The sequence below is a fragment of the Lutra lutra genome, chromosome 10 (genome assembly GCF_902655055.1).
Source record: "Lutra lutra chromosome 10, mLutLut1.2, whole genome shotgun sequence".
NCBI lineage: Eukaryota > Metazoa > Chordata > Mammalia > Carnivora > Mustelidae > Lutra > Lutra lutra.
The window spans coordinates 104,379,510-104,450,189 of record NC_062287.1 but is presented as its reverse complement, the minus strand read 5'-3'; the positions used below and the strand labels follow the sequence as shown (position 1 = coordinate 104,450,189).

The following is a 70,680-nucleotide window of genomic DNA, read 5'->3' as shown; positions in this document are numbered from 1 at the left end:
CGTGATCCCAGGGTCATGAGCTCGAGCCCCACGTCGGGCTTCACCCTTAGCCAGGAGTCTGCTTGTCCCTCTCCCTCTGCCCCTCCCCCCACTTGTGCATGTTCTCTCTCTTTCTCTCAAATAAATAAATAAAAACTTGAAACAAAAACAAACGGCACACTGGGAGGCTACAGAGCAGCCTGGGGGAGGTACTGGGATGTGACAGGAGGTGACATAAGGCAGAACTGAGTGAGGCCATATGGGGAAACAGAGTCAGAGAAAGCAGGACCAGAGGGCCAGGCTCAGGGCCCAGTGGCCTTTGGGGACACAGAGCAGGCTCCAGGAGTCTTCTTTCCGCTCTGGACCCCTGCCTGTCATCACTGTCTCCCACATGGTGGTAGAACCTGGAAGAGCCCCAGTCAGTTCATTTTGAAAAGGACAACAGAAAAAAGCCAATCGAATGAATGATTTTCCATCACAAAGCCTTGTTTCCTGACCAAATGAGAAAAAGTAGAAAAGCAAATCATCCTCTTCCCCCAGGGGTGAAACCGGTGTGGCAAACAGCAATGTGTGTGCGTGTGCAAAACGGGTGTCAAGGGCTTTGAAAACTTCGAAGTAGTCCTAAGCCCAGAGCACAGACAGCGAGGGTTTACTGAGCACTTACTGTCTGCCGGGTGCTGAGCTGCGAGCCCTCCCAGAGATGGCCGTGTGGTCACGGGCATTTTGATGGTGATGAGCATCGTAACTGTGTCATCCTTGGGAGCGGGTGTGGGCTGTTCGAAGAGCCTGGCTCACTTCGAATCGCCGCCCCCAGGGAGAGGAGGAAGCCCACAATGAAGGGAAGTCAACAGCCAGTGAGTCATGTGAGGTGGGCGCCAGGGTTACCTGCGGTCCAAGCTAGGAAGTCAGGCCCAGTGATAGTTTAAGGTCAAAGGTGCGGCCACAGTGACTCAGTGGGATGAGAGAATGAGTGTGCCGCTGGGTACACAGGGTACATTTTGGAGCATTTCTTTTTCTTTTCTTTCTTTTTTATTTTTAAAGATTTTATTTATTTATTTGACACAGACAGAGATCACAAGCAGGCAGAGAGGCAGGCAGAGAGAGAGGAGGAAGCAGGCTCCCTGCCAAGCAGAGAGCCCCACACGGGGCTCGACCCCAGAACCCCGGACCACGACCCGAGCCGAAGGCAAAGGCCCAACCCACTGAGTCACCCAGGCGCCCCTAGGAGCATTTCTTTAGAAGCGTTGTTTGGTGATGCTTGACTGGGTGCCGGGGTTTCTCTTCATCTGGACCCCCCTGTAGACCTTGTGGCGTAGAGAACTTGCCATCTCTTTCTGCCAAGGCCAGGCCTTCAGGACAGCTTTGAAATTCAGTTACAAAGGAAAGGTTGCAACCAGCCAAGCAGGTAGCTTTCTGTGATGTCACTTCAAACCCTGCTGGCATTTTAAGATCCGGAAGCAGCTTGGGTTCCAAATAAGGGGTGCCCCCTCCCCCCTACTCCCCTGCCCGGCTGGAGGTGGGGTGGGGAGCAGAGGGGCACCTGCCGTGATTTTCTGGCTGTGTCTCTGCAACAGCATGGGAGTCCTAGAGTGAAAGGCTTTGTGGCTTTGGCTTTGTGTTTTTAACCAAGACTTCTCAGTCACCTTAGAACCAGGTAGGCGGCTCATCAGAGCTCTGGATTCCTGGGACGAGGGGGGGACGCAGCAGGGCACTTTCAAGGGCAATTTTAATTTCACGACTTTGTTGCCTTACCTGGTGGGCAAGGAAAACAGGTCTATTTTGATGGTTGAAGATGTGGAAAGAGGCTGGTGGTGTGCTTTGTCATGAAGTTAGGGACTAGAGGTGACTCAGATCCTCTTGTGACTGAGCAAGGTGACTCCTCCTCTTCCTCAGGTGACCCAGTCATCGAACGTGGGGAAGGGGCTGGGAGTCCGGGGACCAGTCCTCGGCCCCGTCTCTGACTTCTAGCATTTAGTCACTTCCCTTCTCGTTCTGCCAAGGATATGAAGCGGCAGTGGATAAGAGGGGACAGGATAAAAACTTAGAAAAATCTGCATGATAGGAAAATAAGGGCAGAACATAAGATGAATTTGGGGGCGAGGTTGTCCATGTGATACACTGTGCCAAAGGGTCTGTCCATTTCATAGGTGGTGAAACCCCGGTTTGTTTCTGAGTTACCCAGTGGCCAAAGCAAAGAGGAAAATCCAGGGGCCTGAGGACACTCTCTTCTATCTGGAGAGACATTCTCGTCGTCAGTGTGAGCAATCAACAGCAAGTTTCATGGGGCTTTTTCTTATGAAATTCCTCAATGCCTAAAAGTCTGCCCCAAAGTACAATTCAGTGAAAGCAATTCTTTAGGGACCAAATCAAATTAATTCCTATGGAAGAGGCCTTAATTATGGTCCCAGGAAAGATTCACATGTTAGACAGAGGACTGAGTCTTTCTAAGCCTGGTTTCTAGCATCAGAAACACTATGGTAAGCTGGGGTTCTTTTTTTTTAATTTAAAGACTTATTTATTTGAGAGGGTGAGAAAAGGGCAGAGGGAGAGGGAGAGACAGAGGATCTCAAGCAGTTTCCCTACTGAGCGTGGAGCCCAGTGCAGGATTCGATCTCATGACCCTGAGATCATGACCTGAGCCAAAATCAAAGAGTTGGATACAACTGACTGAGCCATCCTGGAGCTCCTGAAACTGGGATTCTGGATGAGGGTTTTCCCTAAGCACCCCAGGAACTGCCCAAGCCTCAGAAATAAAGTGATGCCTGAGCTGTGCTTAGAACAGTGTCTAACACATAGTAGGTGCTCAGTTAGGTTGTATTGTGGTTGCTGTGGGGTCAGTGCCATCGCACCCAGCGGGCCACTCTCGTGTTTACTATATAACATCTGAAAGCTCTTTGCAAAGGAGAGGCCCGTCTCGGGAGTCTCTGCCACGGCTGTCATGCTGCTAGTAGGGGGATCACTAGGAGACTTGCTGCAGAGCAAACACAGAACTCAAGGCATCCTGGGGCATGTGTGTTTCAGGCTCAAGGAAAGATGCGGGGAAGGAGGGCAGGACTGAGGGCTGTGTGTCAGTGACTGGGTGGGCAGCAGGGGACCAAATCACCCCCACACCACTCCTGGGGATGCCGGCCTGGTTGCAGACAGAGCTGCCTTCCCAAGTGTTTATGGCCCAAGACGGTCTGGGAAGTCACTTTCCAGCCACCCTCCAGATCAGGAGGCAAGCGTGGCAGAGAGCTGGGGCCTTTCGCGGAGTCGTTTGTCAGATGAGCGCTATTTTTAGCGGTGCCATTTACTCTGAATTGCACCAAGCTCTTCATGTTCTTGAAAAATCAGCCACCACCTCCAGCTGCAGCTGGAGGCATCTCAGAGCTCATGTGACATCCTCCGCGTCCTCATCTCGCAAAGGAGGAGACTGAGGACATGATGGGAATAGTGAATTAGCAGTAGATATGACAGCTAGCTGGGAGGCTGACTGGCCGGCCGGCTCACTTACTGATAACATTAATTACCGCGTGAAATATTGCAAACAATTTGTGTGCCTCAGGAGGGGATTAGTTAAATAAATAATGGTCCGTCCACCCCCAAGATGTGTGGGTGGAAATATTATAATGCCGGCCATTAAAAAATAATGAGGACGATTGACTTTTATTGATATGGAAGGATGTCCATGACATATTAATGAATGAAAGGAACAATTTGCAAAACAGCATTTGTGTGTGTGTGTGTGTGTGTGTGTGTCTAATATCTATTATTGTACAACCAAATGTTAGAGGTGAGTCTCTCCAGGTGGCAGGATTTTAGATTGTTAAATTTTCTTCTATATGTTTTAAGCAGCATTTAGCCTTTTCTCTTTCAATGAGTATGAATTTGTTATAACAAAAGTGTATTAATTTTGAAAACCATTAATGGCTCATTTAAAACAGGTTTTAAGGGGCGCCTGGGTGGCTCTGTGGGTTAAGCCTCTGTCTTCCGCTCAGGTCATGATTTCAGGGTCCTGGGATCGAGCCCCGCATCGGGCTTTCTGCTTGGAGGGGAGCCTTCTTCCTCCTCTCTCTCTGCCTGCCTCTCTGCCTACTTGTGATCTTTCTTTGTCAACTAAATAAATAAAATCTTAAATAAATAAATAAATAAAACAGGTTTTAAAAAACATCAAAAAATCATATTCATAGTGGAAAACTATTTTTTTTAAAGATTATTTATTCGACAGAGAGAGAGAGAGATCACAAGTAGGCAGAGAGGCAGGCAGAAAGAGGGGGAAGCAGGCTCCCCCCAGAGCAGAGAGCCCAATGTGGGGCTCGATCCCAAAACCCTGAGATCACGACCTGAGCCGAAGGCAGAGGCTTAACCCACTGAGCCACCCAGGTGCCCCGGAAAACTATTTTTTTTTTAATAGAAAGAAAAAAGAATCCCATCCAGCCACACCACCATTGTTCGTTTACTGGAATTTATAGAAACGGTCACTTCTGAAAACCCCCTAAAATTCGATCTGATTCACATTCCAGAATTGACTGAATGGTTTTCCTAGATGCCGGGCACCTATTTCTAGTTTTCCTTTGCTCCAGATGCTGAAGGACATGCTTGTGCATACATGTTCATTTACTTTATGTTCTTAGCAGTTCCTAAACTCGGGTCTCCTGATCAGAGGCGCAGGCATTGCTAGCCTCAGCAGATATTCCCCAATTGCTTTAAAAAGCAGTCTATCAACTTATATTCCAATGTGGCAACTGTCTTTTCAAAATATTTGCTAAATGAACCCATCATCTTGAAGCTTTTGGAAGTATGTCAGGCAGAAAATTGGGAGGCTGGTGCAGAGTTCCGGGGTGCCTTGGATGTCACCTACTGTTGGCTTCATGACATCTTATATCCCATCTGGTTCAAGCCAACAGACATCCAAAGGGTGTGAAGGGAGGGTAGGTACAAAGGCATCCTGACATATTGGATGGAAAAACCAAATATCATACCTTAGAGGTTAAAGACAATTCTCCCCAAACCCATATGGTATTGATGTGTGTGTGGTGGGCGGGAGGGTGGATTTAAGTAATTTTCATGTTCACCCAAAGGATAGACTAATGAGAATTACCAGGACATTTTCGAAGAAAATGGGAATGGTAAAAGAAAGCTTGCCTTTCCAGCTATTAAAATTCTAGCGTTTTATGAAAAGAGAAGTAGAGGCTAATACAGGCTTATGTTTTTCTGATGGAAGGATGAAGAAAAGACTTTTTCTTTTTTGTTAGCATTGCACACCACTTTCTTTCATTTCATGTTTTCATTGCACTTCATTTCTTTCAATAATGGGAAAAAAACACACAAAAAGAAAGCGGAAGTAGATTTTAAAATTCCGTAAGTAAATAAGCATCGCGAGCAAAAATGTCAGCTATTCCATACCTAAGCACACACCTGCATCATAGAACGGGATTGCAAACTGGTGCAGCCATGGTAGAGAACACTAAGGAGTCCCTCAGAGAATTAACAATGGAAGTACCCCATGAGCCAGCAATCCCACTTTCGGGCATATATCCAGAGAAAATGAAAATGTTATACACTGTAGGACACGTGCACCCCCGTGTTCACTGCAGGATTATTTGCAATAGCTAAGATGTGGAAATAATCTGTGTCATCAGTGGGTAAGCAGATAAAGAAATCACACACACACACACACACACACACACACACACACACACACACGGACATATTATTTTGCCATAGAAGAGAATGAAATCTGGCCATTTGCGACAACATGGATGGACCTCCTACATGGAGGGTAGGGGTGGGGTGGATCGGGCGAAGGGAATCAAAAAAGAAAAATGATAGGTGGAGACATTCTTTTTTAAAAATTTTTATTTTTTTATATTTTTATATATTATTTTATTTTTTATTTTTTTATTTTTAATTTATTTTATTTATTTTTTATTTATTTAATTTAATTTATATATATTTTTATAATATATAATATATATTTTAAAATATATATAAAATATATTTTATATTTTTATATATTTTCTATAAAAATATAAAATATATTTTATATTTTAACATATAATGTATTATTAGCCCCAGGGGTACAGGTCTGTGAATCGCCAGGTTTACACACTTCATATGTCCGTAACCCAACCACCCTCTCCCTACCCACCTCCCCGCCGGCAACCCTCAGTTTGTTTTGTGAGATTAAGAGTCTCTTATGGCTTGTCTCCCTCCCGATCCCATCTTGTTTCATTTATTCCCTTTCTACCTCCCAACCTCCCCACGTTGCCTCTCAACTTCCTCATATCGGGGAGATCGTATGATAGTTGTCTTTCTCTGATTGACTTATTTCACTCAGCATAACACCCTCTAGTTCCGTCCACATCATTGCAAATGGCAAGATTTCATTTCTTTTGATGGCTGCATAGTATTCCATTTGTGTGTGTGTGTGTGTGTGTGTGTGTGTGTGTGTGTGTGTGTACACCCCACATCTTCTTTATCCATTCATCTGTTGATGGACATCTAGGTTCTTTCCATAGTTTGGCTATTGTGGACATTGTTGCTATAAACATTCGGATGCACGTGCCCCTTCGGATCACTACATTTGTATCTTTAGGGTAAATACCCAGTAGTGCGATTGCTGGGTCGTAAGGTAGCTCTATTTTCAACTTTTTGAGGAACCTCCCTGCTGTTTTCCAGAGTGGTTGCCCCAGCTTGCAAGGTGGAGACATTCTGTACAAGTCTTATACTTTCATAGATGATGAAATTTCGATTAAAATAAGATTGCTCCCTATAGTCTCATCTTATCCATATTTTAAAATATTGCTATAGAGCTAATTATGTGTCAGATATTGTATTAGAAAGTGGTGTGCAATGCTAACAAAAAATTGTTTCTTCAGTACACTGTATTAGAGTTAATCATAGGGCACCTGGGTCGCTCAGTTGCTTAAGTGTCAGACTCTTCGGTTTTGGCTTGGGTCCTGATCTCAGGGCCTGGGGATTGAGCCTGGGTCAGGCTCCACACTCAGTGGGGAATCCGCCCGAGATTCTCTGCTTCTCCCTTTGCCCCCCTCCCTGCTATCTCCCTCTCAAAATAAGGAAATAAATCTTTTTTAAAATTAAAAAAAATTTTTTTAACTTTTTAAAGATTTTATTTATTTATTTGACAGACAGAGATCACAAGTAGGCAGAGAGGAAGGCAGAGAGAGAGAGGGGGAAGCAGGGTCCCTGCTGAGCAGAGAGCCCGATGTAGGGCTCGATCCCAGGACCCCGGGATCATGACCTGAGCTGAAAGCAGAGGCTTTGACCCACTGAGCCACCCAGGTGCCCCAATAAATCTTTTTAAAAAGTAACATCGCACCCATGTTTTCCTACTGTTTACATTGTATACTGGTGATCCAAGAGGCTATTCATGGGGAAAGGCTTATGAAAGGCCCATAGGAACTCAATTCTGGCAGTTAACTGTCAATCTATTTCAAAATAAAAAAGGTAATGTAAACAAAGTATACAAAAAGCATCATGAACAAAAATTTAAGCCATTAAAAAAAAACCACTTCTCTAGTAATCATGAACATGCAAGTTAAGTCAACAATGAGGGGATGGACAGGTGGCTCAGTCGTTAAGCGTCTGCCTTCATCTCAGGTCATGATCCCAGGGTCTTGGGATTGAGCCCTGTGTGGGGCTCCCTGATCAGCTGAGGGCCTGGTTCTCCCTCTCCCTTTGCCTGTCCCTCCAGCCTGTGCTCTCTCTCTTGTTCACTCTCTCAAATAAATGATAAAAAAAAAAAATCTTCACCAAAAAAAAAAAAAAAAAAAAAAGAAAGGAAGAAATGAAGGAAGGAAGAAAGGGTCTTGTCCAAAGTGCTCAACATTTGCATAGTAGTTTAATAAATTAAGGTGCATTTGTACGTGAACTACTAAGTAGACATTAAAAACCTTATTTTCTAAGGAATTTTAATGACATATTACTAAGTGAAAAAAAGGATATAAAATCCTATGAATTTTTAAATTCTATGTGTTTAAAAGTACAGTGTTCCTATATGTGTAAGGATGGAAAGAGCTGAACAGAAAAGGCAAATTTTGACAAATGCACAGCAGCTTGTTGACTTTGAGGAAGACCTCTTACTTCTATTTTAAAACCAGTATTTTGGGGCACCTGGGTGGCTCAGTGGGTTGAGCCTCTGCCTTCGGCTCAGGTCATGATCTCAGGGTCCTGGGACTGAGTCCTGCATCGGGCTCTCTGCTCGGCAGGGAGCCTGCTTCCTCCTCTTTCTCTCTGCCTGCCTCTCTGCCTACTTGTGATCTCTCTCTGTCAAATAAATAAATAAAATCTTTTAAAAAATGCAAAAAAACCCCAATATTTTATTTCTGAATTTCTGCTAGGAGGAAGTAATGCTTTTGTAAATGAGGAACTACATTAGGAAGTTAACAAAGTACAATTAGCATCATGAAACCCACACAGCAAAACATACAGGAAGGAATTCTAGCATGTTGATGATTAGGATTTTGAACCATCCTTTTATTCTCTGATATGTTTTCTGAATTTTCTACAAAATAAGTGCAGCTTTCATGGCCAGGAAGTGAACCACAGCCTAAAATGTCCAGGTGAGCTCCCTAATTATTTTTGCATGCTTGGGGCGTTGGAAATCTCAGGATACAGTCTAAGCTTATTTTAGACCAATGTTAGTTACATTTCCTGTCTATTTTCTTTAGACCTCTAGATGCCTTTTCACGTGAAAGGTCCCTACATCTGAATTAACGTGTCCAATTGCTAATCTGGAAAAAAAAATTAAACCAAACGCTATTTCACGTGCACTTCTAGACTTTCTGGACACTATTGCCCTGGAAGATAAAGAAAAACATCGAGCACGGCATTTGTAAATTTAACGTGCTGTTTAAAAATGAGTTTAGTGGGCGGAAATATAAACGTGGTACAGCCACTTTGGAAAACGGTTTGGCCGTGTCTGGTACAGTTAAATATGCATCTACCATAAAACACGATAATTCCACTTCTAAGTATTTACCTGAGAGAAACGAAAGTGTATGTCCAGATGCAGCTTATACACAAATTTTTTTGCAGCAGCAATGCTCATAATAGCTCCAAACTGGAAACTTCCTAGACGCCCATCCATCAGTAGAGGGCAAACTGTGATATATTCATGTATCATCACAACACAATAAAAAGAACAAACAATGATAACACAATGGCACAATGAACCTCAGAACAGGGCACCGCGGGAAGAAGGCAGAAGCAGGAGTGCGTACTGCTCATTCTATTCTTGGAGAAGTCTGGAAAGGACAAGGTCAGCTATAGTGCCAGGAAGCTGGTCTGTGGTTGCCTGGGGCTGGGATGCAGGGAGCATGTCTGGGTGGAGCAGGAGAGAACTTTCTGGGGTGATGGAGATGTTCTCTGTCTTGATTGTGGTGGTGGTGACATGAAGACATGTTTGTGAAAATTTCTTCAACTCTCTATTTAAAATGGATGCACTTTGTTGTATGTAAATTATACCTCCGCAAAAATGATTATTTTTTATTTTTTTAAAGGTTTTATTTATTTATTTGACAGAGAGAGAAATCACAAGTAGGCAGAGAGGCAGGCAGAGAGAGAAAGGGAGGCAGGCTCCCCGCTGAGCAGAGAGCCTGATGTGGGGCTCGATCCCAGGACCCTGAGATCATGACCCGAGCCAAAGGTAGAGGCTTTACCCCACTGAGCCACCCAGGTGCCCCCAAAATGATTCCTTTTTAAAAGATTTTATTTATTTATTTGAGAGAGAGCAGGGGGGTAGAAGGGGAGGGAGAAAGAATGCAAAGCGGACTCCACACTGAGCTCAGAGCCCGATGTAGGGCTCAGTCCCACAACCAGGAGATCGTGACCCAACCCGCAACCAAGAGTCGGACACTTAACCGACTGAGCCACTCAGGCACCCCAGTTGATATTTTTCAAGCGAGTTTATTCTATGCACAGCCAGTACGGAATTAAGAATTATGAATCTGGTATCAGAACATTAAACCACGCACAGAGACTTTCTGAGTGCAGGGCCTGGCGCAGGTCCTACACTCATGACGAGGACCCTGGTTCTGTTTCCTGACTTTTCAGATACTCTCGTGCATGCCTCCGTGTGTGTGTGTGTGTGTGTGTGCGTGTGTGTGTGTGTGTGTGATACTACTTTACATAAATGGGATCGCGCTACAAATGCTGTTTTTAATTTTATTTTTTTCCTCAAAAATATGCCGAAGTCTTCTTTCTGAACTAGTAAATCCGGCTGGACGTGGTTCTCCAGAGAACACTGCACGGTGGGCCGCGCGCTTGTAAATGAGTAAGCAGTCACCTTTTGATAGCGTTTAGGATGTTTTCTGTTTTTCGTGGTACCAGCACCCACCCCCACTGTATGGGGCTCTGTGCACAGAAATTTCTCGGCCCTTTCCCAGCAGCCCGGGCCCCTCCCCTCCAAGGCACCCTCTCTGATGTGCCTCAAGATTGTTTGCCTTTCACATTTCCCTTCCCGCTTTCTTTTTCTCTTGAGCTTTAAAGAGAGGGGGTAGGTCTCTGTAATCAACTTTACCTCATAGGATTCTGACACCACAAGGCGAGGACCGCAAGGCTCGACATTGTGCAAGGGGGCCCCTCAGGGTCAAGCAGCCCGCGACCCTGTGAGTAGGGGCCCTAGGAAGTGTACTGGGCCTCAGGATTTCCAGAATCTACCATGAGAGGATAGCCTTGTACCCCCACAGAGAAGGGACCCTGCCACATTTCAAAAGAAGGGAGGTGTAGACTTACATTTTTACCATACACAGGTTGATGCTGGCTCTCCACACCCAGAACAGTCTCTCGGGCTGCTGGCTTCAGAGTGGGCCCAGCTCACAGCTGTGCGCGGTGTGAGGGACTCCAAGCTGCCCTCTGTCAGTCAGGCAAACATTTAGTTGGGTCAGGCCACGCAGCACCGTTTACAACCAGCGGGGTGGTTCGAAATGGAAGAGACTGGTGACCTCTGACTAGCTCTGTGGCCTCGGGAACGTCCCCTGGTCCCCTCAACTTCCACTTTCACTATACAATGTGACCTGGGCACTAGATGGTCTTTCATGGTCTTCAGGGTTTCTTCTAGGCCCCAGATATGAGGGTCCTGTCTCTCCTACCCTCAGACAGGAGTGGCTTTTCTAGGCTTGGAAGGACTGCGCTGTGTTCTCTCTGGAGTCTGCCCTGGGCTCCCCAGAGGACCAGCAAGTCACTCCTGGGCTAACAGAGGAGAGGCCGGGGAGGAGGCGAGCCCCCAGGGAGCCAGGACAGGGAGGAGAGTCCAGTGTCAGCCGAGCTGCATTGCCGTTCTCACAGGCCACCGGCTCATCTCAAGAGGGGATGGGGGTGTTGGGGGAGGCCGCTAGGGGTGCGGGGCTGGAGCAGAGTCAGGAAGTGAAAAATGACAAAAAGCAGGTGAGAAGGGTTGGGGAATGTCAAAGCGATCAGGTCACTCAGTGTCTGCTAAGTGGCATTTATCAAAGTTAGGATTCTACCTTGAGACAGGGAGGCAGAGGCCTGGTCCTTCCTGACAATGGCATTCAAAGGAACGGCTCTCACTCAGGTCCTTGAGAGACACAACCCTGGGTGGAAGGAGATGCGTGTACAGCTCAGAGGGACAGAGAAAAGAGTTATAATTTTAAGGTTTTTTTTTTTTTTTTTCCCAATAAATGCTCCATGGAAAGTGAGCTAGCCTTGGGTGTTTTCTGGAACAAATGGTAAATTCTTTTGGCCACCTGGAGCTTTTGCAGACGGGAGCTCAGGGGATTGGGTCACCCCAAGGATGTGGCCATAGGCTGCTGGGAGACATGAGAGCTTAGTCAGTCCTCTCGTGCAGTGACTGGAAAGTTCATGCCGAGCATTTCTGCAGCTCTGAGCTCTCCTGCCTTTTTTCATCTTTACACGAGGCTGCTGGTCTTCAGATGGGAAGGGGCCCCAGGAGTCTTCAGGGACTATTTCCAGCAACCTCTGTCCTCCTCCCAGACCACGCCCTTTCATGCTCTCTCATAATTTTCCCTCTTCCTCTTACTGAAACCGTGCAGACCTAACCCACCCCCAAAAAACTACTGGGACACCCACAAAGGGACGATTTGAAGTGTCGGCCCTGGTGATGAGGAATTAAATGACTCCAAGAGAAGAACTCGTTTTGCAAGTGGGATGGGTTCTGGTTTTATCTTCAACAGAATCTTGAAAATCGAGAAGTAATTTGATGCAAGATTACTCTGTGGGGTTTGGCCTCTAAATTGGACAGAGTTGGGAAAAATCAAGCAGCATCACTATTGAAAAAATCCTTCCTGGGGCGCCTGGGTGGGTCAGTGGTTTAAAGCCTCTGCCTTCAGCTTGGGTCATGATCCCGGGGTCCTGGGATTGAGCCCCACATCGAGCCCCACCTCGGGCTCTCTGCTCGGCAGGGAGCCTGCTTCCCCCTTTCTCTCTGCCTGCCCCTCTGCCTACTTGTGATCTCTCTCTCTCTGTGAAATAAATAAAAAATCTTAAAAAAAAAAAATCCTTTCCAGTGTCACTGGCCAGCCTGCGGGTCTATAAAAATGAAAAACAGGATGCTAATGCCTGTCTTGTTTTAGCAAAAAATAATACCCTTCCACGGATACAGTAACTAAATGAGGGGAAAAGATCTTGACACCTGACTCAGAGAGCGATACATTTCCAATAAAATGTAGCCTTTGTAGCTAATAATCATTTATCAAAATTATAACACCTATGTTATTTTTATTTGTGCGCTAAGGATAATTGTAATGACAATTGTGGTCAAGGAGGGGAATTTTACCTGAGCCTTCTGACCTCTGGAAATGGTAAAGTTCTAATATTTTAATTTATATATATTTTTGTTTCAAAACACAATAGGATGATTATTACGGATGTAAAAGCATGAGAATATATGAGGATAACATTCTGTGGAAGGAGCAGAATAAGTGTTCGAGGAGGAAAAGGAATGATGTGGAAACACTAATTGGTAAAGAAGAGCTTGCTCACGTACAATGGATTCTTGTCCAACATGGGTGTGGACTGAATGAATCCACTTACACTCGGATTTTTTCCCATCAATATATGAACCGCACTGTAAATGTATTTTCTCTTCCTTATGATTTTCTTAGTAATATTTTCTTTTTTTCTAGTTTACTTTGTTGCAAGAATACAGTATATAATACATACAACATAGAAAATACATGTTGATTGGCTGTTTATGTTATTGACAAATCTTGGGGTCAACAGGAGGCTACTGGTAGTCAAATCTTGGGGGGAGTCCAAAGTCAAAAGCAAATTTCCGACCGTGAGGGGGCAGGGAGGGGGTTCGCCACCACTTCCCCCGTGTTATTCAAGGGTCAATTGTATTTTTAAAACAGATGAGGTTGTCATCCCAGGGTCCTGGGATCGAGCCTCATGTCGGACTCTCTGCTCAGCAGGGAGACTGCTTCCTCCTCTCTCTCTCTGCCTGCCTCTCTGCCTACTTGTGATCTCTTCCTGTCAATAAATAAATAAAATCTTCTTTAAAAAAAAAAGATGATGGTTGTACACTGTCCAAGCAATTTTTTTTTTAAAGATTTTATTTTTAAGCGATCTCTACACCCAATGTGGGGCTTGAACCTGCAACCTTCAGATCAAGAATGAGCCAGCCGGACGCCCCAGGGAAGGCGTCTTGGGTTTCTGGGTGGGCCTGACAAACGGACAGAAAATGAATTAGTTAGCAGGAGAAAAGCACCACATTCACCAAAGTGTTACATGCCCGGAAGCCCTTGTGAAGCCCCAAAGATGTCATGAAACCTGCTTGATTCCACAGCGGGTTGAACAAAGGGGACATTTGTTGGGGAGAATCTAAACCATAGGAGAGGCTAAAGGAAGATAATTATTTTAACAAAGTCTCTTCATACAGAATTTACTCCATCTCAACTTCTGGTCCTTAATGATGAGAATGGTACTTCACTTCTGGTGTGTTAAGGAAGACATCTTCTCATATGGGGATTTCATCTCCTGCTTTTAAGAAAAAGAAAGAAGGTCAAAGCGTTTTTCTTGTATTTGCTGTTTTCCATGTATCTTTCACTCAACGTACTCCTTATGCCAGACTGTTTTTTTTTTTTTTTAAATTTTATTTATTTATTTGACAGACAGAGATCACAAGTAGACAGAGAGGCAGGCAGAGAGAGAGAGGGAAGCAGTCTCCCTGCCGAGCAGAGAGCCCGATGTGGGACTCGATCCCAGGACCCTGAGATCATGACCTGAGCTGAAGGCAGCGGCTTAACCCACTGAGCCACCCAGGCGCCCAGCCAGACTGTTTTTTTGACCCCTCCAACACCCCTGTTCCTGGCGGCACTAGTCATCACAACGAAATGTAGAAGCGACCCTTTGACAGACGTGAATGGGTGAGATGTGGCCTATACCTCCATGCGATTCGGCCTCAAAGGCTCAGGACAAAGGAAGGGATTTCCGACACCTGCTATGTGGGCGGACCTGGAGGACGTTATGGGAAGTGAAATGAGCCAGTTGCAAGAAATTAAATCCTGCAAATTCCACTCATGTGAGGTACTTAGAGGGGTCGAAATCACTGAGACAGAGAGTCCGATGGGGACTCCCGGGGACTGGGGAGTGGGAGGAGAGTGCATGTTTAGTGGGGATGGAGTTTCAGTTCTATAAGAAGAAACAGGCTATGCGGATGGACGGTGGGATTAGCTACACGTTATGAATGTATTTAATATACCGAACTGTGCCCTTAAACATGGTTAAGACGGTAAATTTTGTGTCGTATAAGTTTTACCACCGGGTAAATAAATAAATTAAATTAGTAAATAAATAAAAATATTTGGAAGGAGCATAGGAGGATGGTGGATATCAAAGTTCTCTTCCACTAGGTTCATTTAAAAGGATGATGGCAATAGCGTTCTTTTAAAATGTCGGTTTTTAAAATAGGACACTGAGTAAGAAATGCGAATCACATCCTGCTTCATCAGACTCTTGATGCAACATTTTAGAAAACAGCAAAGAAGATACGAGGGCGTCTGATGTAGCTTTCCTGCACCCTTACCTGGGAGGGAGGGCCGTAGGGGGCGGCAAGCCAAGTCGTGCCCTTGGGCTGTCAGGCCTGGGGGTTGGTTGCTGATGGCCTGAAAGTTAAGAATGGTTTTAACATTTTTAAATAAAATAAGCACAAGGAAGAGTATTTCGCGACACATAAAAATTGTATGAAATTCAAATTTTCGTGCCCATAAATAGAGTTTGACTGGAACAGCGCCAACCTCATTCATTTCTGTCTCGTCTCTGGCTGCTTTCCCAGAACTCTGGAAGAATTGAGTGGTTGTGACACGGACCATATGGCCAGCAAAGCCTGGAGTAATCGCTTTCTGGCCCTTCACAGAAGCTGTGTGCCTACCCTGGACTAAGGAAAACCACCTCGTGGTTCTGGCTCTGCTCCTCACCGTGGACAAACCATCCCACCTTGCTGGGACTCAGGCTTCCCATCTGAAAAAGATGTGCTGCTTGGACACAGTGGTGTTTGCGTTCTCTGCCATCTCTAAAAATCGGGCAAGTCTGGGAAAGCAGTTCGTACTCGGGTCCTAATGGTCAATACTTCCCAGGAGTACCTTGCTCTTATAAAAATGACCCCTGTGGGGGTGCCCAGGTGGCTCAGTTGGTTGAGCGCCTGAGTCTTGGTTTTGGCTCAGGTCACGATCTCGGGGGTCCTGGAATGGAGCCTGTGTCGGGCTCCACGCTCAGCGCAGAGACCGCTTGTCCCTCTCCCTGTGCTCCTCCCTATCCCCCGTGTGCTCTCTTTTTCAGACAAATAAAATCTTTAAAATAAATAAATAAATAAATGAAAGTAAAAATGACCTATGAAGAGGGGACATCTTCACCCAAAGGGGTGGAGGACTGACAGCAGGGTACCGGGCACCGGCCGTGGCTTGGTGCCCACAGTTTTAGTGAGGGGGACTCTTTCCAGCGTCAGTCTCAGCGTTTGTGGTGAGCAAGGGTTTGAACAAACCGTCCGGTGACAGATATCCAGCAGCATCCCTAGAGGCCATCCTGGTTCACTCCCAGCCCACGGATTTCCCGTGGCTGCCTCAGGGAAGCCCAGGCGCGGAATGGACCTGAAATAGGTGCTGAGCTCGAGCAGGACGGGGCAGGTGCTTCTCACCCCCACCGTCTCCGTCTACGCAGAGCTCGCTTTCATGTCGGGCTCGCAGGGAGGGCAGACCGGCCCTGTGAGTTACAGGTGGACCAGGGACAGGCCCTGCTGCCTCAGGTCCCCTGGAAGGCTGCAATGCCCCACCCACTATGTAGAGGGTGGGGAGGGACCTGTGCCCTGGGGTCTCAGAGGGAAACATAAGAAACAGAAGGAAGGGAGAGCTGGGCGGTCAAGGTCTCCCTTGAACTTGCCCCAGCTTCCCCAGCCAGAGTATCAGCATGCTTTTTCCCCATGGGTCCAGTGTGGCCCACCCGGCTTTCCTGGAGGGACAGGTCTTGGGCAGTGGGGCAGGGGTGACCAACCCAGTGCCAACAGGGTCCTAGCCCAGGTGGCAAGCAGCCCTGTCCTATCTGAAAAGGTCTCTCTGGCCACCAAGCTAGCTTCAATGAGCCCATCCATAGGTCAAGTTTGGGCTCCAGGCTGCAGGATGGAGGCATTTGAGAAGACAGAGCCTAAAGTCTGGACCCCGGAGCCAGGATGGGCCTCTGCTCTGGTGCTGCGCGTGTGGCCAGCAGGTCTGTCACTTGAGGTTCCCAGAGCATCAATGTCCTCCTTTCCCAGGTGGGACCTTCATCCCCCACCTCGCAGGCATCCTCACAAATGTCCCTCCTTTTTGTGACTTGGAAACGGGCAGTGTCTCCTGATGATAAGAGAAATGAAGTTGGGGCCGGTTATCTGGTGGGTGGGAGGCGCGGCCCACCGCTCCATTTCTGGATGCTTCTGGAAGGGCGGGCGGGACTTACCCAGGTAACTGCTTCATTTTGCCCTTTTAGGTACTGCCTTGTGGGCCCTCCACCCACCCGAGGAAGCCTCTCAGACGGGAGATGCTTAGATCCCACTGATCGAGACCCTGGGGAGGGGGCGGCGGCGGCTCAGATGGCTCTGATAACATTGTTGTCTCCCGCCACTGTTTTCCGGTTTTCACGGTTTTCACGTGGGCGTTCTCCCCTTACAGGAAGATTAGTGATGGGTCCACCACGACTTCCCTGCTGGGGGCTGTGACCATGGCCGTGATTGTGACTGGCATGAGACCATCCTCACAGGTACAGCCGGTCAGGGAGGTGGCAGCCCATCTGCTCTCTGCCCCACGGATCTGGGTTTGAATCCCACTCTCTGCCAGGCCTGTGTTGTTCCATCCACACGAAGGAGAGACAGGAACGGTGGCTGCGGTGGCTGTCAGGATCCCTCAGGCCCCTCGGCTGCCCAGGGCAGAGCACGCCTCTGAGGAAGAGCAGGTTACAACCGGAATGAAAGCAAACGGAACAAGCGAGAGAGAACATTGGTTCTAAACCCCAGCTATGAGAGAATTATTTCTCTCTGCATTTGGAGCTTGTTCTGATCTTCACCACCACGCCCCAAAGGCTTGTTCTCTAATTCTGTTTTATCTTTTCATCTTGCTTAATTAAGAAGTAATACACCCAGGGACTTTGGTGTTCAGAGGCTGTGCTCACGGTTCTCACTGGGCTCTGTGCCTGCATGGGGGTGGGGGTCTTCTAGCCACCACCGCCCGCCCCCCCACCCCAGATGGGGCCTGGGCTCCTACAGCTTGGGGCTCAGTGACAGTGAAGAACGACCTTGGGGTGGGTCTGGGACCTTCAGGAAACCGGGCGTGTTCCACAAAGGCAGCATGATGGGGGGTGGGGGGACCAGGGGGGCAGGAGAGGAGCAAGGCTGAGCCCTTTCATTGTTGTTGTTGTTGGTTTTTTTTCCCTTTCATTGTTTTAAATTGGGCAGAAATGAGGGATGGCAGTGACAACCATTGACAACTTAAAAAAAAACCCTTTTGGGGACACAGATGTTCAGGTTGTAGCGCTATTTATTTATAGAAACACACCGCAAAGGAACAAGCCTCCTTCTCAATGTAGAGACAATTAAGCAGAGACCTCCAATGCTGGGTGAAAGCTACAGAATGTGTTTCTCCAGGGCTCGTGCGCCCGTTTCACCTGACTCAGTCCAGTTAGGACCTCTTCGTCCCATCCCTTCTCGGCGACAGGGAGAAATCGTGACATGGGCTGGCAAGGGGGACCTTGGGGCCAGTTGGAAGAGTTTTCCCAAGAGCTTCTCAGAGCCAGGGGGGCAGACTGTTTCTATTTTGCCTTCACTGTACTAGATTACCGACCTGGTCGCTTCTTCTCTCGGCAACTGACCCCTTTCCATTCTCCATTCATTTGCTAGAATGATGCTTACAATGTATCAAAATAAGGGCACAGGCAAACCCCTGGAGGTGGATAGAGGCAGTAGGAGTTCTAATTCTCATTCATCCACTGACATGAGTGGTTCAAGTGCAGCACCAAGGAGATGTCTAGACGTGTCTAGGTGTGAGGAGCCAGGTGTAAGGGTCTGAAAGGCAGTTGGACAGAAGTTGAGGACTGCTCCCCTCTCTTCCTCCTTCCATCATTCCCTCCCTCCTATTCTCCTGCCCCCTCTTCTCTCCTTCGATCTCTCCCTCCTTCCCTTCCTCAAACACTTACTGAGCATCTACTATATGCCAGACTGCTCTGGGTGCTACGGATACAGCAGTAAACACAGTAAGCAAAAATCCCCGCCGGCATGAGCTGAAGCTCCGTCCATCTCTTTGTTCCATGGTCCTCTGCTTGTGATCTGGAAGTCTTGTGGTGCTGGGCAGGAGCCAAGATCTTCTGTTTGATGTTCAAAGAGTATTTACTGGCAACGGGAGCAACTGGAGAGTTAACACCACATTCTAGTCATCTCTGCATTCCTAGAGATGAGCGGAGAAAATGGCTCATAGCAGACGCTCATAAATGTGTTCGTTACATTGTTTCTGCTTGAGGATATGCAGCTAGACATTGGTGTGTAGGGAGGGTGAGGGCAGAAAACAAAAAATGCTCAGACTTTGCCTTTGAGAAACATGGTCTTAATGGTGAAAAGATGAAAAATCTAAGAAGGGAAAATAACATATAGAATCAAACAAATAAGGAAATGGGTAGCAGATGGGAAACAGCTTCCCGCTGCTGGAGGGAGGAGAAGGTTTGAATGACCCCATGGTACTTGACTAGAGTTGGAGGCATTTGCATGAGCCCATGTTTATTTTCACATGCAGACAGGCGACTGTGTTGGAAGTGTTCATGGACTTTCTGACACACACTGGTGAGCCCACATACATGTATTTCTTGCTCTGTCAGCCGGGAGGACATAGAAAAAGATTTGCCCTATTTCCTAGGTGGAGGTTGTACACAGAGACTCTCTTCCAGAGAGTGCGGTGTAGAAAGAGGGAAAGAAAGACTGTTGGGTGGGGAGGTGTGACAGGTACTGCCGCGGCCATCTCCACATTGTCAGGGGTAAGTCATGTTCATAGACGTACCACTGATGGCTTCGGGTGAGAAGGACGTGTCACCTCTGGTCTTTCTCCTGCAGACCCGTAACACCAATGTAAGGTCAAGACGAACATCAGACAGATCGTAAACAAGGGTCATTTTACAACATACCTAAACGGTACTTATCCAAACTGTCATTGTCATCAATAACAAAGTCTGAGAAACCATGATAGCCAAGAGAGATCTAAGGAGACTCAGAATGTAATGTGGCATCCTGGGTGGGATGCTGGACAGAAAAGGATGTTAGGTAGAGATTAAAGAAATCCGAAGAGCATATAAACATTCGATCCTAGTAATGTATCAACACGGACTCGTTAATTGTGATCAATACACCATTCTAACGGAAGATGTTAGTAGTGGGGGTAAATGGGATGGGGTGTAGAACTCTACTGTCTATGTAATGTTTTGTGTAAATCTAAACTACTTTATAAAGACAGAGATCACAAGTAGGCAGATAGGCAGACAGAGAGAGAGAGAGAGGAGGAAGCAGGCTCCCCGCTGAGCAGAGAGCCTGATGCGGGGCTCGATCCCAAAACCCTGGGATCATGACCTGAGCCGAAGGCAGAGGCTTTAACCCACTGAGCCACCCAGGCGCCCCTCTAAACTACTTTAAAACAAGAAAGTTACTTTTTAGAAATGAGATATGTCATCAGAAAAGTGGGGGGAAAGCCTCCCTTGCCATCTGAGGAGGTAGCAGCACGGGTGTGGGGTAACGGGGAGAGTCAAATAAGACATTAAAGACTGAGTCGACTCAGCTTGCTCTGTCTTCCTGGGTGTGATGGGCTGTGGGGGTGGATCCCTCCACCTTGTTTCTCACATGCTGGTGATCTCTTTTCTTCCCCAGCTCCCAGTGGGCGCTGCTGTGTGCCTGCTGCTGTGTGCCTGCTCCCTGGGCACCTGCTGGCCTCCCGGGGTTGCCATCTTTGGATTCTGGGGACTTTGGGAACACCGGATTGGAAGAAGTGAGCTCTACTGGGACCCCTTTCCATCCTAGCACCGCCCCTACCTGTCTCCACCCAGCTGTGAGCTCCCCGAGGGCAGGGATCCTGTCCTCTCTCCGTGCCAGAGTTGGCACTGAGGGTGCCCATTAAATAAACTGTCATGAAGTGAATGTCCCTGAGCTCACAGCCATAGGATGGGACTCTATCATCAGCTCACTTAGTGAGAAAGCATCACCCTTGTCAGCCCTGTGCCGGCCTTTCTCTGACAGCAAGGAGAACACCTTAGGCCAGAGAGAGGACATCTGAACACCCTCCCGCCCTTGCCTATCCCCATGTGGAACCAAAAAAGGGCAGGTCTAGGCTCACACTCAGCCGACTAACAGATCTATAGCAAGAGCAGCCGTCGGGCTTTGAAAGGACTTACCTTCAATTTGTAGCAAGTGATACTGGTTTTCCCCTTAGAACAACAACATCACGTTTCCTTTAAACGTGTACCTGCTCCTTGGGTTCCCTTTACATGTGATTTAAATTTTAAAACGATCTCAGACTTAGAGAAAAGTTGCAAGAATGAAATAAAGAATCCCCGGATACCCATCATTTCTGGCTATCCCCCAGGGTTGCTATTTCACTACCTTATCTCCCACTCCCCCAACACAGCCCCCGCCCCCATGCAGAGATCACTTTTTTCCTGAACCAATTAAATGGAGGTTGTCCCTTTACTCCTAAATCCGTTAATACTTTCATGTGCATTTCCTAAAAGCCACAATATTTTCATGCATAACTACAGCTCACATACAAAATCAAGGAGTTAATACTGATACAACCCTATCTGATCAGCAGACCTCATTTGCATCTCACCATCGGCCCCTGTGACGTCCTTTATAGTAAAAGGAAACCCGAGATCACACCTCGCATTCAGTTGCCAGATCTCCTTAGCTCCTTTGGTCTGAAATAATTCCTGGATCTTTGTAGTTTGGGATATTCGCATTTTTGAAAAGCACATACCAGGTATTTTGTAAGATGGCTAAATATTTCTTTTACAATACTCTTAAGTTAAAAAAAATATATGAATCCATCTATAGAAAAACTACAAACACACCTAGGATATATCATAGGTTAATTCCGGACCCCTGCCATGAGGTGAATCTTGAAATAAAGAGAGTCCAATGAGCTTTTCGGTTTCCTAGTATATGTAAAAGTTACGTTTATGTTACTCTGTGGTCAATTAAGTGTGCCTCAGAATGATGTCTAAAAAAAAAGTGTATATATACCTTAAAGTATCACCCCAAAATGCTGACCGTCATCTGAGCTTTCAGTGAGTCATCATGGCCGCCCGTGGAGGGTCTTGCCTCGATGTTGGTGGCCGCCGACGGGCCTGGGTGGTGGACGCTGAAAGCTGGGGTGCCTCTGGCAAGTTCTTAAAATGAGACAACAATAAAGTTTGCTGCACTGATCGACCCTTCGTCACTAGAACACCTCTGGGTCACTGTGAGCTTGTTCGTTGACAATTTCAATATTGTCGTGTCTCAGGGATCAGGGAGGCCCGAAGAAGGGGAGAGAGATGGGAAGTGGCTGGTCAGTGGAACAGTCAGGACACACACAACACGTATGGATAAGGTTCGCTGTCTTACGTGGGCATGGCTCATGGCGCCCCAGAACAATTTCCAGGGTCACATCAAAGGTCACTGATCATAGGTCCCTGGAGCAATGATCCCGATAATGAAATACCGTGAGCACTACCAACGCGCGACGCAGAGATACGAAGGGAGAAAACTCTGTTAGCCAAGGGAGGCTGAGGGGCTTGCTCGATGCAAGGTCGCCACAGGGCTTCGATTTGCAGGAAACGCGGTATCTGCAAAGCCCGATAAAGCAAAGCGCGATACAAGGAGATATGCCCAGATTCAGTAACCGAAGAGCTAATGGTCTGCTGATACAGCAAAACCATGAAGACACACGGAAAACTGAGGTTTGAGAAAAGTTGGTTTACATCAACTTCATCCTCCCCCGGCCCCTCATCCCACTGGGTTAGACTGTAGATCAAGGGATGAGACAGAAGTTACTCTAGATTGCTGGGCAGGAATCTGCCTGGGGGGGTGGGGTGCAGGGCATGGGGGGGTGGCGCTGGGCTCCCTTCTGGGAGCTGAGGTGGGCGGATCTCAGCTGCAGGGGGCACCGGACACACAGCTCATAACACTGAGAACGGAGAAGGAAGCACGACGAGGCAGCTGGAGGACTTGAACGTGGCCGGGAGAGATGAGTTTTCTGGAACCAGGGGGAACATAGCTTAGGATTTTTACTGGGCAGCTTCAGAGTCAACGCTGCTGCCTCACCCCACACTTGGAGTGTTCCCCAGCAGCCAGGGGAGCAGGACAGCCTGCCTACCACGGTCTTGTACTAGTTGCTGGGGAGGGTGCCCTGGGGACAGATCAGACGGCCTTGCATGATCCGAGACCCCACGGGGGCTCTCTCCAGGGAAGGGCTGTTCTTGCTGCAGGGGGAGTGTGGGCGTGAGCCCGGGGGGTCCTGTGGGTTCCCAGGAAGGGGGAAGCTTGAAAGGGGCAGCAGGAAATGGAGCCAGCTGCGGGAAGTTGGGGCGCTGGTGCAGAAGGGGCCACAGGTTTGGGGGAGAAGAGGGAGGCTGTCCTGGACAGTATCGCTGTGTCTCAGTCACGCAGGAAGGTTGGAGGGTGAGGACTCCAGCTACCTTAGCGTCTCTTTATCAGATGACAGCAGGCCCCAGGGTCTGGGTGAGGCCCATGGGAGGGGTGGCCGTGCCTCAAAGGGGAGGCTTTGGAGGGAAGAAGGACCCCTGCCCCTGTCTTCCAGAGGGCAGTGGAGTGTGGCTCACAGACCTATGGGGGAACGTGCTTGTGAGCACAGACGTGGGTTGTTTTTCTCTCACTACTGTGAGGGACTGGAGGGGATGAGGACCAGGGGGGTGAGGGGTGCAGGAGACCCTATAGGCAGAGTGGGTTGCTCAGAAGTCAGTGAAGGTCCCGGAGGACGACCCCCCCTCTGCTTGGGTGGGCAGGAGGAGCCAGAAAGGGTACCTGCCTTCAGCCAGGACAGGACTGGGGTCCCGTCAGTGGCGGGGAGGAGGGCAATTTCTCTCTAAGAGAAGTTGCTTCACGATTGTCCCTGGGCCTCTAGCCCATCCTGCCATTCTCCAGCCTTCCACTTGTCCATCTTCCTCCCTTTTCTCCTTCCTGCCTACGTGCAGGAGCCCCTACTGACTGACCCTCCTCCGGGTCCTAGCTGGGTGGCGTGAACAAGCTCCATGACTTCTCTGGGCTTCACTTTTCTTCCCTGGAAGGAGAGGGACTATCTTGGTGCCCTGAGAGCCCTTGAGATTGAAGTGACCTTGCATGGGTCAGGGACTCGGGGCAGTGCCCAGCTCCGGGGATGGGGTGGTGGTGGCAGGGGATAGAGGAGGCTTTGACCTTGCTGTCTCTCCCACTGTCTGCACAACAGCACGCTGCCTCCCGCTTACCTTCCTCCCTGTCCATCATGCACCCTCTCTCTCCTCCCTGCCTCTGTCTCCCTCGTCTTTGTCTTCCTCTGCTGCTATTTTGGTCCTTCCTCGATGATGCTGGTGAGAGGTGAGCCTCTTTTCATGTCAGGATGCCAGAGCCGCGTCAAACTGGTAAACAGCTGAAGGATGTGGTGGGAGATGAACTTTCCACTGAGGCTACTTTGAACTCATCCCTTCTTCGATGGGTCTCCCCTGTTCCTCCCCGTTTTGGAGACTCCATGCCATCTTTACAAAGCCAAAAATGGGGTCTGGGGGTATGGCCAAGTGTGGCCCATGCTGAGTGGCCATGCGGGGCTCTGGCCACCTCTGCCCACCTCGGGGACCGTCAGGAGGGTCTCAGGGAGGCGTAGAAGTGGAAACTGCAGAGGGGGCGGTGGGCCGGGATGGGACCTGAGCTGGGCTTGGCAGATGTGCCTTGGGGGCGAGGTCTCCAGTGGAAAAAGTTGGGTACCCACAGGAGGTGCCCGGCCATGGCAGGGAAGCCCGAGCCCATGCCCCCACAGAACCACCTTCTGCAGCCCAGGGAACAGACCGGAGATGGGCCCCTGGGAGGAGAATCGTGCCCAAGCCTCCTCCTGGCCTCCACCCTCGGGCTCTTCTGGAGGTCTGGAGGATGCCATGAGTTGAGAGGTATGAAGCATGAAGGGTACGGCGCTACTGGCTAGGCATCAGGTCAGTAACCACAGACATGAGTCTTTGGCATGGCCCTTTCTACCTCAGGAGGCCACATGGAGTGGTGGCCAGAGTCTGGCCACACCATGACCAGTTGCCAGCCCAGGCAGAAAACTCTGAACCTTCCTAAGCCTGGGGTTTCCTTAGCCATGAGATGGAGATGATGCTCACGGAACCACTGTGAGCATTGACGTGTCAGTACCTGGAATATTCCCAGAACAGTGCCTGATGCATAGTAAGTACTGGGGGATGGGACCTGTGTTAATGTCACTGTCACAGCATGACTGTGGCTGGAGGTGCCATGTAAGAAACTCGTCTCCTATGTATGTGGCCACCTGCCACCACCTTCCCCAATAGCCACCCCACCCCAGTCCTGATCATCAGTGCTTGGGGACCAGCCCCAACTGGTTTCCTCCAATGCAGCAGTGATCTTTCAAGAGAATCTGTCTCATCCAATCACTTCCCTGCCTTGGAAACTCCTCAGGACTCCCCAGCACCTGGAGGATGACGACCAAAGCCTTGGCTAAGGTTATAGACCTTCGGAGATGCTCCCCAGGGTTTTTTCCCACAAGTGGACTCCCTGTCCCCTCCCCCCTCCCCCCAACGAGCACCATGTTGGCCCGTGTTGCCACTGGGAACGCCCTTCACTCTCTTTCCTGTCCAGAGAACTCCTACTCATCCTCCAATGGCCGACTCATTTGTTCTCTCTTTTGTCCTGCTGTCCCCAGCAAACTCTGTCAGAGCTGGTGGCTTCCTCCTCTCTGTCCACACAACCCTCTGGAGCACTGTGTCGGAGTCGCACAAGCAGCAGAGGTTGTGAGCTTGGCTAGCATGGGGAACAAACCTTGAACGTAGCCAACATTACTTCTGATAATCCCTCAGGAGAATTTTCTGGCATGCCTTGATAAGTGAGAAGGAGCAAGGAGCCTAGGAGTGTGGTTAGAACGCCTTTCTTTCTTTCTTTCTTTCTTTTCTTTCTTTTCTTTCTTTCTTTCTTTCTTTCTTCTTTCTTGTTCTTTAGTAAGCAGGGGTGAGGGGAAGCAAGAGATACTCGTATTTGCTCTTCTTTGCATCAGAGAAACCAGACTGTTTACCTGGGGAGGGGAAAGAGCGAGGGGAGAGGGCAGATAGCGGGGTGACAAGATTCTCATGCTCAGCCTTTGTGTGCTGTTTGGAGTTTTGAACCAGGCAACTGTTTACTATTTAAAAGAAAGAAGAGGAAAGGAGAAGAAAAAGAAAGAGGAATGAAGGGAGGAAAGGAGCGAGGGAGGGCGGGAAAGAAAAGGCAGGCTCTCTGAGGAAGGCTCTGGTGTCTGAGCCCGTCCTGCATGTCTCCGACAGAGACCTCTCTCCCTCCAGCGCTGGACCTCCCAGATGAAGGAACGGGTTCATGTTCAAGCCCACTGTGCATGAACAAGTCGAGCTGTTGGTGACTAAAGTGGCGAGATGCCCAGGCGGTCTGGGGAAAGAGAGGGCCCCCCAGCTCCCACGTCCCTCCTCCCTCCGGTGTCTGTTCACTGAGGGGGGCTGTGGGCTCCACTGTTCCTTTCCTTTCTCTTTTGCTGCCGAGCACATACGGGGAAGGGTGTGTGGGTTAAATGTGCCTATGAGAGGCCCCCATTGTGCAGTGTGGTGGTTCCACACGGGGCTCTGGATTTAGGTAGAAAACTCGTGCTACCTGCCTCGCTGTGTGGCTTGTGGCTGGTCACTTAGCTTCTCTGGACCTCGTTTCCTTACTTATAGGGTAGGGAGGATAGTACCTTCTCTGAGAGCCCATATGGGGATTGTATGAAATAACGTATGCCTGGCAGGTAGCCAAAGCTCCTCATGGCCACCATCACCAACTCCCCTGCACCCACGTACACCATAGCTGCTGGCATCTGTGTGTCTCCCCAAGGCGAGAGCTCGGTCTCTCTCCTCTCATGCTCCAGGGCCAGCGTAGACCATGGTCCCATAGAGGGGCCCAGATCGTGAGTTAGTCTCCATCCCTGAGCCCAGAATCCCTATAGCCAGCGTGTCTGTGCTGTTGGTGGACAGATGGGCCAGTGTCTCCAGATTTCAGAGCTAGGTTGGGGCTCTAGCTGTGCTCCCATGGGCACAGGGACAGGAACAAGTTTCTGCTGGAAGCACCATGGTTAATGCTCAGACTCTGAATCCAGATAGCACGGAACAGCTGTCGCTTTTTAGCTGTGCAATTTGGGCATTTTACTTAACCTCTCTGGGCCTCTGTTTTCTTACCTACAAAATAGAGCCGGTATGAGAACGGACTGTCCTCAGCCTCTGCTCTTATCGGGCTGGATCACCCTTTACCTTGTGAGCTCCCTGGTTTCTTGTGCTATCTTTACTCATGCCATCCCACTGACTTGGAATGCCCTTTCCCACTGACAGCAAACTCCTATTCATCCTTTACAACCCACCTCAGACACACTGCTCACACCCCTACCCCAGACAAAGGTCTTTCCAGATGGCCTCCCTCCAGCTGGGTCAGGGGCTCTCCTGGACCCCATTCCCTGGGCTCATTGTCTCACTGGCTTGTAGAGCCATAAAATTCCTGCAGGGCCTCCCTGCTCAGATGGAGCCCCCCGCCCCACCGCCCCATCGATGTTTCTGAAATGGATTCAGCTGCCACACCCATTTAACATCCTGGTGTTTCCTCTCCTAGATCCTAGAGGCCTATTATAATGCCTGGTCTCATAAGAGTGGAGGTGAGCACACCGGCTTAGGTTTGGGACTTCCCTGCCCAGCTCCTGTTCCCTCCCTCCTTTGGATCAAAGCTGATGTCCTTGATCTCTGCCTGTCCACCTCCAGCAGAGGGTCTGGCTCCAGAAGCAATGGTCTGAGTCCCCTGGAGGCATAGACATGGCTGGGAAAGGCCTTGTCTGTGAGCAGCCCCCATCACCCAACGCAGGGGACTGGCTCTGGTCAGCAGCCGTCAGAAAGCCCCCCTGACTTATGTGACCCTGGTGTAGCCAGGCTCCCTGGGCAAGGAAGGACTTATCTCAGAGTTTACCATTTTCTCTCAGAACGGTGTGTGTGGGTGGAGAGGAGGCCAGGGAAGGGGAGGTGGCTTGAGAGAGAGCTCAGAAGGTGTCTCCATCTCCAGGTCTGAGCCCCGGGGGGAGGGGGAAGGGGAGGGAGGGCTGAATGGGGACTCAGTTATTAATTCTGAGTGACCTTGGACAAGTCCTTTGCCTCCCAGGCCTCTGTGTCCTCATCTGGAAAGTGAGATGCTCCCGGTGCCTCCTCAAACAGCACCAGTGCACAGACACCCCTCTGGGGATCGCTGGCTGTCTTCTCTTCTTCTCTTTCTCCCTTCAAGGAGCTCTCTTGCCTCTACCGAGAGAGAACATTGATTGCTAAGCCCCTACCCCTTGCAACCAGCTGTGTGGCACCGCGGTGCCTAACTCACAGACAGACCTCACAGCAAAGGCTCAGAGATGTCTAGTGGCTTGCCAGTGGCCACACGGGGAGGAGATGGGATTTGAACCCCGGCTGTCTGACAAAAAGGGCTGTGCAAACCATCCTGGGACTCTGTCCTGGCCGCCCCCGCCACCCCAGCACTGGTTCCTCCCCTAGGAATCCCCCAGCCTGGCTGGGGCGGGTGCAGAGGGCCAGAAGGGGGCCATCGCCGGCAACCACATCCTGTGACAGTTGCCCTGGGGAGCGCGAGCTTAGTCTCCACCTCTGGGACAGGTGAACGGAAAACGGGCCTTACTCAGCCCCGCAGGGCAGGATCCACAGCCCGGCCTCCTCCAGCACCTGCCTGCTCTAAGGAAACCCACCCCCCAGCCCTCACTCAGAAGGCAGAGCTGAGCATTGGCCTTTGCAGCCGGGCTGAATTCCCAGCCTCAGAGTCCTCAGAGTCCATGGAGGAGGACACAACCCCAACCCATCCCTGCTGTCCATACGCCCGCCTCCTTGCCAGTTCCTTCCTCCTGGCCTGGGACCCATTCTTTGCCAGGTGGCTCTGGGCATAAAAATCCCCCGGCATGACTCTGAAACTCTTGGAGCCAGTGAGCCAGGGCCTGAGTGGGGCAGAGAAGAGGCGGGGAGCTGGCCGCTGAACGCAAAGGCCTGTGAGTCCTCCTCCACCTCCTCCAGGAAGGCAGGCCCCGTGTCCTCCTGTTCCTGTGTCCGCAGCATTTTTCATGGCCCTGGGCCATGGGAGGTTTCCAGATCCCTAACATTTCCAGCATGATGGATAGGGCTGCCCCTACAACACACACACACACACATGCACACGCACGGACACACATGCACAAACACACACACAGAGGCCTGGGCACTGTAGAAGCTCAAGGATGTGTCACTCTATGGCCCGGTTTTATTCAACAATGACTTTAATCTCAGGACACTCAGACCAGGACACCGGCAGCCGGCTCTGAGCCCTTGGGCCTCTCTCTGGAGGCCGCCTGGACACATCCGTGGCTCTGGGAGAGACACCGCCATAGTCACGTGCTCCTCGGGGAAGCTCCCAGGAATCCAAGCAGACAGATGAGCACCGGGGCTTAGTGCAGCCTCTGGGCCCCTCCTGGCAGACGACTCTGTGCTTCTGCTCCCGCGGGGCCGGGGGCCCGACTCTGAGTCTCTGGGGCAGCTGGGCGAGGGCCATCTTTGGAAGCCACAGGAAGCTCAGAGTAAGGATCTTCTGTCCAGGCACTGTCCGTGCAGAACAGGGCTGTGCTCTGGTGGGTTCCCAGCATCTCCAGAGGGAGTCTGGTGAGCAGCCCTGGGATGGGGCCCCTTTCTGCTCTCTCAGTACCTCCGGGCCCTGAGCTGAGACTCAGACGGCCGAGGATCAGGAGGGGCCTCAGGAGTCATTCAGTTCAACCCCTCCTCGCAGCCGCTGAGAATGGCTCAGGTTGCTCATCCAGCCCTGAGACAGAGAGCTCACTACCTCTCGGAGGCAGCACCCTCCACCTTGGGGCTGTTTGGGGCCGAGGGAGGGTGAGGCCAGTAGCTTCTGTCTGATGGATGGAGACTGAGCAGTGAGGGCAGGGTGAGCACTTTCCCTAGATCTCTCCAGGGAAGGCCTGTGAACCCCTGGGGGACGATGTGGGAGGGCGGGGTGGGAGAGTGGGGGCAGGGAGAGCAGGAGTCCCACAGAAGGGAGCCCCCTGGGGCCTCGCTGGGCCCAGCCTAGGCTGCACCGATGTCGTCGTAGTCCTCACTGTCAAGGGACTCAGGCCGCGTGGTGGGGGACCCTGTGTGGCCGGAGGCTTGGGTCAGTGGGAGGCTGGTCACGGCCCCTCCTGTCCCATGGGACACACCCCTCCCCTGTGATGCTGTGTGCGGTGCAGTGACCAGACCCCCTTCATATCATCTTGTTCGTTACCATCTCCCTTGCTAGAATGTCAGTCCAGAAGGCAGAGCCTCTGCCGTGCCGTTTAGGGCTGTAGTCTCTACGCTCACAGGAAACGACGGGCGACCTGACTGCTGGCACACTGCCTCCTACCACAGTCTCCCCCAAGGGGCCATCGGTTACCTCTGCTTGAATGAATGCCTCTACTAATGGGGAGCTCACTTCCTCTCAAGGCATTCTTTGGAACGTTCTCTGTCCCATCCACATCCATTTTTCCCACCTCCTCAGATTCTTGTTTTTAAAAAAATCCCTTTCCTTGTCTACTTTCCCTCTTGGGCTAATGAATCCAATGGATCCAGAGTTCCCTCATGCATACACCCCCTACTTCCTGTCCATTCTCCCCCTTCCAGGACCACCTCCCTTGCCTCTGGCACCTGGACACTCAAACTGCTCCGTCAAGGGGGGCTGGGGCGGTGGCTGGAAGTTCTGGTACCACTCTCCGGAGGAGGTACTGGAGCTGTCATCGGCCGAGGGCCCTGCTGGAGACACCCAGAGCTGGTCACTCTCTGCCTGCAGACAGCCAGCTTGGGAGCTGCCAGAGCTGGGAGGCCCTGATGGCTCACAAGAGTCAAGTTCCTGACTTGACCATGACTGAGGAAATGAAGGCCCAGAGAGGGGTGGAGACTTGCCCCAGGTCTCACAGCAAGGGGCCACAGAGCCCGGGGCCAGAATCCTGGACCCAGCCTGGCTCAGGGCATCCGGCTTTATGCTTGCTCCGGCCAGGTCGGCTGTAGGACGGGAGGCTGGGGTGCGCACGGAATCCTCCTGGCCCAGCTTACCTGAAAAAGTACCTCGGGAGCCAGCTAGCTCCAGGCTGGGGTGCTGCTCCACGAGGGGGCTTCTCTCCGCAGAGAACACCTGAGGCGTCCATGGAGGGAGCCTGCTGCTGGGGCTATTACAGTAATCTTCCCCAGAGGAGGTGCTGGACCCACTGTTGCTCCTGGGGCGGTGCCGAGAGCCCATGGATGGGGCGTCTGCCGTGTAGTGTCCGGCGCCGACCGGTGGGATCTCGGAAGGACGCATCTCTTCCAGTCCTGGCCCAGGAAAGGGGAAATGGTGAGGAAAGCAGCAGCAATGCCTCCAGAGGGCTTTAAATTAGACTCAAGGAAGAACTAAATGCCAAGAGGAACTTTTAGAATCAGGAAGGACCTGTTGGACGGAGGGGCAGGGGTTCCCACTGGCATTTGTTGGGGTGAGCTGTTATCACTGTCTCCATGCGCCCCTCCCCGGCCCCACTCACCTTCCTCCAAGGGGGGCATCCGGAACCGGTTCTGCTGGGCCTCCTCCTCCGTCACGCGGTGACGCTGAGAATCTACAAGCAGGGGGCGGTGAGGAGGGGGGCAAGTCCACCTCTTCCTCCCAGGAGCCCGGACTTGAGACGGTGACTTGGGACAGTGCCCTCAGGCTGAACAGTGTGCGAGGACCACCCCAGGGGTGCAGAGGGTCTTAGCATTTGCCATCAGACCCCGGGCTTTTGTTCTAGTCCAGTCTCTAACCAGCCTGGGGTCAGGCGGCCACCCCGCCTTCTGCTTAAGGAAACAGGGCGAGTCCTGGCTTTGCGCCCAGGAGGTTCTGGGCAGATAGGGCCCCGTCTAGGAGCCTTCCCGGAGCAGAAGCCAGAAGGTCTGGAATCCTCTCCTCCCAGGCTCTGGGGTACCCTCGCTTCAGAACAGAGAAGACACATTTGTTGCGTCTTAAGGACTTGAGTGTCTGGGATCTTGGAGTCTGCCCTCGGGCCTCTACCACTGAATCTGAGTCACAGGGTTGTAGGGTTTTGGACTCTTGGTCCTGCCTCTTACAGGCCTGGGCATGGAATAGCAGGTTCTCGGGACCTGCTTCATGGCATGGCTGATGGAATTACTCATTTCCCACCCCAGAGGCCCTGGTTCAGCAGGTGGGGCACAGACGACTAGTTGTCCCCCATATCCATTCTCCCCTCCTGGAGCAGGAGAGCCTCTGGCCTTTATCTGGGTACATAGCTGCTCAGGACGGAGGCTTTGTCTGCTGGCCTCTGTTGCAGCTGGTGTATTTAAGTTCTGGCCAGTGTGTGTGTGTGTGTGTGTGTGTGTGTCTATGAGTGGGAGTGATGTGAGTGTCTTTGGCATCCTGCCTTTTGGGTTAGGCCCTACCCCACCTTCCCTTGCCCTCCTGCTGCCCAGGATGTGGGCATGGCAGTGAACCATCCTGGACCATGTGGAGGAGGATAACATCCTAGGGACTGCACAACAGCAAGAAAGCCAGAGCCTGGGCCCCTGCTGATTGCTCAGGGCACTGCCGTTTGGGACCTCGGTCACACACAGTCAAACTCTCTTCCCAACTTACATCTTGGGTCCTGGGGCGAGCTGGGAGGAATTTGACAAGCTCCCAAAGGAGTCACACCATAGGTGTGAGATTCTCTGCTCTAACCTCTGGCATTGCGTGGGCCCTGCCTTGAGTTCCGTTTGTCCTGCTCCTATCCCCGGAAGGCGGGGAGGAGAGCTAGAAAAGCCGGCTGAGAGGTTCAAGCTGGGCTCGCCATGAAGGGAGGGGTAGGGGTGAGGCGGAGGGACAGGATGGGACACAGAAGGGGTGTGAGCACGTGAGAAACCATTTAAGTGTGGCTCTTTCCTGGACTTCCTGGTCCAACACAGACGTAACCACCTATAGGTGAGGTCGGGGGGCGGGTCTGAAGACCCCACATGGTCAAAGACAAAGTTAGAAAAAAATGAGGCTAGAGACATGGAGTTGTCTCTAGGGTCACAAAGCACTTGGAAAGCTTCAGTGCAGGACCATGTCTAGGTCACTGGGCGTGCAAGGGTGATGAGGTGGGCCCCACTGAAGGCCCCCAGCCAACAGGACCCTCTCCCTGGTTGGGGCAGGTGGGCCCCCTGGGGAACCCCAGCCCAGGCACTCACTGTAGAAGGTGGTCAAGGCCACAGGAGGCTGGGCGCTGAAGTCATAGTGCTCATAATCTGAGTCCGAGCTGGAGTCCGAGTCCTTGGGAAGTGGGGCCTGGACCTGGATGGGCAGCTGGGGAACTGGGGAGAGAGCAGAGTTGGGGGCGTGGCCAGGTGGTAGCAGAAAGGCACAGGGAGAGGCAGCAGGGAGTAGGGACCAGGGACAGAGGGGCAGGGAGAGCCCATCTTATACAAGACCATCCAGCCTGAGTTTTCCAAGCTCCCCCTACCCATTTCAAACACGGGGAACTATTAACATCTGTTTCTTTCCCAAACACAGAGCAGTCGTCACATGCAGGGCTCTGTTCTGACATTTAAGAAACCATCTCATTGGGATTCTCATAGTGACTCTGTGAAGTACATACATCCGTGTCCCCATTTTACAGCTGAAGGAACTCAGGCACCGGGGGGCCCTGGCCTTGCCCAGAGAGGCAGGCAGTGTCACTCCTAACCCTTAGCCTGTAATAGTCACAGAGCAGGTGCCTTGAGCCCAACCTGTGGGCAAGGTTCTGTGTTCATATTCTTCCCTTGAGCACTTGGACACCATGCACGGGGGATGTTTATATATTTGGCTGAGTTTTGTATTGTTTTTCCTGTCATTGAATGCTTTCAAATAAGGGTGACTTCATACAGTCACAATGCAATGTGACTGAGCTCAAGTTCCTTCACAAGAATTTCAAGAACCGCAAACCCCCATGTTGTAAAAGATGGATGACCGATTCCATTTTTCTTTCATTCCGAAGATATGAAATAAAATTATGTTCCAGGAAAATCTTGATGGGGCTTTGCAGGAAGGCCGATGGGGCGGGCCATTGGAAGGGGCCATACTATCCCAAACCTACCAGGCGAGGAGCGGGGTGGAACAGTCCTCTGAGAAATGCCCTGAGCCTGTATTGTTCCAGAACTCTCCAAAGCCTAGGCTGGAATGACTACCCTGGAAGGTCCTCTGCCCCTCAGGGCCCAGATTGAGACATGACACGTTCAAGGTCCCACAGGCCCCAGTGGGCTGGCTGACGTCTCCTGTCCAGCAGGGGCACTGTTTTGACCTAAACAGTACTGACCCTCCAGAAAGGATACCCTTCCTGTCCTTCCCAACCCTCCCCACGCCCAGGGTGGGTGACATCTTACCTTCTTCTTTGGGAATGGTGATGGGAACATCTTGATAGCTGTTGATCCCGTCTGGGGTGGTGTTGAGTAGGCGCTGGTCGTTCACCATTACAGGCAGGGCTGAGGGAGGGGGGCCGAAGACTCTACAAGTCATTTTTTGCTCTGTCCCAGCCTTCTTGGTCCTATTCTCATTAAGACACCTTCCTCCTCAGCCCCCACCCCAAACACACACTCATGTACACACAGAGTCTGGTCGGTCCCTCCATGCACGGACCACTTCTGCTGGGCACGTGAGAAAATCCTTCCCATCAGGAGGTGCCACCTGGAGCCAGGGCTGGGTGGCCATCGCTGGATCACGACCACCCCTGCTGGAGTCCCACAAGGCCCATATCCTCCTGAGAGGGCCACACCTCAGGCCTGCTTCTTTTCCTCTCTGGGTCTTTCCCGTGGCTCCCAGAACTCTGAACCTACCGTATTTTCCCTTAACTTTCAAGAAGATGAAGGCTGTGAAGATGAGTAGGCTAAGGAGGAGAATCCCCAGAATGATGCAAAGGATGAGGAGCATTAGTTCCCGTGATTTCCAGTCCTCTGTTTTCATGGTCACAGAAGATTCTAGAAGCAAGAACCCCAAGTCAGGGAGAAAGAGGAATGGACATAGACTTCCCCTTGCCTTTCTTGCCTCTCCAGACTCTCTGCAGCTCACCCTCTCCCTTTTGGACCTATCCTCCACCCCTCTTCTTTTTTTTTGAATTTGCCCATTTGCTTTTAGGAGCTTTGCATATAATAGGTGCTCAAGAAATGCATAGTGAATGAATAGTTGATGGAAGAAAACTTTCCCCTGGCCACCAGCCCACAGGGCTCTCTCTTTCTGCTCAACAGTTACTGAGTGCCTACTGTGTGCCCTCTAAGCCCTAGGGGTACCAATGTGACATCGGCATCACAGGCCTTGAGGGTGCTGCCTAGTGGAGGGATCGATATGTCGGCTCAATCCACTATGGTGTCACGCTTGCAGGGAGGAGGTGTGGGTGGGCATGAGGACCTACAAGGGGCACCTAATTCTCTGGGGGGCAGACCAAGGCTGGCTTCCCAGAGAAGGTGACATGTGGACATCTCTGGCAGCGAACAGGCCACCAGGAGAGCAAGATCTCCTTTCTGTGCCCTGGATGCCTCCTTCCTACAAGACCTGTATTCCCTGAGGGTAGGGATGAGGGCTGTGATTCTGGACCTCCCAGCCCTGCAGCCCTAGTGTGGCTCACTATCTTGTCTCTCGGCTGTATCCCAGCTTAAAAGAGCCCAAAGCCTGGATAGAGGCTGCAGGGAGCAGGTGCATGGAGCCCTTGTCAGAGGGGAGACAGGACCCACCTCCTGCTCAGGAAATAAGGCCTGGGCTATGTAGCCCACAGGGTTGGATGGAGGGTAGTGACAACATCACAGGGGGCCAGAGGGATGTGATCGTCCTGACTCCCTCACTGGGGACAGTGTCTGCTCCTCCCCAGAAATGACTCCCTCCTTCTTCTCATTTTCTTCCCTCTTCTCCATTGGCCAAGGGGGTGACTTGGACCAGCCTGGGAATTGGACTTAGCAGCAGGAAGTGGGTGCAAGAGAGAGGCTGGGCGGTGGGGGATACAGGGAATGGGGGCCCAGAAGGACCAGGGCTGAGGGCAGGGCTGTTGGGCCAAGGACTAGATAGAGTGTGGTCTGGGGAAATGGGCTCCCTGCCCTGACCTCGGTGAGAGAGAGCATGCCAGCGGGTGCTGTGGTCCTGGCTGGAGCTCCCCACAGACTGTGCCATCCCCAGCATTTTGTTCCCTCTCTGTGCCCTCATCCACAACCAAGTTCTCTGTCACTAGGTGCCCCTCCACTCCACACCCAAGCCCTCGTCCACCCTCCTCTGGTGGGAGCAGGGGACGGCATAGAGCCCGTGAACCTGGGCCAGCCCCTGTGGCCATCCTGGGGTTGCCGAGGGGCTCCTGGACTCAATAATCAGGAGAGTAACTAATGCTCAGACACGGCTTATTGCGAACTCTGCCCTGTTCCAAGGGCTTTAGAATAATTAATTCACTGGAGACTCAGAGCAGCGCTAGGAGAAAGCTACCATGATTATCACTCCCATTTTACAGTCACAGGATCTGAGGCTCAGAGAGGTGGAGACTTGCCCACCATCCCCAGCTAGTGGGAGGCACGACTGGAATTTGAGCCTCAGGAGTCTTCCTGGGAGGCAACCAAGCGATCCGCAGCTGGGCAGACAGCGTGGTGCACACTCCAGCCAATGCTGGCTGGCCGTGCCTTTACCCCCTGAGCCTGAACCTCTTTCTCTGTGTAAGGGATCTAAGGAGACCTCCCCCATGGGGATGCCAGGAGGGTTACAGGGCCAGGAAAGAGTGACAGGAGGGCTCTGGGCCAGTGCCTGGGATGTGAGAAACACACTGACTGTTACCCTTGGTGCACCTGCCACTGGCCAGGGGCAGACCAGACCAGCAGGGGCTTTCTTCAGCTCTATCCTCCCGCTGAGCAGGAGCTGACAGGAGAGTGGGCTCCTGTCCATGAAGTACCAGGATTCGGGGAGCTGGGGCTCTGACAATGCAGGAAGGTGAGGGGAGAGGAGCAAAACAGCTGTGCAGCAGGGTGGGGGCCATTGTCTGGAGGTGGGGGATGGGGAATCAACCTCCGGGCCCCTCCCAGGTGCACACACATGCTCACACGCATATGCACACTTGCACGCATGCACCCACCTCTCTGAGAAACCGAGAACAAGTGACGCTCACCTATGGTGACCGGCTCAACGCTTGTAGGGACTTCAGGAGTGGACAGGTTGAGCAGACTCCGGGAGCCTGTCAGAAAGCACAGGTCATGCCCTCAACACATATTACAGAGCACCTACTGTGCGCCAGCCCTTGTGTTAGACACTGAACAAGACAGACACGTGACGTGGAGTGATGGGCGTAGTCCCATGGGAAGCAGGGCAGTGGGGGGGCATATAGTTAAGGAAACCTGCCTTTTCCACCCCCCAACAATAAGGAAGGGCTCATGGATTAGACGCTGGGAAGTTTCTTTGGTTAGAATAAGAGGTAATAAAAAGAAGTATCTCTTCTTTCTGTAAAACTCTGCTACAGACCACAGATCCCTTTCTCTGTTAAGTCTTGGGTTCGCTCTTCCCATTGGCCTTGGGAGCCGGGAAGCCGACATGAGGATCATTACCACAATCATTTAACAGGCAAGGGATGGAGCTCACAAAGTCCCTTGGTAGATATTCCCTGATTTTCCCGCTCCCCTGCGGAGTGGCTAGGATCGGTGTCCACATACTCATGGCACGGAAGCCTCCCCCTGGGTGAGCAAGCGGCGCAGCAGGAGTTCACGGCCAGGCGCCTCAACTGCACAGGGACGTTAACGCCATGTTTCTTTGGGTCTACCACGTTCTAACGCCTCTGAAACTGGGGAGACGGCATCAACTGCTACAACTGAGGACACGCCGTGACTTTATTTTGGCAGCATTTTGGCCCTTCATGGTACATAAAATAATAACAGTGTCACATATCCATGCCCCCTTAGATCTGGTGAAATAGGGCAGGATCCAATTCATGACGTGGACATGAGGCTTCGATGAGGGAAGAGGCATCAGGTGCTCCCCAGGGCCTGCCACGTGATCGGGGCTCCAGACTCTTGTCCCCCAATATGATTTTCCTATACCCACCTATGATCACCAGCCCAGCCCTGGGACGACGGCGGGTTTCCTCTCCTGAGCCAATTCCAGTCAACAGAGACCACTGCTTAACATATGATAAAGCCGCAGTAAATATCTGGGGGCTGAGCTGCGGTTCTGTGCGCAAGAATGTCCTGCTTGATTAGCTCTGTCTGCCTGCACGTGGCAAGGGCCCGCAGACAATGGCCCCTCTAATGCGGCACCGGCACCGGCACCGGCACCGTTGTCATTCCTGACCTAGTGCAAGTTCTTAGGCTTCCGATTCAGGTGCAAATCTGGGGGAGGGGGTGAGGTGGGGGCAGGGAGGAGGGGGTACCTGAGCAGAGGACTTGGGCTGCGCTTGACTGGCTACAGAGGTTGGAGTTGTTGAACCGCCAGGAGCAGTCGGACAGGGTGGACTCCTTCCCCGTGCACGAGTAGTACATTCTGCCGGGCAGGGAGTGGGGCCGCCCGCTGGGGATTCTGACCATGGTGCCACAGCCCAAGGCCTGGCAGAGCACGTGGGCCTCCTGTGAGTACCACTCACTGTTACACACTGTGCTCCAGACCCCACGGAAGTGTACCTCCACCTGCCCCTCGCAGGGGTCGCGGCCCCCAGTCAGGCGCCAGGACTGATGCTCTGCAGGGGAGAGATGGGCCACGGGGGCAGAGTCAGGTCGGGGTCCTTTGGGCAGAACCCCGCACCAGACCAGACTCATGAATGCAAACACCCCCAGCCAGTCAGCCTCCGGATCCTGAGTGCTTTCCCTCCTCCGTCTACCCACCCCCTCATCTGCTCCGCCCGCTCTGGCCGGCATGGCAGGCTGGCTACTCAAACTGTGGGCCTCGGACCAGCAGTGTCAGCATGGCGTGGAATCTTGTGAGAAATGCAGTCTCAAGCTCTGCTCGGACCTCCTGAGTCAGAATGCGTCTTTACGGAGACCCCCACTCCCCATTCTTATGCACATTAAAGAGAAGGCCTCACGGGACCAGAACTTCATGGCCTCCTCTACACTGCCCACGGCCTCCTCAGGGGCCTCCCTGCCTCCGTCTCCCCTTGTTGTTCTGAATCAGGTGACCAACTCGCACTGGGGAAGAGTCTCCCTTCTCATGTCGTTTCCTCCAGGAGGTGGGCAGGCTTGTCCCTCCAACTCTGGATCCCCCGCTACCTCTAAACTCCACCTGGCTTCCTTTCCCAGGTCGCTTATCACTCTGTCCCCCGGATTGCGCTTGCCTGGGTCTTACCCTCCCTGGGGGACTGGGCCTCACATCAGCAGGGTCCATCTCTCCCCACACCCAGGCCTTCCATATGGGTTGGGGGCTGTCCGAGGTTCTGACCCCCACCCCCCTCTTGCTGACCTGAGCACACCACGCCAGCGTCCTCCTTGTGGCCGCAGTACCCGTCTCCTGGCAGGCCCGGGCAGTCCCACAGGTAGGTCTCTTCCCCTGAACAGTTCACCTGGTCCCGGTGGATGGGTCCTTGGCCAGGGGCGAAGTGCAAGCCAGGCACGGCCTGAATCGCCCAGCCGCAGTTGAGCTGCCTGCACACCACGTGGGAATCTTCCAGGTCCCACGTGTCATCGCACACCGAGCCCCACTGGCCTTGCTCCAGCATCTCCACGCGGCCTGCACACCGACTGTTGCCGCCCACCAACCGCACTGCGCGGTTCTCTGCGGGAGGAAGAGAAAGGGTTTGCGGGCGGGCGAGGAAGGGAGGAAGGGAGGATGGCGGCGGCTGTGGATCCAGTGAGAGGAGCTGGTAATTCGGTGGGTAGGATTGGGGAACCCTGTTAGGACTGGGGTCCTGATGGGCAGAGGTGGGGAACTCCTCAGGACTAGGGACCTGGGGGCGGGGCTGGATACCCGCGGGTGGGCTGCCGGAGCTGGTGGGAGGGGCTAGTAACCTGGTGGGCGGGGCCTGAAGAGCAGGTTGGGTCTGGAAAGTGACAATGCTAAGGGACACTGCGGAACCTGTACAGGGGAGGTAGGGGCAGAGATCGAGGTCCTATTTGAGAGAAGGCGCGGGACCAGTAAGGACCAGAGACCCAGTAAGGATTGGGGACCCAAGTGGTCAAACGGAAGATCTAGTAGGGGAGTGGTCTGGGGGCTGATCAGAGGACGTGCTTGAAGTGGAGATGAGGCAATGCTGCAGTCCTCCAACTCTGTTTGCGACTGGGGTGGGGTGGGGGGCGGGGGGACGTCTGGAGGGTAAGGCTTGGGCGCAGTGGCGAGGACTGGGGACAGGGGTGAGGGACAATGGCTGAAGGCCTGAGGGTGGGGCGGGCAGGGCGCAGGTGGCGGTCCGCGGGTACCTGCACAGGTGACCTTGGCCGGCATCCTGCTGCTGTTGCACGCATGTTCCACCACTTTGCACAGCTTCCAGTCGGGACTTCTGCACAGGATCGCGGGCGCCAGGGCCAGTGTGGAGTTTGGGGCCGCACTGGAGTTCCCCACGCCTGGCCCAGGCAGCTTCTCCAGGAACGGCAAGGTGGCCTGTGTGGTTTCCCAGGCCCCCCCGCAGCCCAGGGCGAGACACACAGCTTCAGAGGCCAGGCTGTCCCAGAGCGCCCCGCACACAGGCTCCCAGGACAGCTCGAGCCAGACCTCCACGGTCCCACTGCAGTGGCTGCTCCCGTTCACCAGGCGGACCCCGAGCCGCTGTCCTGGGGGTGTAGGATGCCAGCTGAGGCCTCCACCCATCGGGACAGCAGGTCTCAGGGATGGGAGTGGGCATGCCCAGCTGCCAGGGGCTCCACTGCCTTATCTTGGACAATATCCCACTGGGCTCTAGACCTCAGCCTTCCAATCTGCAAAATGGGGCTGGGCTGGTTCATCCCTGAGCCCTCTTTCAGGCCTGAATCTGGTTCTCCTTAGAGTCAGGAGAAGGGGGCTAAGGGCAACTATAGTGGCACACAGCTTTGTATAGAGGAGGAGCTTAATAGATACCTGTTGAGTTAATCAGGGACCCATCCCACTCCCACCAAGAGTCCTTTAGCTTGTTCGCAACAAATCCCTTTAAAAAGCTCACTGAACCTTTTGCCCCTGCGTATGTGACCCTTGATCAGTGGCTTTTCGAAAATGGTGGCTTTAAGCTCTCAGAGTGAATGGAACAGTGGCACTTTGGGCATTGATTCAGGAAGAAGTGTTGTCTGAAGTTAGGGAGCCTCCCTGATCCCTTCAAAGTCCATCTCCCTTTCCCATCACCCGGGACACCATCTGCTTGGTCTCCAAAAGCAGGCTGCGGGCCCCCAGGAGGATTCTCTCCTCACCTGGCTCCAAGCGCTGGCTCTCTGCATGGCTGGTGCTGGGCTGGTCAGATGGTGCTGGAGAAGGGTGACCTGGAAGCAACCAGCAGTAGGCATGGTGGGTGAGCAAGCTCAGGGGTAGAGGGCACAAAGGCGCCTTGAAGGTCAAGGGCCACTTTCTGGAGCAGGGGCTACATGGGGATTTTGAAACACCGCGGTCCTGGGCCTCAGGCAGAGTTGCCTCCATTCAGGGTAGGGAAATTCTCAAGCTCTGTTGTTGCTGCCACAACTACTTTGTCTTTGAATTGAAGGAATGCACTCGGAGATCTGAGTGGAGGAACAACGGTGGGCTTTGGAGTCAGACCTACTTACTGGCTGAGTGACCAGGGATGGGTTACCAACCTCTCTCGGCCAGAGTCCCATTTTGTTGGCCACAACACCTAAGGAAGTTGTGTTTTGCTAAGAGAAGTCAATGTCTGTACTATACTTGACATACAGAAGCTCCAAAATGGGGGTTATTGTTAGGAAACAATATAGTTAGGGAAAACATTTTCATTTGGGAAATCTGTTTGAGACACTCATACCAGACTTTAGGACTATTGGTGCATTCTGGGGTGGGACCGTCCCGCTGTACAGCACTTTCAGATACCGAAAAACTCAAGTTGCTGAGGGCCGAACACATGCCAGTACATCTGTTTTTCGCACGTATTATTCCGTTTCCCTTCAACCACACCATTAGATAGGAACATTCACTTTTTACAAATGCAAAGCGAGGCCCAAAGACAGAAGTCCATCTCCTATGCCAAGGGATGTCCCTTCGTCCCTCCAGAGCCTCTGTCCACATGGCCATGGTGGGCTGATTTTTTTTGGACTTCAGTTTCAGTTTGGCTCAGCCAATGGGGAGCCACAGCAGACCTAGGAGGGAGGGAGGAGAGGGGAGTGGCGGTACTCATTCCCCTGACTCCTTCTCTGTGAGGTCCCCCACTGAAGGTGGTGGCTCCTCGTCTTGACTCTCTCCTTCCGGTCTCACTGACCACTCCCTGCTCTCGCCAACTTGGGCCCTGGGTGGCAAGAGCTCCTTGGCTTCCAGTTCCTGCGGATCTCACCCTTTGTAAATAAGCCCCTTCAAATGCTCCTATCTTGATCGCGCCACCCATTTCCTCGTGGGTCCCTAACCAGTCCACGGCCTGAGGCCACCCAGCTCAGCAAGAAGCAGAACCTGGGTCTGAACTGTCTCCAGGGGATCGGCTCTACACTGGGCAGGGACCGTCCAGAGCGGAAGCACAAAGAGGGGACCGTGGCAGAGACCGTGGTGCTCCCAGAAGAGCTCCCCTGCACGCAGGGTCTCCTACTTAGGCTGGGCCATTGCTGTCTGGAAAGAAGGACGTGCGCTCCCTGCCGGGTCGATGGAGGTAAGAGGTGGTGAGTGTCCTCCATCTCTTTTTTCTCAGATGTGCCCCTATTTGAGGCCCTAATGCGACTGCAAGAAGGCGGGGGATGCTGGCCACACTAGAATCTTGCGTAAGAAGTGAACCTGTATTCCAGTTCAGATCCGGATGCCCCCCCCAAACTCCCCAAAACTAAAAAAGAACCCAAAAAAGCCTAAAACCAGAAAGTGAACCTTTGTGGGGTTAAGCCATAAAGATTTCAGCCTGTGCTTGTTCCCTGAGCCCAGCCTGGCCTGGCCTGACAGAGAGAAGCTATAGGCTCTGGCGGCTGCTACTAGTCTCTGCCCCTCCCCCCACCCCAAGCGGATACTATGCACTCACACCTAGATGTGCTGGCTGGAGCGCCCACATCCCTGTTGGCTGGCGCAGCTCCCCTACAAGCATCCATCGGGGCCACTCCATCACTCAGACAGAAAGTAATGAGGCCTAGAATTGCCTGTCCTCACCAACTCCCTGGTTGGCTGCCCAGCCTGACCCCCTGGAGGGGACTCAGAATTCAGAGCACAGACTCCATGGCTAATGCAATATTCAGAGCAAGAATTCAGAGGCCACAAATTAGGATGACAGAATCCCGGTTCCCACAGCAACGGCCCCAGAGCCCCAGAGTGGTTTTCAATCCACGCACGGGGTGAGGCACGGGGGAGACTGGGGTGCTGGCAGCAGTGTGTTTGCGCATGTGTGTGTGGTTGTGGTGGGGCGTGTGAGTGCATAGCTGTGACCATTTGTGTGTGAGTGTCTGTGTGTGTGTGTGTGTGTGTGTGTGTGTGTGTGTGTAGGGCTCTCTGGGTCTGGGGAACCACTTTCTTATGGGTGAAAACATACACACCTTCTCCTAGACCACAAAACTCTAGAAAACATGTCCCGAGGCTGAACCAGCCCTGTGTCCCCTCCCCCCACCCACCCCGCATGCCCACCTCAGTGATTGTTGATTGACTGACTGATGGAGGAGCCAGCAGGAACCATCAGCTGCAAGGACAGCTGTCACTAAAGCTGTTTATGTATACTCAGGGGTTTGTTTTTCTGGGTCACAGGCATTTTCCTGCCCCCATCCCAAGAAGGGATCCTGGCATTTGTGTTCTCTGAGACCTGTGCCTATAGGAACAAAAGCAGAATTTACCTTCCCCTCCCCTTCCAACAGGGCCTCTCTTCCCCGAGGGTCCAATGTAGGATGGGCGCTCCCCCAGGAGCGTTACTGCCTTTGCCGGCTTGCATACTTTACAGTTTTCTTTAGATCGATTCACTTTTTGATGCACTAAACTTATTTGAAAAGGAACCTCTACCTTTTCCTGGGAATTTGCTTTATAACGTTAAGATACTTGAATATAGAAACATTCATTGCAGGGGCATCTGGGTGGCTCAGTTGGTTAAGTGTCTGATGCTTGATTTCAGCTCAGGTCATGATCTCAGGGTCATGGGATCAAGTCCATGTCAGGCTCCGCACTCAGCCCAGAGTCTGTTTGATATTCTCTCTCCCTTCTGCCCCTCCCCCACAAATAAATTAAAAAAATATATTTTTTAAGTGTTCATTGCTTTAAAAAAGCGTCCATGGTTCTCAGATAATTAATCACTGGAAACAGACTGAGTGCTCATTCGTTGGGAAAATGAAATGAATTATGGTCCATTTACAGCATGTCAGCTTCTGTAGCCTTTATAAAGAGTGAACCGGAGTTACACCAGTTGGAGGGATTCCCATGCTATGTTGAGGATCAGAGCAAGATACGGAGAAGAAAATGTAGTCTGTTACAACTTTTCTAAAGCAATGGTCGAAAAACCCCAACCAACGGAGCCACCAGGCACCCCTAGATATTTTTCTTACCATGCAATATTCAATACTAAGTTCATCTACTAAGTTCAGTTATCCTGTGTGCCCCAGAAAATCATCTTGAGTTGTGCCCCCCATTCTGCAAAGGATCGGAAATGCAGGGGTGGGTGTCCACATGGGAGAAGAGAAAGCTTCCCCCCAGCCCAGGGGGGTGGCAACTTTTCAGGCCACAGCCCCAAGCAGAACAGAACAGGACCTCGGGCTGGGTAGCCTGGGCAAGATGTCAAGGGGACATGAAACGGAGGTGACTGAGGACGGGAAAAATGAAGTCCCCTTGCCTGGAGCCTAAGAAAATGGGACACTGATCCTCTAGTGTTTCCCAGGCTCGTGGGATTCCTGGCGGCTTCGAGAACTGGGGGGGGACGTGGAAAGGAAGGAGGCATCAACACTGAAGGAGAGGCTGAGGCCCCCGTTGACTGGCGGGGAAGCTGTCAGGTCCTGTCAGGGGCTCAGCCGAACACCGCCCTGGGGCCCTGTACACCGCACCCAGCCTGGCCATGCAGGGGTACGAGAAGCACTTGCCGCCCCCGCTCCAACAGACGTGCTCAGGAAAGCACAGGCACATAGTAAATGCTTGCCTTGTGGCTGATGTGGGAGAGATGCTGCTGGGTTGCATTTGGGGGGCAAGGCAGGGTGGACAGAGTGGACTTACAGCCACGTGGAGGGAGGGCCCCACAGGGAGAACCAGCGTGCAGAGCGTGGCAGGCGTCCCCTGCCACAAAGCATGTTGTTTTCTTTTTAACATTCGTGTGGGGTGTCGTGAGCCCGTAAGTCAACAGCCCTAAGGACCGCGGCAACAAACAAAGCCCGTCTGAGCCAGCAGTTTCACTTCTGGAAACCTGTCCTCCAGAAATAACCGTGACGATCGCATAGAGATTAGAGTCCACATGTCAGAACTGGAACGTTCTAGATTCCTTTCTCCAGCTGGATCCCTCTCAAACCGTGTGACTCAGGCAGATCACTCAATGTCTCCTAGCGTTGGGCACTCGCACTACAGACCGGGAACAATAGGCTCCCCACTGCAGCTCATCATAAACATGAAATGAGATGACTCCCGGGACCTTCCTGCAGCCAAGACTTAGCAACACTGCCCGGTAGACAGTCTTCCCCTGTCATTTCTAATAGTAAAAACATTAAAAATCCCCCAAGCGGGAGAAAACGGAATTATCTTAAAAGCACGTGGGGGATTGGTTAGGAAGATCCACATTTAAAATATTTGCAAAAAAGGTTCACAAAAAGGGACACCTGGGTGGCTCAGTTGGTTAGGCATCTGCCTTCGGCTCAGGTCATGATCCCAGGGTCCTAGAATCCAGTCCCGCATGGGGCTCAGCGGTGAGCCTGTTTCTCCCTCTCCTTCTGCCTCTCCCCTGCTTGTGCGCGCTTTCTCTGTCTCTCTCTCTGACAAACAAATACATAAAATCTTTAAAAACTATATTCACAAAAAGTTTTTAATGATGTGGGGAATGCCATAAATATGGTTATGCTCTCCCCTCCAGCCCTGCCCCCGCCCAGCTGGGTTTCAAGCTTCTGAAGGTCTTCCAGGACCTAGAGGGAGCCGGAGTTCGGTCCCCCATTCTGCCCTCTCCTCGAACCCTGGGACCTTTTTCCTCTGTGGCCCCGGCCACATACAAGTATGGTTCTTTTGGTGATGAACTGTGGATTCCCATCTATCCCGCTGGATTCTCAGGGCCACGGGGACAGGGACTGTTTCTAGTTTCTATTTTGTTCACTCCCATATCCCTGGCACCTGGCACAGTGCCTTGCCCAGAAGAGATGCTAAAAGGATATAAATAAATGAAACCCAATCTCTACTACAGAAAAAAAAAAAAAAAAAAAACTTCAGAAAAATATAAACACTAGCAAGAAATATACCCATACAGTGAGTTTTGGTGTTCTCCTTTTGTTGCTCTAAATTTTTAACATCTACAATAAAATAAAAATTAAAGGTCTCCAAAGAAACAAATGGGCCTTTTTTCCTGGGGATACATGGCTATCCAGCAGCACTGATACAATGAGTTTTAAGCCAACTGTCCCTGCATTCTTCTACCCCGAGCCTGCAGAGAGGGCCTGGCGGACGGTGTGGCCGTGTCAGCCAGAGCCATCCTTGCTCCTGGGGGGTGAAATGAGGAGCTCAGGTGCTCAGTGGGCCAAAGTGTTTCCTCTCCTGTAAATGTCAGCATTGCTGGGGGCAGAGTGGAGAGGTCACTGGGCTGAGCATTAAGGAAGTGAGTCTCAGCTGATTTCTATCATTAGCTTTCTGTGTGACCTTGGATTGATCTTTTATACACCCAGACCTGTTTTCTCACTTGCAAAACAACAGGCTGATAGCTTTCTGGTCTCTTCTAGTCCTTCTGTCCTTCTATTATAATTAGATAAAATATATAATGAAAGATGACATCCGTTGAGCACTCACTGTATGCCCCTATAGATGGTAGCCTTGTGCTTTATCCACTGTACTGGTTATTTGAATCCTCACAACTCCTCAATGAAGTGGCATAGGGGAGAAAACTCCAACACAGAGAGGTTAAGTAAGCCACCCAAGGTCACCCAGCTGGTCAGCATTGGAGGCAAAACTAGAACCTGGGCAGTCTGGCTCTAGAATCCACTCTTTTAAACCACTACATTGTACAACTTCCAACATCTTATGGAGATAGATGGGAAATCTGTCCTCTACCCTCAGTCTATCAGTTCAGGGGTGGGTTCATCATATGCAAAGAGTTTTTATTATAAATGCAGCAGAGAAATAGAAATCTGGAGACGTTAGAGATTGTTTTGTCTGAAATGGAGGATTGTGTAGTGCTGGGCTGTCCAATATGGTGGAAATTTTCATTTTATTCAGTTCAATTCATTTAAATTGAATTTTAAAAACTGATGTTCAATCCAGTCATTGGAAAATGTCAATGAAATGTTCGAGCCACATAGACCTGCAAATCTACCTTTCCCATAGTAAATTTTATGAAATCTAAATACAGATTAAGTCCTGCTGATGAAACTTTAGTGTCTGGATTGAGGTGGGCTTTAAGCACCAAGCATACACCGTCTTTCGAAGACTTGGTAAGAAGAAAAACCAATACCACAAAGAATGTAAAATAGCTCATTGATAACGTTTTATATTGACAGCATGCTGGAAAGATATTTTGGACATCTGGGTTAAATAAAATGTATCATTATGTTAACTTCGTCTGTTGGTTTTTACTTTTTAAGATGTGGCTCCAGGAAAATTTTAAATGACAAATGTGGCTCTCATCATATTTGCATCAGACAGCGTGGTGTGGGGGAAACCATGGGCCTTGACAGCTTAGCCATGAGCTGCCCGTGCCCCTTCTGCACCAGCTTTCCAACAGAGGCTGGCTCTGGCCCCCTCGGAAGCCCCTGTTTCAACTTGGAGGAGAAAGGGACGATCAGAAGAGAACCAAGCACCAACAGAAGCAGGGGCATTCGGGAGAGGTGTCCTAACAGGGAGGGGGCCGGGACCGTGTGAATGTCTTTCTCTCAAGAACTTGCCTTGAGGCTGTTAATGGGGGGTGATCCATAGAACTGGAAAGAAAAAGGAACAAAGTATAATTCCATTAAAATTGGAAAGAAGCGTGGTACAGGCTCACACAAGTAACTTCGAACCTGATACTGAACAGCCAGCGGGGTTCTGTCTTTGAAGGAACTTGGAGGAGTTGTGACACCCAGCAGGGCTGAGTTTACTTTGTCCCAGAGACTGAGGCTGGCTGGGAGGCTTGGCTGGACAGCATGGCCCTTGTTCACAGAGGTGACTGGTGTTGGACGGCTGTGAGGAATGGACCAGGCTGCACCTGCTGGGAATCTCCAAGCCCAGGAAGGTTGGGGTGATCTCTCTCCCCTTGGAACCTGAAGGCAAGTTAGTGACTTGGTGTTTTGGCCCTAGGTTACTTTATTTGACAGTTTTCGTTGTTTTTATTCATTCCTCTTCTACCTAGAAAGAGCTTGGGGACACAAAGGAAACTCAATGTGCATGCTATGAACTGGACATTTGTGCCCCCCGCCAATCCATATATTGAAGCCCTGTTCCCCAGTGTGATGGGATTAGGAGGGGGGGGGGCCTTTGGGAGGGAAGCAAGGTTAGATTGCAGAGAAATCCAGCCTTTTTACCTTTCTTGGGCCACCATGCCACACAACAGAGGATGCATGCCCAGGGTGGAATTCCCATCCCCTCCCCCACCAAATCCGAGGGGAGGTCAAGGGCAACAGCAACTCATAACCTCCACTGAAAGAGAAGAAGAGCTATCATAAGAATAATGCAACATAACCAACTCTGGGGTCTGTCAGAGTTCTGGAACTCCCCCAGTCTCTCTCTTGCTCAAGAAAATGAGGGAGTGTGAGTGACATTAGGCTGGGAGCCGAGAAATGAGTCTGTGGCTGACCTGCATTCAATGCCATGAACGCCCATGGACCATTCACCACGTGTGTGACTAGAGCAGGTGCCGGGGAGATGCGTGAGGCCGGGAAGATTCTGGGAGTGGGAGGGTCCATGGCCTTTCCCACGTACCAGGACACCTCTCCAGAAATCCTTTTTTCATTATCCAGAATGTAGATTTGGGGGACAGACAGAATAGTTCCCCGAGCCCTCTCTGCTGATCACTGGCTGTCTAACCTTGGGAAAGTCCCTGAGCCCTGCCAGACTTCTGCCAGGTATGGCACCGTGTATGGACAGGGGAGGGCATCTGGTCCTCGAATGCATATTCCGTCCCAGGCATAAAGATGACTCCGAGGGCCCTTCAGCCTTCTCCCTGGCAAAAGGACTATTCCAGTTCCCCCAGAGACTGCATTCTTTTCTCCTTCCTCCCGATCTTTCTTACGAACTTTGCAGAGCTGCCCCACACTCACAACTGGCAACCCTCTTCCCTGGCTCTATAAGCATGGTCCCCGGTCATCCTGGAGATGAGATGTGGCCTGCGGTTGCCATGGGGAAGAGTAGTTCCTCCAAAAGCAAAGGCTTCTGCGGTTCTGACCCCAACGCTCGCTCAGGCTCCCATACCAGACTATACCTTCTCTGCAGCTTCCAGACGGTGAGATGAGACACTGCTGAGCATAGAGAATCATGGGCAACTCAATATAAATCCTGAGGGATAACAGAAAGATGGGGTTCCAAGAGAGACCAGAGGGCCAGAGACACTGACTTTTCACAGGCCCCATCTGCTTGATTTCCCATAAAATTCAGACCACTAAGTGCAGGAGGTGGGAGTTGAGCCCCTCCTCTAGAACTCTGATTCAGCAAGTCTGGGGTGGGGTGCTTGAATCAAACTTGCCTGGGTTGGACACCCAGCTTCCTCCACGCTATGGGGAGGTCAGGCAAATCTCATTACATGCCAAGCTTGCTTCACAGGTGTGAAACCCTCCCAGGACTGAAGTCCCATGACAAGAAAGACCCAACACCCAGCCCACAGTAAGTCCCCAAGATCTTGCTGAGTCAACGTGTACAAAAGCATGTGTGCAATAGACTTGGGTGTGTGCACGTACACGTAGTAGATGAATAAAGCAGATTACAAAGAAATTATACATGATGATCATATCCTTAAAAATAGAATGAATAGTAACACGGCCAATAATACCTTAAAAAGTTGAAGATGGTCATGTCTGGACCCCAAAATTACATCTTTCCATATATATCCTAGAAAAATTTCTCTGGTATATTCACATGCAGACGTGCACAAGGATTTTTACCGTGGCTCTGTTTGTACTGGAAGAAAATTAGAAGTAATCTAGCAGGGGTGCCTGGGCGGCTCAGTCGGTTAAAAATCTGTCTTCGGCTCAATCATGATCTCAGGGTCTTGGGATCGAGCCCTGCGTGGGGGTCCCTTCCATGGTGGGGAGTCTGCTTCTCCCTCTCCTTCTGCCCGTCCCCCGCCCCAGCTCATGCACTCTCTTTCTAAAATAAATAAATAAAAAATCTTTAAAAAAGAAAGTTAATCTAACAGCCCACCAGCAGGAAATAATTAAAGATACTGTATTATATTCATAGACCGGATTGTTTAATTAAAAGCATGAACTAGATCTGTATCCACTTGGATAGACCTTGGAAGCATAACGTATAGTAAATGCTCAACAAATCCTAGTTACCGTTATTTTTAATAGAAGTCTCTGTAGAGACTCACCTCCACCCACAGTTCTGGGATCGTGCCATGGCCAGACCTGCTCTGGGGTCTGCTGCGGGAAGGGGGCGGCAGTGAGGGAGCCCCAGGCTAGCCTGTAGCTTGGAGCCCAGCCAGGTGCCAAGAACTGGCTGAACCCCTATCTCTCTGGCAGCATGAAGGGTCCTCAAGGAACCCAGAGGAGAGAGAGTCCGGAAAGTGACTGCTGGGAGGCGACCTGTGGCCCAGGCCTTAATGGTCAAGGGGTTTTTCACTGGGGCAGGGGGAGCCGACCCGACCCACAGTGACTGAGGATTTCCTCTGTGCTGCGTGTTTCACAGACATTGTTGTACAGAATCCTTGTGACAGCCCTGTGAGGTCCCTGCCCAAGGTTCCAAAGCTAGGACTTGACAGACCCAGAATTCAAATCCAAGTTTGCTCCCCATATTCTCTCTTTCCCCTACTGCAGGCAGCCTTGCTGAGAGGAGGCAGAAGGGCATTCTGGGTAGGAACTCCAGCACCAGCAGAGGCCTGGAGGCGGGACAGGCACTAGTGTGCTAAGCGAGGGAGAATTCAAGAATAAAATCCCCCAGAGCTCGGCCCCCTGTGCAAGGGGCAGGGCTGGGTTTCAGGGTTTCAGTGGAAGCCAAAACCCTGCTGGGCCACACAGGGTTTTCCAGGGGGCCTGTCCCCACCCACTGGCTCTCTGGAGGGACTCTGGTTCGAGTCTCTGAGAGCTGCTGGAGCAGCAGTTTCTGGGTGAATGAAGCTCAAGTGTGGGCACGGGATGAAAATCCCCCCGCTCCTAGGGGCGGGGCTGGAACTTTCGGAGGTGGGCTAAAGCCCCCTAAGATAAGGGAACCTTGATGTCAGGCCCCAGAGCTGCTGGGAGTCATCAGCCCCCTCTGAGGAAGGAACCAGGGTTTCCCAAGCAGGTGACTTCAGGTTAGGACCAGAGTATGATTTCAGGTCCAAGTCCAAGCCCACATTGTTACCTGCCAGACACCACGGTCGCCCCATGTCCCCCTCCACAAGTCACATGCAAGGTGCTTTTTGAGGTGGCTCATAAGACCTCCCACATTTCTGCCTATCTTAACCCTTAACCAAGAACGTGCATTCATTCATTCCTTTATTCATTCTCACTCTCAGCCCGGCTCCGTGCTAAGCTTCCCACTGTGGTGGGGGACACAGATGTCCTCACAGCTGATTATAGTCAAGTATAATGGCTATTGCAGGGGTCAGAGCAAAGGGCGTTGGGAAAAGTAGAGGTGGGAGAAAATAACTTTGAGTCCAAAGAGGGGGGCACAATTGGAAAGGGTCTTAGAGGATGAGTAGGAGTTCGCAGGGATGAGAAAGTGATGGAAACAAAGAGTTATCCAAGCCTTAGACGACCTGGGAGACCTAACTGGCCTCTTTCCAGAGGTGAGTGGGTCAGGAGGAGCAGCAGCGACCCTCCTCTCTCTGCACACCACTCGTTGCTTAGCATCACGGGGCTTCCCCATCATTCTCTGCAAAGGTGCTCGAGCCCTGACTTTAATAGGGGGAAGCCTCAGCCCCCTGCCCCAGAGATGGCTAAGATCTCCAGTCAGTGCCTGTCTGCATGGTGTCATGGCTCTAGACTTTAATCGGGGATGAGTAGAGGACTGGTTGAATGTTTGATCAGTACCAAGGTATGATGGATTCTTGGAAAGTTTTGCAGAGGTTTGACGCGAGCATCCCAGGCTCGGGCCACCAGCACCCACTGCTTTGGGCTGAGTGAGGGTCTGGCTCAGCCAGCTCATCTCGCACCTACTCACTCCCAGCTGCACTCCGCCCTCCCAACCCATTCCTCTGGCTTGCAACTCTGTTTCCAAACCCCAGAGTCTTGGGGATCAGAGAAACCAAGAAGTCACCCCCATATGGTTGGGGGGCAGCACAGCAAAACTGGAGGTGGGGGAGCTTTGGAGTCAGACTGATGTGTGTTCAAATCCCATCTCTTTCCCTTCATACCAGGATCTGGATTTCTTAACCTCTCTGAGCTCCGGTGGTCTTTCTCCACATAAATGGGGATGGTAATATCACCTTCATGGCACAGCCAAGAGATTAGCAGAGAAAGGGGGCACAGGTTTGCAAGCACAATCCCTTACTGCTATTCAAAATCCCCAGAGACCCTCAAAGTAAAAGTGTTATCATAACTCTGGTGGCGGCGACACGGGATGCGAGGTGCCCATAGTCTTTGTTTACTCCACGTGGTATGGAAAATCATACATTTTGCTGCAGAAATATTAACATATTTGGTTCCAGTGGCTGACCAGACTCTGGCCATGACATTACAAAGTACCGTGTCCCCTCTCTGAAATCCAAACATTGTAGATTCTGCGTTGTACCTGGCTGCGTGGATTCCAGAGAGAGTTGGAGGACCTGATGTGGTTTTCTGTTTCACAGTTACTGAAAGAGTAACTGTGCGGGTCAGTCCTCCAAATTTAAGGCCAGGAAAGTTGCCCTAACTTCCCCTCCCTCTTCTCCTCTCCTTACCTTTCCTAATGGAAACCCTTCTCCAAAAAGAAGCTTGTGTATAAATCAATAAGGAAAAGGCAAGCAATAGAAAAATGGGCAAACAGCCAGAAGAGGCATTTCAGGGAAAGGGAAACACACAAGACCTAAAACTTGTAGAAAGTATCCAGCCTCACAGTCATCAGCCAAATGCAAAGCAAGGCCACAGGGAGATATGATCTTACATCCACTAGACTGTCTATAATTAAGAAGTGGGGTAACACTGGGTGTTAAGAATGGAGGTCAGCAGGGACTCTGAACATTGCTGGAGGAAGCAAAGTCGGGACAGCCACTTTAGAAAACACTGCCACAGTCGTGGCCCAGAAATCCTACCCCTGAGGCGTGCGCGCGCACACACACACTGCTGGGTTGAATTGTGGAGTGAGTTGTGTCTCACAAAAAAGATATGTGGGAGTCCTAACCTCAATACCTAAGAATGTGACTTTATTTGGAGAGAGGGCTTTCGCAGAGGTAATCAAGTTAAACTAAGGTCATTAGGGTGGGCTCCAATCTGACAGGACTGGGGTCCTCATGAAAAGGGGAAATGTGGACACAGGTGTGTGCACACAGGAAGAATGCCGTGTGAAGAAGAAGGCAGAGATCGGAATGGAGCTTCTACAAGCCAAGGGATGCAAGGAACACCAGCAAGTCACCAGAAGCAAGCAGAGAGGCCAGGAACAGACACTCCCTCACAGTCCTGAGAAGGAACCAACCCAGCGGACGCCCTGATCTCGAACTCTCAGCCTCCAGAATTGAGACGATACCTTTCTGTTGCTCCCACACCGATCCGTGCTACTGAGTTACGGTGGCTCTAGAAAACGGAGTCACCCACACTTGTGACGAAGGTTGCCTGCAAGAGGCAAGGGTTGGGGAGACCCCGTGAGAGCGTCTAGAGAATTCTGGGAGGGAGAAGAGGGGAACTCGCAAGACATATGCGTGAACCCCTCCTTCTCTTCAGACGGCCGGACTCTGACCTCCCAAGTGCCGTCTGGGACCACTTTCGTGGCTTATGCTGATGTGGCTGGACCTGAGACCGGACAGGTGGCTGGAAGGGGCCTGTGAGGCTCTTCGGGGAGGATGTAAAGTCCACCCAGAGTGTAAGAACGGAGGCGCTGGCATTCGGGTGGACCCGTTCTCCCTCAGGAGGCTTCAGGAACTTGCCCAGGGCCACCGAGGAGGTGCTGGCTCCTGGGATCAGACACTCGCCTGCCAGACCCCAGCGTCCACGTTCTCACTGCCACCCTGACGGACACTGGTTCGAGGCCAGCACCATGCCCGTCCACACCCCCCGCCCCCGGGCTGACAGGACTGAACGCCCCCATCGCTCCGGGGACTTGCAAACTCCCGCCATCCAGAATGAGAGGCCGAGCTGTGCGAGATCTCTTTACAAGTGGCTGTGGGAACATTTTTACAATCAGGTATGACGGGGGCGCCTGGGTGGCTCAGTGGGTTAAAGCCTCTGCCTTCGGCTCAGGTCATGATCCCAGGGTCCTCGGATCGAGCCCCGCATCGGGCTCTCTGCTGGCCTGGGAGTATGCTTTCCTTACTCTCTCTCTGCCTGCCTCTCTGCCTACTTGTGATCTCTGGCAAATAAATAAATAAATAATCCTAAAAAAAAAAAATCAGGATGACGGGTGTGTACGGCGGGTGTGAATTTTCAGCTGGAATCGGGTGGGAGCACAAGGGAAGATGGGGGAATTGAGACCAGCCTTTATTAGGACCTTAGGGACATCCCTGCCCCTTTCGGGGGCCTCAGTTTCTCCAGGCTAAAATGGGCCAGCTGCGGGCTGACTGCTGGAATGGGAGGAAGCTCTCTGGCCTCTGCCTGCTCCTGGTTTGGGGGTCCTCCATGGACTGCCCTTCCCCCTGTCACAGCACTGCCCCTTCTGTCCCCACTGCCCCTGCCCTGACCCGACCCTGCCACCAGCGCCTTGTTTCCCAAACCAGACAACTTAAATGGGTTAATAAATAGCACTGAATCCCACGGCAAGCGGCTTCATCCTTTTGCAGCTCTCCAGGGCTTGGGGTATCAAGTCCGGGCTGGTGCAGCTCAGCTTTGAACACCCAACACCCTGTGCAAGGGGAGAGTGGCCCAGGCTTGGGGAGCAGGCTCTTCGACACCACCGTGTTTCCAGTATTTTGTTTATATGGACATATTCTATTTACTGAAGTAATATTTGTTGGAGCCGTACAATGGTGATAGAAGGTTTCTAGGCTTAAATAAACTGACTTAGGCTGAAATATGGAGTTGATCATAGACAAAGGTCGTTCAATAATTGTATATGCATAAAGGTGAATCAGATCACGTCCTTTGATACCTAAAACTCTCCAATGATTTCCCATTTCCCGCGGGTTCATTCCAAGCCTCTATGTGCTCTGTGTTCGCCGACACCAGCAGCCTGTCCACCTCCATCCCCTCTGCTCTCCCTCCCTCTCTGCAATCTCGTCCCGCATGCCCATCAACCAGCCGTTCCACTTCAGGGCCTCCATGCCTGTGTTCTCTCCACCTGGAAGGTCCTTCTGCTGGATCTCTCCATCTCTCGGGATTCCAGACTAATCTCATTACTCACATCTCTGCTCAAATGCCTCCCAGAAGCCTTATGGGGACCCCCATCCCACTCACTCTCGGTCTGCCTTGCTTTATTTCCCTTGCTGCATATCTCTCTCTGATATGATACAGTTTTTTTTTTTAAGATTTTATTTACTTATTTGACAGAGAGAGAGAGATCTCAAGTAGGCAGAAAGGCAGGCAGAGAGAAGGGGAAGCAGGCTTCCCGCTGAGCAGAGAGCCCGATGCAGGGCTCGACCCCAGGACCCTGGGATCATGACCTGAGCTGAAGGCAGCGGCTTTAACCCACTGAGCCACCCAGGTGCCCCGATATGATACTGGTTTAAACCATGCTTGCTCATTTCTCGGTTTTCCCCACTAGAATAGAAGATCCTTGAAGTCTGAGGCTTTGTCCTGTATCTTTAGTGGCTGAAAATGCTGCCCCACGTGGAGCTGGAGCTCAACAAATCAATGGCAGGAATTGTAGGTGGGGAGAGAATGGCCCTGGGAGCAGAGAGGAGTGAATCAAGCTCCAGTGTCTGAGGCCGGGCAAGATGGCGGCCACTAGAGGCTCGACCTGAGGGGCCTCATCAGCTCCAGCCTTCCAAGCACTGAGCCAGTTGGCTCCTACTCCTGAATCAGCAAAGCAAGCCAAGTCAGCGACTAAACTTGTATTAGGAGTGATGGAGATCTAACATCACCATCCAGAAATGGTGGTGATAATAACCAGCTCAGGCCAGAATCACCCATCATGTTACAACTAGTGGGTAAAAGTCTGCAGGGGGGGCTAAAATTTTTACATAGTCTTAAAGAATGTGCCCACAAGATATATGTGTTACAAAGGAGAAAAGAGTCGCTTCACCTAGCAGACATCTCCTTAGCCAAGCACTCAAAATTAGAACACCAAGATGGGACAAGCTGATTCGGCGTGCCTCTTGATACAGCACAGTGAGAAGAACGCTGAGCGCGTCTGTGCTATTCCTGTCACAGGAGGCATGACTAATCATGAGGAACCATCAAACCAAATATGACTAGGGATATTACACAGATTAACTGGACTATTGGGGCGCCTGGGTGGCTGAGTCGTTAAGCTTCTGCCTTTGGTTCAGATCATGATCCCAGGGTCCTAGGATCCAGCCCTGTGTTTGGCTCCCTGCTGAGCAGGGAGTCTGCTTCTCCCTCTGCTTCCCCACCCCCTGCCCCCGCATGTATACTCTCTCCCAAATAAATGGATAAAATCTTAAAAAAAAAAAAAAAGGAGTAACTGGTCTATACTCTTTAAAAGGATCAATGTCATGAAAGAGAAAGAAAATCTGAGAAAATGGTCTAGGTTAAAGGAAAATAAAGAAAGACAAGAATAAAGCATGGTACACCAACTAGAATTTTCTTTTGCCTCAATGGTCATTATTGGGACAATTGGAAAAATCTGAAAAAGGTCTGTGGATTATCTATTAATGTTGTATTGATGTCAACTACCCTATTTTGACATGTGTATTGCAGTTAGATGAGAGACTGTCCTTTTTTTAAAAAAAAGACAGATGGAAGTATTTAGGAGAAAGGGGCCTTATGTCTACAACCTACTCCCAAAGAATTCAGGCCAAGAGTAAGAGACAGACAGACCCAAAAAACGGGTAGGCTGAGAAAATGTAAAGCAATTGTGGTAAAATGTTAACAGTTGGGGAATCTGAGTGACGAGCATATGGAACTTGCAACTTCTCAGCTGGTCTGAAATTATTTTGAAATAAAATGTTGGGGAGAAAAAAAAACAGAGAGAAAAAGAAGACAGAGGCTGAGGACGGGTTGCCATCGAGGTGTGCAGGAAGAGTGGGTGTAGGAAGCCAGCTCCTTGCCTCACCAAGCTGACATCTCAGAGCCCAGGTCACCTGCGCTCACCTCAGACCATAGTGGACCACAGCCTGAGGCAGCGAGAGCACAGGAACCCCCTCCCCCAAAACCGCCCCTGCCCACCAGGCTGCCCACCCCAGCTCTGGCTCTGTGACCTTGGGTGTGTCGTCCTCACTCCCCCCCAACCCTGCACTCTGCACCTTGTTTTTCTCCTCTGACAAAGAGGAGTCGATGACTGGCAGCCCTCTGGGGTTTCTTCCAACCCAGATACTGTCATGATATTTCTAGCATCCTGTCTGGAGAGTGTGGCACATTTCTCCAAGGAGTTTGATTCGTTTGGAGAGTGCCTTTACTTTAGTTCAGCCGATGGAAGGAGGGGAAAATGAATCTCCGGGTGCAGAGTGGAGGATGGACTTCCTTCCAGTCGGGGTCATGGTTTCCCACCTCTGTCCGCGGCCCAACCCAGCTCCCGTGCACTCCTCCCAGGCAAGGTAAGCATGCTACCAAAATTCATACTAAAGCGTGGATAAAATCCTTCCCCTAAGCTCCATTTAGAAAGAGGCAGTGGGGTGGTGGGAGGGTGGGCCGTGACCAGAACGTGACTCTGGTCCCACTTCTGACATGGCTGGAGCTCTCTGAGCACCAGTTAGTGCTTCTATAAAATGTGCTTCTATAAAGGCCAAAGCTGTGCTGGGCTTTGTGCAGAGCTGTGAGGACAGAGTGACTTCTCTGTGTCCTCCCTCGCTCAGGGCTCCGCAGGTGACTTCCAAATTAAAGGTGGGGTGCTCAGGTGAGATCCCCAAGACATGTGTAAGCTCCTTGCCCACACAGCCTGCCTGTGGCCCCCAGCATAAGTGCCCTGGGCATCTGCCAGGACTGCTGGGAGAGCCCAGACCAGCTTGGCTATGATGGAGTGGTTGGGGGAAGCCTGGAACACAGGGTGGACCTCCTAATGTGCCCGACCACCTCCTAACACAGGTGGAGGCCAGGGAAAAGCCAGGGGGTCACTTTCCTATAATGGGATCCCAGTCTGTGTCTCCCCAGGGCTCTCACAGCCCCTCCATGCTGCCTCCTTCCTGAGGCTCACCTCTCGGAGGCTCTCTTGGCGGCCATTTTCTGGCAGAAGGCATTCAGGCCACAGAAATCTACAAAATGGTGGGCGGAAACTGGGGCTTCCCTCTCGTCTTTCTCTGCTGTCCCCGTGAGCTCTTACCGTGGCCCCAGGCCCAGCAGCAGTTATGGCCGTGGGGCTTTTCAATACCCCCAAGGAGCCCCAGATTTCCCCCCAATTACCTCATGGCCAATGGCTCATGGAGCCTCATCTCAGATCTGGGTTCTGGAGGTTTCCATCAACCCTGTTTTACAGCTGGGGAAACTGAGGCTCAGAGAGGATATTCATCCAGGAAGTGATTTCTGACTCAAGAGTAGCTTCAAGGTTTTTTGTTCGTTTGTTTGTTTTTATCCCAGTTCCATGACAGCCCAGTGCGCAGTGGGTGAGATGAAAGCCTCCAGAGAATGCAGAGAACTTTCCTGAGAAATCTTAAGGTGAATGGGGTCCATGGCCCAAACCCTGCCTATTTTCCAGGGCTGGGAAAGAACATGGATTAGGAGTCATAAGGTCCGGTTAACCATCTACCAGCTGGGCATCTATTAGCTGTGTGATCTAGGAAAAGTCACTTCACCTCTCTGGGCCTCTGTGACTCCCTCAGTAAAATGGAGGTAACGACTCACATGTCATAGGGCTGCACGAAGAGATACTTATGAATTTACAGAGTGTGGCCCAGGAGGCCATTACCCCTATGATCGCCCAGCAAACCTCTTGAAAGGTATAGTTTATGTGTGTAATTTCTGTGCGCCGGTCACCGTGCTTGGCATTCTCATGAGTTTAGCTCTTCGAAGCTTCCTCACACAGCAGTGCGGATGAGTCAGGAGGAAGAAAACAGGCCCTACGGGACCAGCGGGGCGGGCTGGTCAAACCCTCCCTGCAGCCAGCCCTGCTACACTTTCGCCTTGCCTGTTGGACCTCCAGGCTTCTACTCAAATCAGCCCTTCTGCCTGGAATGCTTTTCTCCCCTCTTGAACTTGACTCACAAGAAGCTGCAAAACAGCACAGAGAAGGCCCATGTACCTATTGGCCGGCCTCGCCTGATAGTGACATATTAGGTAACTAACTAGAGTAAATGACCAAAACCAGGAAGTTCGTGTTGATGAAACACAGCTAACTAACCGATATACATTCACTCAGACCCCAGCAGTTTCTGCGTGCTCTCATTTCTGTCTTTGTGCCGTCCTTCTCCATCTGTCTAGCCCCCTGAGACATCCGTGTTCCCTATCTGGGAAGTCACCCTGTGTCTCCAGGAGGCCTGAGCTCTCCCTCCTTGGACTCCCAGCTCCTGAAGGCAGTGTAGCCCCATGATGGAGAATGTGGGTTTTGGAGACCTACGGACCTGGATTTAAACTCCACATCGGCCATCAGCCTGGGACAAAATACATAAATTTCTGAGCCTTGGTTGACCCACCTGTAAAATGGGGTGATTGCCCCAATGTCAGGGCGGGATGGGCTCAGCTTAGCTGCTGCTCCGAGAATGGAGAGTGCCCTGCAGTGGGTGGTGCTTATAGCTGTCATTGGATTGTACCTGTCGCCGCACCTATCCCAGGCTGACCCTTGGGTGTTTTATGGTCTTCCTCACGACACTTCAAGTGTTCAAGGGCAAACCTTCATATCTCATATCTCACTGTCGAATGGGGCCTGGCATACAGCAGGTGCTCAATAAATGGACCTAGATGGAGCTTCCTGCAGGGCAGGCTTTCCCGGGGCTCATGGCACCTCTCTAGCTATGGTCTCATTCATTTCTGGCCCAGGTAGGCAGGGTAGGTGCCCAGCAGACCCTGTGAGGGCTGGGCCTTGGTAAGAACAGCCCCATTTGACCCCATTTGTCCCCAAGAAGCCTTCCAGGGGACCTCAGAGGCCCCCCCGGCTGCAAGTGGGGGGCCGTAGTAGCTGGGGGAGATGCCTCATATTTGCATGGAGCCCCAAGGGCAGCCAGCCCCGAGACAAGCCAGGCCACTCCTTGTTAGGAAAGACTCAGAGCTGCTAGTCGGGACATGTAAGCTGAAGTCCAGATACGAGCTATAGACTTTTGGGCCAGTCTCAGCCCTGAGAGCCCCTCCTTTCCTCATCTAAACATGGGGTTGTGATGTGGGTAAATGAGCTAGCCCTGCAAACTGCGTGTTAACCACTAAATCCTGTATTCACATACGCAAGAGCCTTTTCCTTGCTCTGTAGCATTTATAAGCTAACATTTTAAAGCCCTGCTATGTTTGGGCGCTTTCCGACGCATTATCTAAATTAACTTTCATACCATGGTGAGGAGCAGAGGGAGAGGGAGAAGCAGACTCCCCACTGAGCAGGGAGCCCCACACGGGGCTTGATCCCAGGACCCTGAGATCATGACCCAAGCTGAAGGCGGATTTTAACTAATTGAGCCCCCAGGTCCCCCGAGGTGGGTGTTTTTATCTGCAGCCGGCAGGCAGACAGAAGCTAGAAATCAACCCTGGGTCACACAGAGCTGGGACTGAGAACCCAAATCTGATGGATTCCAGGGTCCTTGACTCCATGTGGCAAATGCAGCCTCCATGCAGGCTGGGGTTACCATGTTGTGCCAAAACGGCTGGTTCGTTCGTTCCTTCCTTCCTTCCTTTTTAAAAGATTTTATTTATTTGAGAGAAAGAGAATGAGCAGAGGGGAGTTGCAGAGGAAGAGAGAGAGAGACGTAGACTCCCTGAGGAGCAGGAAGACGTGTGGCTCTATCTTAAGACCCAGAGATCATGACCTGAGCAGAAGGCAGATGCTTAACCAACTGAGCCACCCAGACAGCCCCACGGACTGGTTTCTAACAGCCGGATCTCCACTGCCCTGCCCATAAATGGTAAAAGCCTTGAGGAACAGACACAGAGTACAAGGATTTTTCGGCTGGGTGTTTAGTGTTCAATGAAGAAAGTAGGGCCAGAGAAAGGAATGAGCCTGCCCAAGATTACCCAGCAATTGAGAGCAAGAGTGAGTTCTAAGAATCCACCCCCACCTCACCTGTCCTCCAGGTTCCTTCTCCCCATGCTGCAGGGGCTCAGTTCCCAGAGCTGAATTGGGGGACGTGAGTCTGGGCACCCTCCCTGACTTCAAAGCTCACCAAGAATCCAGGGGCTGCCTAGGGGGCCTGGGGACAGCCTGATATGGGGCCCCCGTGTCCAGGGTGTTGTCCCCTGGGAAGGTGAACAGAAGGCTTCCCTGGGCTGTGTCTGGTAAGGGGAACAGACTGTCTAGCCCCATTGTCCTTTCTCTGGATCCGTGTTTCCAAGGTGTGAGGCACACGCACAAAGGTTTGAGAAATGGTTTAGGTGGTCGCTGACCTGGTCTTATGTTAGCAACATGAAGGAAGTTATGCCCTGTATTTCCTTTTCAGCCATTCTGAGTATTTGGAGGAGAAAATCTCCCAGGGCACTTGTCCATAATGCCTGACATCTAGAAACCCTCCCGTTTGAGCAAAGGGAAAGCAGCCACACGTCTGAATTTAGTGACATTGTTTTGTTTCCATAACATTTATTTTCACCATTACTACCGTGAAGGTGATGTACAATGGCTTTATCTTTAAGGGAGCAACATGAAGTTTTCTCTAAAAATGAGCGTATTTACACTTTAAAAAACAATTAAAAGTATTAAAAGTATTAAGTAAATTGTCAGATGGCAATTCGAAAATACTGGGAAGGGGCAGGAACGAGGGCCCCCAGGAAGTGCTGCCCTTAGTAGCTCTGGTTGCCCTGGCCCTGGAGGGTCGGGGTTGGTAGGTGGGAGATAGTGCTGAGGGTGGGATGGAGGGTCTGGGGAACACAGTGAGCAGACAGGAGGTGGGCCTGGGGATTCCAGACCCAGTGCAGGGCTTAGCATGACATGGGTGGTGGTTGATGGTTTCATGGCTGTTGAGGAAGCCTGGTCTTTTCTTCCAAGCCCCTGCCCCAGAGCCTCAGTTAGCTGAATCCCTCTCTGTCTCCAAGAAGACGGCTGATGCTTCAGGCTTGGAATCCAACAGCTGGGGGCCCAACTTAATTCCTGAGCTTTCCTATCAGAAAGTGAGGCTGGCTCAGAGCGGGCCTCGATCAATACAAAGGAAACGAGGGAGTCTGTGGACTGTGTTTCTTACTCGCTCTAGATCCCTCTGTAATAACCCACAGTACCCCAGGAGCTGCCTCATCCCACATCACCACGGTGGTGACTGCTAAGCTAATGCCCCTGCCAGTTATTGACTTGGGACCAGAGATCCAGACTGAGCAGGAAGAAATATACAAACGCCGGTCATACATTATTTACACATCTGTCAGTTGCAGTCTTGCCAGCAGGGAAAGAAGTGAAAGGATGGAAGAAGAGAGTCGTAAACACATTTGTTTCATTTAACCCAATCAAGTGGTCAAGCCCCTTGAGTTGGACACGGGGGACATTGAGAATTAGGTCTGTAGAACTTGGGTCCAGAGGTCATGGGTTGAGGGACCAGCCCGAGCCGAGGGCAGAGGCTATCCAGAAGCACCATGTACACCCGTCAACTGCACATGGGAATTATTTCTTACATTAGGGCAAAACAATAAAAAAGCTGACCTCAAGGCAGTCCACAGTGATAGAGACACTCCCATCGGCTGGCGATCAGCCAAGTTAACGGCTATGAGACAAATCTTTTCTCCACGGTAAGTGGCTTTGAAGCCTAAGAAGATTCGATTTTAAAAATAAAGGTGGTGGAAGTACATGAAAACCCCTAGTAATTACACATTCATGCTCAGTGTCAGATCAATTGCGTGGAGCCCTGGTAAACAGCACTTGATGGCTGGCATTTCTCATGTGTGTGTGACCGAGTAATTGACCTCGGTTGAAATTTTAATTTAAAAATTTAAGAAAATTTGGCAATGTCTGTAAACATTAGAACACTTAAGAGAACTTAATATTCACTCTGTTTAAACGTCAGTTTTTTAGATCAGAAAGTATTCCCTGAAATCCTTAGAAAAGGCTTGTTTCTTGGAGGTATTTGCAGCATTTATAGGAGAATCAGATTCATTAAATTGGCAAATGCAGTTCAGACGATCTAAGGCAGTGCTCTCCAGTAGAAACATAACCACAAGCCACATAGGCCATTTACAATTTTCTAGTGGCCATGTATTTTACAAGTCAAAAAGGAGAAGGCAAACTGAATTTTAATGATAAAATGTGTTTAACGCAACCTATGCAAAATATCGTTTCAACACGTAATGCATAAATAAGTTATTAATGACACACTTGAGGTTTTTTTTTTGAACACAGCTTCAAAATCTGCTCTGTATGTCACCTTCCCAACCCTTGTTCACTCGGACTACCGTGTTTCCCAAATGCGTAATCTGTTGGTCGCTGTACGGGATATCACAGATCTAAGGGCACTTAATTAGCTGCCTTTGTGAGCGGTATTTATTATTTAAGGACGTTTATTCCGTTCGAACTGATCTGCTGAAATATTAATCAAAGGCTCCCTGAGAGTCACTGTTAAAAATTACCGGACTTATAAATAAAAATGAGTTTCGGATCGTGAATTTGCAAGTTAAGGAAAAAGCCAGATTTTTAAAAATTTGATTGTTCAAGAAACTTTTAAAGTAGTCACAAATGGCCTTCCTAGTGCCCAACAGCGGCCCCCAAGGACCTCACCGACCACGGTTCAGATGGAATTAGAGTCACCAACCTCAGCATGGCCCTCAGAGGAAAGGTCTGGTTATTTGTTACTATTTCACACACAGAATGTCAGATCTGATGAGCCCTTAGCAGTTTTCTACCCCAAGCAACCCATTTCACTGGTACAAAAACCAGATCAGAGAAGAACGCATGGTGAATTAGAGGCCAGGCCCAGGCAATGCCCCGGTCTCCTGACCCCACCCTGTCCTCCCTAACCAAGGGCTTCAAGTTCGCTCTTTCTGCCCCTTTTCCCCAGTTGGCTGATCAGGAAATGGATGCACAAACCTGGAGGGTAGGGAGACAAACTGGTCCTGGACCCAGGCCTCCAGGGAGCACCAGCAGAATGAGACAATGTGGTCCCCCCAACCCCACATCATTCATCAGTCAGCACACACCCGAGCCTGAGGAGAGAACAGCCCAGAATCTAGGCCAGCCTGGCCCAAGAAATAGCTGTCGTGAGGCCCTGGATGGAGCCTGGCACTGGTACTGCAAAGGAGAGCAGGCAAGGAGAGGCAATGACCGGGTCTGCCAGGGCCCGGAGGTCCAGGATAACCCTCCCAGGGCCCACAGCTCTCGAGGTGGAGGCCCTGGGACTCCTTCTTGAGCCTCATTCTCCCAGCTCCCTTTCCTCCCTCTTCTCCGTTGTTTTTCTTTCCTTTTTTTTTTCACTCCTGGGAAGCCCTTGCTTCCTTTAGGCAACCTGATCTGCCCAACACACTGATTTCGCCAGGGGGAACCCCACAAGCAGATCTGGGGTCCACCTTGCCCGCCGAGGGCTGGATTCCGCTGGGGTTGGGGGCCTGTTGGACCTGGGTGGAGGGGAAGGACTGCCCGGGCAGGCGGGAGGCCTGCCGTGGCATTCCCTGCCCCATTCCCCAGGCTCTGGAGCACAGGGTCCTGCCTTCCCGGTCCTTCCTGCCAGGCTGTAGTTCCCAGCAGGAGACACACACCACCGGGGACCCTTCAGAGACTTTAAAGAAGCAGCATTTAGTGCAATGAAATCTCATGGTAGGGAGGCTCCTCCCTGCTCCAAATGCTATCAGTCCCCCTGGAAAGTAAAGAAGAAAATGACAGTTTGGGGACAGGGTATCTCTATCGTTGTCCCCCATGTCCCCTTCAACAGGGAGCTCAGGTGTAGGCTTCAGGCTTCGGGGTCTTTGCATCCTTTTAACTTTTTGCTAGCACGTAATAGAAATTGGTTTCCATCCCCATTTATTTTTATGTTTACCTTCACCTCTTACTTATGACATATGATGTCAGTTTTCCACTTACAGTAGTGACATAAAGTTTCCTCTCAACACTTGTTAGTAACAAGGAAGGCCATTGACTATAAACGTAGTTTCAGAAACATGAAGTAAATGTCCGTACAGAGAGTGGGGTGGACCAGGCAGGAGTGTGAGGAAGGGACGTAAAGGACTGGGGGTTAGGGACCGTGCCTCCAGGAGACCCTTCATCTCACTCTTCTGAGCTCTGTGGGGGCCCTGGGTTCCCACCTGCTGTCAGGCACCACTCAAGGCCAGTTCCCCGGGGCTCTGGCAGCAGACCCCTTGGTCCCAGACTTCATTCTGAGCCAAAGCTGGTGGCTGGGGCTCATAGAAAAGGACAGAGGGTGGCAGTGATGGAGGTGGAGAAGGATGGACGCCCCTCTGACCATCTGTCTGTCTTAGCTCGGGGCAGAAGGTGGTTGAGTTCCAGGTGCTCTTGGCAGAGCCAAAGCCAAGCCACCCCACATGGAGCCAAAGGCTCACATGTTCCCGCTCCCACAGTGAAATGGCTTTCCCTGAATCAGTGTGGGGTCAGGAGCTCATGCCTCTAGATAGAGGTAGAGAGAAGAGCTGCCCGCACCCTAAAAAGCTCCCCAGTTCTCCCCATTCTCCTAGTCAACTTGGGTGCCCCACCCGACGGGGACTCTCTGGGTCTCCTTCTGAAAGCAAAGTGAAAACACTTGGTATCTCCACTGCCAGGTGGGCCCAGATTCCTGGGTCCAGAATTCTATTTCCATGCATTCCCTCTGTCCCCAAAATGCAAGGTTCTAACAGAGGCAGGATGGGCCCCTGCTCAGTTCCGGCCAGACTGGACCCCAGAGAGGCCAACAGCCTCCAATGAGCACAGCCAGCCCCTGAATTTTCTGGCCACCTGATGTCCCAGCCCAGATTGCAAAGGGCCTTGGCACCCAGGAGGAGCTCAGGATGGGGGAGGAAGAGCTATCCTGTTCATTTTTGCCCTAAACTACCCCTACTCTGGCTGCACTGGAGCCATTGGCTGTCCTTAATGTCCATTGGCTTCCCTGAGTTCTGTTTCTGGACAGCTCTACTGTGAATGGTAGAAGCCTAGTGAGTCGAGAGCCTCAACTTCAGGGTTGAGAATACAATCACCAGTGGTCCTACTTCTCTGAAAGGCAGTCTGCTCCCTACTGAGAGTTGCCAAGAAATAGGGCTGGGGGAGTTCCCAAATCTCTGGTGGGAGACGTCTCCCTCCTCAGACCCTGGGGCCCTCTGTGGAGACACCACTTCTGCTGCCCACACCATCTCATGCCTGGGAGTCTCCTAGCACTGTCCAGGCATAGCCCTGGCCCCTCCGGGAGTTTCCTGGACCCTCTCCAGGTCCCAGTCGCCATTGCCAGAGCTGGGGCCTTCCTGGGACAGTCTTGGCTAGAAGGCTAAAAATGTGAGTGAGAAAATGACCAGCAAGGGGGCCAAGAGGCCAGGACCCAGATCCTCCAGCACGGGTGGCAGGGGTGGGAAAAGGGGCCCTACCTGAGAGGGCTGCTGTCAGCAATCCAACGATCACGGAGAAGAACCACATGTCTGGTGCCATCTCTGACTGCTATGAGTGCCTGCCCACAGGAAGGGCCATCCTGGGGTCCGGAGGGGGATGTGGCTGCTATGAGCTCCTCGTACCCGCCCGGACCTTTGCTGCTCCTGTTTATAACTTTCTGTCTGCAAGACAGAGAGCACTCCTTTGCACGTATGAGACCAAACCCAGCCTGTGAGTGTCTCTCACGCCTCTGCGCTCTACTTGTGGTTTTGGTCTCCAGGAAGCCAGGCTGGTATCACAGGGGCTGAGAGGGAGAGCCCAGCTGCCTCTACTGTGAGCCCACCCAGCCTGGCTGAGCCCAGGAGTCACAGAGTAGGACACACATACACATACACACACACATTTCTTCCTAGTGTCTCCTAAGGAAAAGGGAAGTGAGAGCATGCTTCCTTTCTGGAGACCTGATTCATAGTAGATGCTCAATCAATACATGTGGGAAGAGGGGACACATGACCCAAGGCCTTTCCTGGTCCCCGGAAATCCAGCTCTTCTGGGATAAAACCCCAAGACTTAACTTTCACCCTTGGGTGTGTTAATGGCTGGGCAGGAGGGTGTGGTCTTGTACTTTTGAGAAGAGAAAGCCTCAGATTCCCTTAAGAGAATTGTAAGTGGAGAAGACCTGAGAGATGGTTGGTCCCCATCTCCTTACAGGCTGGAGGTGTCCCCTGAGAAGACACAGGAGACAATAGGACCCCCCCATTGGTGAGCATTGGGCTGGGTGTTCATTCCTCAGGCATGGGGGCTGGTCTAGGAAGGATGAGCAGTGTTTCAACAGACAGAGGTGGTGGAAGGCCTCTGGAAGGGCCAGAAGGAACAGCAGGAGCAAAAGGCCAGGCTGCTGGGGAAACGTTGAGTTGTTCAGTTGGTCTGCTGTGGATGCTGTGTGGGTTTTTATTTTTTAAAGGTTTTATTTGTTTTTTTAAAGGTTTTAAAGGTTTTTTTTTAAAGGTTTTATTTATTTATTTATTTTGGGAGGAGAGGCAGAAGGAGAGGGAGAAAATCCCAAGCAGACTCTGCACTGAGCATGCAGCCCGAGTCAGGGCTCGATCTTACAACCCTGAGATCATGACCTGAGCCCAAAACCAAGAGTTGGACGCTCAACAGACTGAGCCACCCAGGTGCCCCTGGTATGTTTAATTTACCACTGTACTCCTTGTGAGGCACACCATAGATGCTGCATGAATGTTGCTGAGTGAATGAAGGGACAGATAACTTAGTTTGGTTGTATAAGCAGGACCCTCAAAGAAATTGAGTCCAGAGGAGACTGGTTCCGTCCTGGCCTTTCCCTATTGGACCTCATCTCAGCTTTACCTGTCCTGGCCTGACACTTGCTTCCTCCCCGTTTGACTTCATTTCCCCATCTGTGGAATGGGGAGGATTTCTTCATTGAGTCCCAGTCCAAGGGGCCATCTGATGTTGCAGGTTTGGGAGCCACAGAGAGCTAAGCCCCTCTGCCTTAAACCTGGCCCAGACCTGTGGGGTGAACCTAACTCTGGCACCAGTGGAGGCTGCCCTCTTGTGGAAGGTCACTGGTAGCACAAGCCGCTGATGGGGACCTCCATCCCCTGGATTCACCTCCATTCAACTGATGCTTAGGGGAGACTTTGGTGTGGGGAACTCTGGTATGGGCTCTGTGGAAGGTGAAGACAGGAGACGGTATCCATGCCCTCGAGGAGCATGGCGTTCACAAACCCAGGTGACCAAATCACAGGTCGGTGTAAGAGAACACAGCTAAATGGGCTGGAGAGGATAGCTAGGCTTCCATTTCTGACAATATGATAAGCAGCATATACTGAAAGTTCTCCTGATACAAAACACACAAAAAAGAGTGGGGAGGGGGACAAAAATATTGTAAAAATTTTTAGAAATGCAAGGTTGAGGTGGCAAGAAAGTAATGATAATTATCAGAGCCTAAAAGAACAGGAAAGCACAAATCCAAAGAGATCATTGAGAGCAGAAGCAGAGGTTGTGCTGAGGTGTCTGCTGATCACAGGTGGCCAAGGTTTTCAGTGTAATGAGACAAAACCTAGAGCCCAAGCAAATGAAAAGCAAAATCAGAGGCCTACCTCCTGCAGCAAAACAGTGAAAAACAACACCCACAGTGAATGAATGAAGAAAGAAAAAAACTCTCAAAGGGATCAGACAGAGAATGTGCTTGGCTCAGCATTGACTCTGAGTGGAAGGAAAAAAGAATGCTAACCCTAAATGCTCTTAACCACAAATCCACCTGCAACTGGGTCTGAGAGGGAATTCACAGCCCTTGTGAGCCAGAAACACCACCACCACCACCACCACAAAGAACAACAGGAGAATTTAAAGCAGATAGCATGGGGAGCCTGGATGGCTCATTCATTATCTGCCTTTGGCTTGGGTCATGATCCCAGGGTCTTGGGATCAAGCCCTGCATCAGGCTCCCTGCTCAGTAGGAAGCCTGCTTCTCCCTCCCCCACTGCCCCCCTGCTTGTATTCCCTCTCTTGCTGTCTCTCCCTGTCAAATAAATAAAATCTAAAAAAAAAAATAATAAATAAAGCAGATAGCAGTTCCCAGGGCACTTTGCATAAACAAATGCAGAAATCCTCTCTGAAGTAAAGTAACTCACCTTAAACTTATGCCTCAAATAATTCCCACAGGAAAGTTCCCAGGAATATAAGCTCACTTGTACAGGAAGAAAGAAAGAAAGAAAGAAAGAAAGAAAGAAAGAAAGAAAGAAAGAAAGAATAAAATACAGGACATAAGTGTATTAATTAGGGTTTTTCAGAGAAACAGAATTAATGGAATTTATGTGAAATTAAAAAAAAGATTTATTCATTTGAGAGAGAGAGAGAGAGAGAGAGAGAGAGAGAGAGAGAGAGAGAGTGTGTGTGTGTGTGTGTGTGTGTGTGTGTGTTGGGGAGGGGTGGAGGGAGAGAATCTTCAAGCAGATTCCCCACTGAGCACAGAGTCTGACACAGGGCTCAATCCCATGACCCATGAGATCATGACCTGAGCCAAAACCAAGAGTCAGATGCTCAACCAACTGAACCCCCATGGAGCCCCCATATGAAATATATTAAAGGGATTGTCTCAAGTGATTTTGGAAATGAAGTCCCAAGATCTCATTTGGCAAGCTGGAAACTCAGGAGAGTTGGTGGTATCATTTCAGTATAGGTCCAGAGGCCTGAGAACCAGGAAAACAAATGGTAGTTTCCAGTGAGAGTGTAAGTTGATATGCAGGGGGAATACTGGTGTTAACAAGAAGATGGGCAGAGAGAGAGAATTCTTTCTTACTCCTTTTTATTCTATTCAGACCTTCAGTGAACAAAGCACATCCACAGCAGGGAGAGCAATCTGCTTTACCCAGCCTTTTGATTCAAAGCTAATCTCACTTTGAAAGCCCCTCACAAACACACCCAGAATAATGTTTAACCAGATATCTGGGCACCCCACAGATCAGTCAAACTAACACATAAAAGTAACCATCACAACAAGGCACTGTAAGTGAAAATTGCACAAAGCAGTAAGCAACAGATCCAGGCCATCAAACAACTTTGGCTACTGGACTTACAGTACACATAATATAAAATAAGGATGTTTCATATGCTTAAAAAAATAAAGTTGGTAATTGAGGCTGCAGATAAGGAACAAGAGACTATAGATAAGGAACTAAGTGACCAGGAAGATTTAGAAAAAAAAAAAAACTTCTATAAATGAAAAATATAATCTTCAAAACTAGCAATCCAATGGACAGATTAAGCAGCAGATTAACATAGTAGAAGAGAAAACTAGTGAGCTGTACAGTAGGTCTGAAGAACTCTCCCAGAATGCCGCACAGAGTGACAAAGAAGTGTCTAAGAGAAGACTATGAAGCAGAAATTAAGAGACATAGAGGATGGAACAAGGT

The 70,680-nt window shown here is 51.0% G+C and overlaps 1 protein-coding gene across 4 annotated transcripts; it reads right to left on the bottom strand.

Moving 5' to 3' along the window:
• Positions 1-28,947: 28,947 nt before the first annotated feature.
• CD6 (CD6 molecule) lies at positions 28,948-66,961 on the bottom strand. Of its 4 annotated transcripts, none has more exons than XM_047693669.1 (13): positions 66,739-66,961; positions 40,978-41,046; positions 40,021-40,371; positions 39,068-39,379; positions 38,046-38,348; positions 36,795-36,860; positions 34,501-34,641; positions 34,051-34,149; positions 32,881-33,003; positions 31,227-31,298; positions 30,766-31,020; positions 30,361-30,465; positions 28,948-29,828 (listed from the first exon to the last, which is right to left on the bottom strand). In XM_047693669.1, the coding sequence occupies exons 1-13, from the start codon at positions 66,797-66,799 to the stop codon at positions 29,764-29,766; spliced, it is 2,022 nt and encodes a 673-aa protein (XP_047549625.1). In that variant the 5' UTR covers positions 66,800-66,961; the 3' UTR covers positions 28,948-29,763. The 4 variants fall into 4 exon arrangements, with proteins under 4 accessions (XP_047549625.1, XP_047549626.1, XP_047549627.1 ...); XM_047693670.1 differs by having other exon boundaries at positions 30,361-30,462; XM_047693671.1 differs by having other exon boundaries at positions 40,021-40,366.
• Between the last annotated feature and the right edge of the window lie 3,719 nt (positions 66,962-70,680).

Coding starts and splice junctions, on each gene's coding strand:
- CD6 (XM_047693669.1), bottom strand. CDS start 66,799: ATGGCACCAGACATGTGGTTCTTCTCCGTGATCGTTGGATTGCTGACA. Junction 41,047..66,738: donor GCTGACAGCAGCCCTCTCAG/GTAGGGCCCCTT, acceptor GGTTGCTTCCAG/GTCACCCTTCTCCAGCACCA. Junction 40,372..40,977: donor GAGCCAGCGCTTGGAGCCAG/GTGAGGAGAGAA, acceptor CTACACCCCCAG/GACAGCGGCTCGGGGTCCGC.